This window comes from Ursus arctos, unplaced genomic scaffold (genome assembly GCF_023065955.2).
Source record: "Ursus arctos isolate Adak ecotype North America unplaced genomic scaffold, UrsArc2.0 scaffold_7, whole genome shotgun sequence".
In the NCBI taxonomy this organism is placed as follows: Eukaryota; Metazoa; Chordata; class Mammalia; order Carnivora; family Ursidae; genus Ursus; species Ursus arctos.
This window is the reverse complement of record NW_026623089.1, coordinates 65,394,597-65,451,168: the sequence shown is the minus strand read 5'-3', so window position 1 is coordinate 65,451,168 and position 56,572 is coordinate 65,394,597. Positions and strand designations below refer to the sequence as shown.

The following is a 56,572-nucleotide window of genomic DNA, read 5'->3' as shown; positions in this document are numbered from 1 at the left end:
AGTCAAGTCTAGTACTGGGAGAAAATATTTGCAAAACATACCTGACAAAGTCTTGGTATCCAGGCTACATAAAGAATCCCTACAATTCAATAACAGATAAAAATGCAGTAAAATGGACGAAATACTTTTGAACAGACTCTTCACAAAAGAAGATACGCAAATGGCCAATAAGATGAGCACATGATCATACTTGTTAGGATGGCTATTGTCAGAAACAAAGAGAACAGAATAACAAGTGTTGGAGAGAATGTGGAGAAATTGGAACTCTTGTGCATTGCTGGTAGTAAGGTAAAATGGTGGAGCCTTTGTGGAAAATAGCATGGAAATTCCTAAAAAAATTAAAGAGAGAAGATATGATCCAGCAATTCTACTTGTGGACACATACCCAAAGAAATACAAGCAGGGACTCAAAGAGGTATTTGCACAACCATGTTCACAAGAGCAGATTCACAATAATCAAAAGATGGAAGCAGCCCAAGTGTCCACTGATGGATGATTGGATAAACAAAATATGGTATATGTGTACAATGGAATATTATTCAACCTTAAAAGGGAAGGAAATTCTGACACACACTACAACGTGGATGAACTTTGAGGACATTATACTAAGTGAAATAAAACAGTCCTGCAAAAGCAAATACCGTATGATTCCACTTATACGATATACCTCGTGTAGTCAAATTCATAGAGGAAGAAAGTAAAAGGGTGGTTGCCAGAGGCTGGGAGGAGGAGGGAAAGGAGAATTAGTGTCTAATGGGCACGGAGTTTCAGTTGGGGAAGATGAAAGAGTTCTGGACACAGATGGTGGTGATGGTTGCATGATAAAGTGAATGAACTTAATGCCACAGGACAGATGGTTAAAATAACAAATTTTATTTTATGTATATTTTACCCCAATTTTAAGAAAAGATAAGTACATGAAAAAGTGCTCAATATTTTTTTAAAAAGATTTTATTTATTTATTTGACAGAGAGAGACAGCCAGCGAGAGAGGGAACACAAGCAGGGGGAGTGGGAGAGGAAGAAGCAGGCTCCCAGTGGAGGAGCCTGATGCGGGGCTCGATCCCAGAACGCCAGGATCACGCCCAGAGCCAAAGGCAGATGCTTAATGACTGAGCCACCCAGGCGCCCCAAGTGCTCAATATTTTTAGTCATTAGAAAGAGACAAAATAAAAGAACCATCAGATGCTACTATCTACCTACTATTACAGCAAAAATGAAAAAGACTGACAACACCAGATGCTGACAAGCATGTGGAACAACTGGAATTTTCATACTCTGAGCAGGAATGCAAAATGGTACCATCCCTTTGGAAAACATTTGGAAGTTTCTTATCAAACTAAACATATACCTGCTCTAATAACTGGTCATTCTATTGCTAGGAATTCATCCACAAAGATTAAAAACATATATTCACAAAAGGACTTGTACAAGTATGCCAATAGCTGCTTTATTCATAATAGTAAAAACTGGAAACAGCAGGGTCCCTGGGTGGCTCAGTTGGTTAGGCCTCTGACCCTTGACCTTAGCTCTAATCTTGATCTCAAGGTCATGAGTTCAAGTCCCACATTGGGCTCCATGTTGGGCATGGAACCTACTTGAAACAAAACAAAACAAAACAAAAGCAACTGGAAACAGCTCAGGTATCCATCAGGAGAAAAACAGACAAGCTGTGTGTAGTCATAAAATAGAATATTATTCAGTAATAGGAAGGAACAAACTATATATAGATACACACAACATGAATGGATCTCAAAAACATGCTGAGCAAAAGAAAAAGTACACAGAAGCCTACATATGTAATATTCCATTTATATGATATCCAAGAACAAGCAAAACTAGCCTGTGATATAGAAAAACCAGTACAGTGGTTGTCTCTGAGAACTGGGGTAGAGATAGAGAAGTGACATTTGGGAACTTTTCGGGGTGACGGAAATGTTCTATATTTTGATAAATACAAATTGTGTCAAACAGATCAAGTTCAGTGAGCATACAATTAAGATCTGTGAATTTCATTCAGTGTACGTTTTAATCAAAGAAAAAAATTGCAAGCAAAAATAAAACATCAGAACTTTTTTTTTTTTAGGTAATCTCTATGCCCAACATGGGGCGCAAACTCATGACCCTGAGATCAAGAGTCACGTGCTAGGGCACCTGGGTGCGCAGTTGGTTAAGCCACTGACTCTTGATTTTGGTTCCAAGTTCGTGATCTCAGGGCTGTGATGTCAGGATTGAGATCTCAGGGTCATGAGAGCGCGTCCTCTGTCAGGCTCCGTGCTCAGCGTGGGGTCTGCTTGAGACCCTCTCTGCCCCTCCCCTCTGTGCATTCTCATTCTCGCTCTCTCTCTCTGAAATAAAAAAATGAATCTTAAGAAAAAAAGTCACATGCTCTACTGACTGAGCCATTCAGGTGCCCCAGAATATCCGATACACTCTACATTAAAATTTTTTCATTACTTCTCTTTTCTTTCTTTCTTTCTTTTTTCTTTTTAAGATTTTATTTATATTTCTTTGACAGAGAGAGGGAACACAAGCAGGGGGAGTAGGAGAGGGAGCGGGGAGCCCTATTCAGGGCTGGATCCCAGGACCCTGGAATCATGACCTGAGCCAAAGGCAAATGCTTAACTGAGCCACCTAGGTGCCCCTCATTACTTTTCATTTTAGGGGGTTTATCTGAATTGCATTGTGGGTAATTCCTCTAACTGATCGTCTAATTTACTAATTCTTCCTTTTACTTAATCTATCATTAAGCTCTTTTGTGGACTTTTAAGTTTCTGTTATTAATTTTTTCCCTTATAGAAATTTTTACATATTCTGTTTTGTTCTTTTCCAAATCAACTAGGTCATATTTCTATACTTTCTGTTCCCAATGGATATTTGTTAGCTTTTCTCTTACTTCTTTAATAAAGGATCCAAAGGGTTTTTTTTTAAGATTTTATTTATTTGTTTGAGAGAGAGAGAGAGAGAGCACAAGCAGGGGGAGGGGCAGAGAGAGAGGGAGAAGCAGGCTCCCCGCTGAGCAGGGATCCTGATGTGGGACTTGATCCCAGGACCCTGAGATCATGACCTGAGCAGAAGGCAGACACTTAACAGACTGAGCCACCCAGGCGCCCCTGCATCCAAAGGGTTTGTTTTTGTTTTTGTTTTTGTTTTTGTTTTTTAACAATGTGGACCTAATAATCCCAGTGACCGGACCTTGGAGTTTGTTCCCATTACCCGTTGTTTGGGTTCTTATTCACACTACCTTATTTCCATGTGTTTCCTGGCTGACAGTGTCATGTTCACTGACCTTGAAGAATTACTTGCAGCACACCTGGAAACCTAGACTAGCAGTGCCCCTCTCCAGAAAGGATTTGTATTTGCTTGTGCCAGGGATCTCCTAGGATATAACTAAGCAGAAATGATGATAAAATTCACAGTTTGAGGTTTCTTGGTCCTCCCAGGCGATACAAAATGGGACAACAGACACATATGAGGACTCCGCTGTGTTCACGATTTCTTGGAAATCTGCCACCACGTGCTCAGGGGCAAGGCGGCTTACCTTTCAGATGCTTGGCGTGTCAGTGCAGGGCAGGGTTTACTTCTGGTGAACTCCACCACCCTTCCCCTGTGGTGTAGCCCTTCAGCTTCAGGGATGAAGGCCCCAAGCTTTACGAAGTTGTTAGCCCCAAGTGCAAGGTAACCTAGATAATGAATGTTCTCAGGGCAAGAGCTGCTCCTAGAACGGCCGCACTTCTGGCTTCCCTTAGATGTTGGCCCTAGTGATTCTTTAGTATCTTGTCAACTCTTCAGTGCCTGGAAGATTTGTCAAATACTCTATCTGGCTTTTTAAAAGTTGTTTTCAACCGGAGTGTTGATTCTGAGAATTTAGCCTGCCATCGTCTCTAAAAATAGAACCCCACATCTCTTACTTGTCAGGCTTGGCTTTAGCCACCTCTGAAAAACAGCACAAATCTCATTTGCAGGCTTCAGGAATTTTGCCCCCAATTCTGCTGCCTTATTTTAAAACTTGTTTTTTTTCTTTGGGTCTAAAACTGCTCTGGGTCTGAAATATTCCCCAGGCTGACAGGGTAGCAGCTGGGAGGCAGAGATGCCTGGAGCCCTTGCCCAGCCCAGCGCTAACGTGCCATGTGTCAACAGGGATCAGTTGAACCATGAAAAAAAAAAAAAAAAAAAACGAAGGGCAAAAGAGACAAAGGAACTGGGTCAAAGTGATAAGTCACCACAACGACTTCTGCAAGTGGGTTGGTAGGTGATTTTTTTTCTGCCCTTTTTATACTTCAATATTTCTTCCAACTTTATTTTTCTTCAAGAAATGTGCATTACATTAATATTAAAAATAGTCAAGTGAAAGATGAAAAAAAAAAAAACTAAACCCAGAAGAGAGGAGGCCTCAGTAGTCCAATAGTCTTGGATGGTATTTCCAGCAGCGGGGACGAGCTTGGGCAGATCCATTCCCAAGCCGGCTGGTGACCAGAGGCTGGGCTCCTGACACAGACGCAGCAGCTTAGTGGCCTGGGCCGGGCAGGGGATCAGAGGACCGCGGGGTCATGCATGATCCCAAGGTGGCACCAGCTGAAAGGAGCTAAACTGGCTCCTTTCATTTCTCTGCTCTGAGCTCCAGAGCAGTCCTGGGTGAACTTGGCAGACAGCAGCGAGGAAGAGTCTCCGGGTTTCCAGAGACTGCGTTCTGGTCCTGGATCCAGCTCCAGTAGGAGGGGGAAGAGCCGCCGTCCCTCACTCCTCAGACCTTGTATGATTCTGCCCTAGTCACACAGGGGAGAGGAAGGAGAGGCTGTTCTGAACGACCTCAGGAAGAAGGACGAGCGAGGGCAAGGGGAAACGCAGGGCCACTGAAGAGTGTCTCCACGCCCAGGTTCCCTGCAAACTCCGCAGAGGCTCTGTTTCACACTTGGCCCTTCCTAAGCCAGAGCACTCAAAATTCTCCCCTCCCTCCCGTCCCTCCCCTCCCGTCCACTCACCAACACGTTGTTACTGAATATCTCTTCTACTCTAGGCACCGAGAGGTGCCCTATGGAATCACTTGAATGTACTTGGACTTCTTCAGTAAATCCTTAAAAGGGATGCCTCGTATGCTTCACATCTATGTCTGGAAGGTTCTCTGGAGCCTGGGTTTTCCTCTACTTGTTTCAGACTTCCATAGTGCAGTGCAGAGCAGGCGGGTGGAGGGCAGGACCGCAGGGGTGGAGCCAGGCCCCAGGAAGAACGTGTGCTCAGAAGGCCAAGGACACTGAGGCTGAACCGCCTGCCCGGCTCTGCCTCCCAACAGGGGGGCCCCTGTATTTCTTCCTCCACCACTCTGGCACTGGAGGCCAGGAATCTGAAAGCCAGGGTCTCAGCACCTCTGAGATTAAAAGGACTTCACAGGGAAGGACACACACTGGCCTGGGCCAGGATTGGGGGGGGGGGCGCTGTCCTCACAGTGGGCTCTTCCTCTTTCTTCCCTGCCTCCTGGGCGCCTTGTTTGCCACACCCTCGCCCCGGCCCTGGGCTCAGTGGCTGTATTTTTTCCAAAGGGCAATCTGGACGCCGTGGGGCAAACAGATTTGTTCCAGGCCACAGGAGAATACAGGGTCATGCTTCACAGCCAGGGAAGTATCCTTTTCCTCCACCTAACTTCCTGATTGTCCAAGGACATAGGTGTGGGGGCTGTCATCATAAGTCTGAGAGGTCAAGACATCCCAAATCTAGTCCTGACTATTCTTCAGCTCATTATCCAAAAGGATCCAGAACTGTGTGGCTCCACTGCCGTCTGCTTATTGGCACACGCGCCAGGCAGCGATTAATCTGCTGATTCATTCAACAAACAGGTACTGAGCTTTTACTGTGCCCCCGGCACTGTGCTGGGAGATCAGACGGTGAGCCCAACGCTCAGGGTCTCAGCCCTCAGGGGGCTCACAGTATTGTGTTAATTAAATAGCACAAATCAATGTAACTCTAAATTTGACGCAAGCTGACAGCACAGGAGAGGCCAAGGGCCGCAGAGGGGTTAGGTGAGCACGACAGCTTGAGGTGCCTCTGAAGGCTCCCTAGAACTCCGCGGGGGGAGCGGGAAGGAACAGCTCCTCCCTGACGGGGTGGGGTTGAAGCGGGGGCTCCCAGCCAGGAGGAGAGGTGGGTGTGGCTGGGGGTGTAGGGTGGTGTGCAGTGGGGGTGCAGAAGGAGCCACACCAGGCTTGAGCAGACCCTCCGTTGCAGAGTATATTTTTTTTTCTTTAATATAAGAGCGACAGAAAGCCGCTGAACCATTTTAGGCAGACAGAGAGACAGAGAGGGAACCTGGCATTGCTGGGGGCAGGAGGAAAGACTCCGCGACAGCTCTCAGGGGTCTGACTCACATTAGGATGCTCGCTGAAACAGGGGAGCTAGTGAGCTGTGGCAGGTGTGGGATGCCAGGCAGATTGGCCGTCCTGGAGAAGGAGCCACAGGTGGGGAGGGAAGAACAGGCCTGGGCCCTGAGATGGGGGGGGGGCTCCTAGGATGGGGGTGCGGCCTGGGCCTTTAGGATGGGGGTGGGGCCTGGGCCCTGAGATGGGGGTGCGCCCTAGGTCCCTAGAATGGGGGTGCAGGCTGGGCTGCCCTGTTTCCGCTTCTTCCCGGTCTATTCCCACTTCGGAGCTGGCAGGGAGGATCATTAGAATATCCAGGAAGACCACAGAAGAATGGGAGTTTGCTGTTTTGGCGTTTCCTCCTCTCTCAGGCACGAATGCAGGGAAATCTTAAATGGTAAATGAGCCTGGGGGAACCTGCCCCAAATAGCACTGCTTTGTCCAGTGTCTGCTCTGAGGACCTGTGCTCTGTGCGCTGGGAAGGGGTGGAGAGGAGGGGGAGGGGAAAGGAGGGACGGGGAGGAGCAAGGCAGGGACGGGGGAGGGGGGAAGAAGAAGAGTTGGGAAAGAGGAGAGGGGATGGGGCAGAGGAGGAGGGGAGGGGAGGGGAGGAGGGGGGAGGCCCGCAGCTGTCTGCCCAGCGCCGCCGCCTGCCACACGGTGAGTCACGGTGCCAGCTCCCACCGCCTGCCTCTATTTTTATATCAGCGCCTGCTCATATCTGACTCGTTAAATAAGCCTCCCAACTGGTGGGGGGAATCTGATGGCTGAGGATGAGGACCGAGGGAATAACTGAGAAGTCTAAATAGGAATTATAAAGCGATCCCTCTCTCTTATTAGGAGATCTTCGCCTTTTTAATAAGCAGGCGCTCGAAGCCGCTGATGCCCGGGCAGGGAAGGCTGCCAGGCCTTGGGCCGCTGCTGCACTAATGATCCCGGGGTCGGGGTTGGAGCAGAGGCGACCAGAGCAGCCTGGGCTTTGGCCCCAGAGGGTGGCGGCAGCTGCGGGAGGGGCCTGGGAAGCTGTGTTAATGGCACTTGACTCTGAGCCCCGGCAGAACAGGGCTCCTCCACAGACAGCGGGAAGAACGCCGGCCTCCCAGCCCTGGAGCGGATCGCAGGCCACAGCCAGAAGCAGGAGCGGGGGGGGGGGGGGGGGGGTGCTGGCCGTCAGCTCGGGGCTGCCATTCTACCGGCCCGCTTAGCTTGGGCAGGTCATTCCATTTCTCCGAGCCTCCCTCTCCTCATCTGTGAAAGGGGAGTAGTGTGGCCAGCTGTGCAGGGCTGCAGGATTACAGCAAAGTGACGGAGATACCCAGTGTCATTATCTGCTGGGCGGGGGTGGTGGGGGGGCTGGTGGGCCCAGTCTGCAGAAGAGCTCCGCTCCCCAGGGCCTTCTAGAGAATGAGTGCTGCTTTTTGTTTGATTTGCCATGGGAACACCGGCCTTTCTGAGGTCACTGGCAGGGGTCAAGGGGAAGAGGTGCTCTGCCGTGTGTCTTTGAGCCTCCCTGGATTATCCTCCATTTGAATAATCTCCAGGATGAGAGCTGTTGAGCTGTTTGAGCCCTGCCCTCTGAGGTTAACTTGTTTGCATCAGATCATGGGGGGAATATTGATCATGTCAATCCTGGTGCTTTAGAGGTACTTGGAAGAGGAGAATTAGGGTTTACTCTTGCCGGCAGGAACTGGGTGAGCTGGGAGCCTTGCATCGTTCTTGCCCTGCTTTGCAAAGGTTAGGCAGCTAGGACGCGCACGTGCCCTTGTATCCCCAGGATCCCAGCTCCTGGGCCTGGTGAAGAGGCATGAGCATTTCTGGTCTCTCCATGGCAAGAATCCTCACATTCAGAGCAAGATCCTGGTGACCCAGGGCCCCAGGACCTGCCTGTGCACTGAGGCTGAGGACCAGACAGGATGAGCCCCTGACCCCGCCACAGCCCTGAGTGCCCTGAGGGTCAGGCCTACAGAAGCAGGTGCCTGGCCACTGGCACAGACCTCTCCTTTCTGGGGCCTCCCAGAACAGGCAGCTGTCCTCCCCTTCATACACTCTGCCTGACCCTAGAAGGAAGCAGAGGGACATTGACAAGTGGCCTGGTTTTTTCTCCCCCTTTCTCCTTACACAAGTAAACAGCTTCAAACTCAAACTTTAAAGCCAAAAAGTGGCTCTGGTAGGCCCTGGGGAGAGACAAGAGCGTCCAGACCCTGTTGCGAAAGCGCAAGGGGCCCGCCAGGCTCAGTGCCTGTGCTGTCTTCTCCCGCCGTGCCCTCCCCTGTCCTCTGTCTGAGCACTGTGGCAGGAGCCGAGGGCCCCATTCTCCTGGACATTGCCTCAGGTGGCTCTTGCACGTGCTCAAACCACCACCCCCCACCCCCCACCCCCAAGCACCTGCACCTTTCCTGCCAGGGCTCTGACCTTTTCCCTTTCCTGTGTGTTGTTAGCGGCCCCAGGGGAAAAGGCAGCCTGGCCTTGCATGGCTGGAACCCCCCCCCCATAACATGGCCCCAGAGCCCTCGTGGTTCCTTCCGCCGGGGGGGGGGGGGCTGAGTGAGGGTCTGCTGGTGGAGTCTCTGCCCTTCATGAACGACAGCGAGGACATCTTTTGTGGCCAAGGAGCAGCCCGCTCATGAGGAAAGCTAGAAGTGTTCCCATTTTGCAGGTTTGAAAGACAAGGCTGAGAGTCGATCACAAAGTCCCAGGCTGTTACCACATCAAGAAGCCTGTGTCTCTAGCCTGTGACGTCTCCGGAGCCACGAGCCACGGAATGCCTGGGGAGCGTGGTGGTGGGGATCCTGGAGAAGTCTAGGGTACCTCTGGAAACGCTGAGCCGGCGGGCCTCTTTAGGGGTGGGGGTTGGATAAAAGAGGGCATTTCTCTCTCAGATCCCTTCAGTCAGAGTCAGCGTGGAGGACAAAGCCCACCACCTTCCTTAAGCAGGTTTCGAACTTTTCCATCTTCCTAGTGGCCTCCGCTCACTCTATGCACCTGATTTTCCATTTCACAGGGTTCAGCATCCTCTGGGAGCTGGAGCTGGCTCCGGAGCCTGGGGGCAGGAGGGAGGGTGTGGGGAGAGAACAGGCTTTCTGGGCTGGGCTCACTGACAGCTCACCCCACATGCCTGCCATGGGCCACATGCCTGCCATTCCCGCTGGCGCTCTCATCCTCTCAATATAGGGTGCTTCAGGCACACCGGGTGGGGGCCTCCAGCTCCGGGGCCGGACACCCTGCTGCTGGAGGGTGAGGCCAGTGGGGACAGGCTAGGGCAGGTGTCAGCTTGCTTCCTCTCCTTGCATGGCCACAGCCTGCAGCCTGCCTTCTGATTTGTGCGTATTATTAGGTCCCAGGGACTCCTGTGGCCGCGGCCCCGCAGAGGGTAGGGCACCACCCAGCCTGCAGAGGGAATTTATCCCTGAACCTGAGCTTGGCTGGGGGGGTCCTTCAGCCAGGTTGAGAGAGCAGGCTCCCCGCCCCCCCCCCCCGCCTCCTCCAGCGGCTGAAGAAATGCCTTGTGTACTTTTATTAGGGTCGTTTCTTGCTGAACCCCCAACAGCCTCTGGCACACATGGACCTGCCTTGCTCAGCTGCCCCCCTCCCCCCGTGTCTCCCCCACCCTGAGGCTTGTTTCTGTTCCAGAAATTAACCTAGTTCGCGGATGATGGGGGCTTCATGGCCTTCTCTCCCCGGTAACATACGGGCATGTTTACTAGGGCGATTAATGTCACGGGTCAACAGGAGAGTTAATTTTGGAAATTGGGAACACGCTGCCCTGGAGGTGCAGAATGGGGGCCCCCAGACCCCACACAGGGCCCTGAGCTGCCGAGCTTGGGCAGGGGGGCCAGCACACGTGTTTGCTTTCAGCCCCAGACCCCAGACCGTTTGACAACACCTGGCCGCAGAGAGGTGAGCTGCTCGGCCACCAGACTAGGGGAAGTGACAGGCGTCCTTAGGCAGTGAGAAAAGAGGACATGCGCGCCTCTCACTGGCTGCATTTAGCTAGAGAGAAGCTGCCCTCCGCCTCTGCGGGGGCTCAGGGCCAAGGCCAGGCCGTAAGTGCAGCTCCGGTTTGATTCTACTGCCTTTCCTTCTTTGTCTTTCTGTCTTTCTGTTCCTTCCCTCCTTCCTTCCTCTCTTGACAAAGAGCTTCAATAACCTCTGTTTCAAACTTTATTCCCAGGCCTCCTCAGCTTAATGAGCTGCAGAGAATGAGTTGTCCATCTATAAAAACAGGAAACAGCGGCTGTGTCCAAGGGGCTTGGGCTTAAAAATATTAGAGAGTTAGATTTTATCAGATCCACAACAAAATTTTGAACAGCAGTCACAGCACAAACTAGCAGCTCCCAGGTACTCCTCTGTTTTATCTCCTTCAGAAGTTGACCTCATTCTCTGAAGCCTCGTTGAAATTTCCCGCAGGACCTGGAACTTTCGCCACCACTCCAAACCTTGGTTAGAATGCACATGGAGAACTGGTCACCAGGGGCGAATTCCTGAGAAGCTGCAGGAGAAGCCACGTCTGCTGAGCTGGGGGGAACGTTGAGGTGGGGACCCTTGGCCAGGACCCCTTTGCCACCATAGGATGAATGTGTGAGGGGTGCTCTCCCCAGACAGCCAGGTTCCCCCCAGCAGGGCCCCATCAGGCCACTCTCACTGTGGGCTCTGACAGCCTCTAGGTGCCCCCACCTCCTCCTGGGCTGGGCTACCTCTTCGCTGCAGACTTTGTCCCAGCTTTCCCAACTTCACTCTGGGACAGTCCCTCCGTGACTCAGGGCTCCCACCTCAGGCCTTATGTTTCACATCTGTAAAACAAGGGGCAGAATCATCACCTCCAGGGTCCCTCTCTGCCCAGAAGTTCTGAAATCCTGCCTACGGTTACTGTTCATAGCTCTGGGAGACATCGGGCTCCTGAATGCCATCTTGGCCTGTGACTGTCCTGGCGGAGCCTCAGCCCAGCCCCCCCCCCCCCCCCCCCCGCAGAAGCTCTGTGTCCTCCCTGGCCTGCGGTGCCCCCACCTCTGGAGTGAGTTCAGGCAGGGCTTTCCTTGTGTACAGGGCTGTTCCCCTGACAGCGGAGGGACTCCGGTGTCAGGCCAGTCTGTGCCCTGTGGGGAAAAAAGCCAATTGTGAACAACTCCCCTCACACAGACAGGGTAGGGGGCGGTAAATACAGGAGAGGTGAAAGTCCTCAGCCTGAGCTATACCCAGGAACTGGGGTGGGAGGGAAGGGGGGGCAGTGGCAGGAGCTCTGCACAGTGGGGATGGCCCAGGCACTGCTTTTCAAGATGAGCCCTCCGGCGCTCCGCTTAGAAATGGGAAGACTCTCCATGTCTCCAAATCTTTAGTAAAGTCAGCCATACACAAAGAGCTTTTGCGTGAATGGGCTCGTTTGCTTTTGTGTTGGGCAGTCTTTTAGGTGACCATCAAAGCAGGTCTGAGACCAGCCGCGGCGGGCCTGGTGCAGGCCAGGCAGCGGGCCTGAGCAGAGAGACAAGGCAGGGAGAGTTCGAGAACGCGTCGCCCGCCGGAGCTAGATGGCCTCATACAGATTCCGTGTGACAACAGTCATGTCAGAAGGAGGGATTAATACTCGTGCTGCACTTCGAAACGTCTCCTGAACAAGTAAGTGTGATGTACGTGTTTGTTGAATGCCTTAAGGATGTATTATTTCAAAGCTCAACTAGAGTTTGGTTTTTTTTTTTAATTTAAATAAATGCTTATTTTGGAAAAAATTTTGGTTTGCAGAAAAGTTGCAGTGGAAGTACATAGAGCTTCTGCATATCCTGCACCCAGTCCCCCGGTGTTCCTAGCTCATAGCCCCGGCGCAGCTGCCACTTGAAGGAGCCGGCTTGGTGCGTTGCTATTACCCAAACTCCAGAAGTTATCTGGGTTTTAGCCGTTTTCCCATGAACACCCTCTCTCTGTCCCAGGACCCCATCTGGGGTACTACTCTGCATCTAGTTATCACGTTTTCTTACTCTCATCAGGCCTGTGACAGTTTCTCAAGTCCTTTCTATTTGTTTGTTTGTTTGTTTGTTTGTTTTCATGAGCTTGACAGTTTTGAGGGGTACTGGTCAGGTATTTTGTACAAGGTCTCTCAGTCCGGGTTTCTCTCGTGTTGTTCGCATGATCGGACCGGGGTTATGGGTTTTTGGAAAGAATACTAAAGAGGCCAAGTGTCCTTCTCATCACATCCTATAGGAGGTCGCATGAGATGACATGCCACCAGAGGTGGCATTTGTCCTCTTCGAGTGGCTATGCATGCAAGGTTTCTCCACCCTAACTTACTATTTTTTTCTTTCCCTACAGTATTTCTTAGAACCCAGGCTTGGAGCTTAGAGGGGGAGTGAGCTCTTCACTGCTTCAGGAAAAAGCCAGTCCAGTCTGCCCCCAGCACAGTCCAGCCAGGCAATACTGGTTTTCTGATTCTCCAGCCTGAAGGTGGCCAAGGCTTTACCATTGTGCTGAGCTCTGCCTTCAACTTTGGGGCAGATGGCAGTGACTGGCTGCCAGCCACCACGACCCGTTTGAGGGGACTTTGTGGCAGGTGGTGGGGCATACCTGGCAGCAGGAGCCGACCTTCCCTTAGCGGCTCCCCCTTCTCTGTGTGGGCACAAAGGGCTGAACTGCTTGAGCTTCAGATCTCGCTCTCTAAGTCGAGATAGAGGATCCATCTGAGGGACATGTAGGGCTCATAGATTCTGGAAGCTTCTGGATTAAAGGGAAAGGAATCTTGGCTTGAAACAAGAGACGTGACTTGTAAAACAGAGAAAGGTATCATAACTCTGCCTTCTGCTTTGGACCCCTTACAGGCATGGGCTTAGTATGTGCTGATCCTGCGGGGAACCGTGTGCTTGCTGGAGAAAGAAGTGGGATTTCCACTGGAGACAGGTCAGGCAAGGTAACAGGCACTTACTGGACTGCATATCCAGCACTCTGCTGGCCCCTGGGGGAGAGAGCAAGGGAAAGGGAGCCATCTGTCTTGGCCTGACAAGCTTACCGTCTCCTGGGAAAAGTGGGAAGCACCACAAACCACACCAGGAGTATGAGTCTTGGCCTGTGAGACCTCTGTGGGCCGGCCACTCATGACCAGGGCTTCGCAGAGGCTGTGGGAGCAGGCCGTGAGTATGAAGCTCGTGAATCCTAGAGGTCACTTCCCAGATGTGTCATCTTGGTTCACTTCACTGTCTCAAGTCTCCACTTCCTTGCCCATGAACTGAGAAAGATATTCGCGAGAATATAGTGAGGATTGATGTGATGAGGTCTGCATGGCCTTAGCTGGGTGCGAAGTACCAGCCGGCTCCTGGCAGCAGCTGTCACTGTTATTTCAAAGAGAAGGCCGAATTCTCCCAGTTTTGGCTATTGGTTCCTGCGCCACTTTGATTTGCCCCATCCGAGTGGGATTTTTTTTTTTTTCTTTTTAATCACTCCCTTACTTTCTGGCCCTACGAGACTCTTCAGACCCCCCCTTGTCTATTTTCTTTCTTTCTTTTTTTTTTTTTTTAAAGATTTTATTTATTTGACAGAGATAGAGACAGCCAGCGAGAGAGGGAACACAAGCAGGGGGAGTGGGAGAGGAAGAAGCAGGCTCATAGCAGAAGAGCCTGATGTGGGGCTCAATCCCATAACGCCAGGATCACGCCCTGAGCCAAAGGCAGACGCTTAACCGCTGTGCCACCCAGGCGCCCCTAGAGGAACTTTCTATACTATCTTCACAGCTTCCCTGTAAATCAAAAACCACCTCAAATAAAAAGTTTACTTAAAAAAAATAAAGGAGAAGGTCAAGTCCAAGACCACCTGCTCTGGCTGCTCCCCTCCTACATGCTCTCAGGGCATCTTCCAGGATGCCTGTTCCCTTAGGAATAGAAATACAACCTTGTGCCCTTCTGGTCTTGCCTCAAATTGGAACAGGCCAGGCAAACTGGGCTCCTGGCCTGTTTTCTTGAAAGCGGAAAAGGCAGACAGAATAATAGCCCCCAAAGATGGCCATGTTGCGATCCCTAGAACGTGTAACCCGGTTAGCTGCTGCAGCAGAAGAGACTTCACAGATGTGACTAAGGTAAGGGCCTTGACATGCGGAGGTTATCCGGGGTTATCTTGGTGGACCCAGTGTCATCACAAGAGTCCTTACAAGGGGGTCAGAGTCAGAGAAGTGTCGTGACGGTGACGCGAGGGCAGAGATAGCAGTGATGCAGTTGCCTTGCAGAAGAGGACCAAGAGCCAAGGAATGTAGGCGGCCTCTAAGGAAATGGGACCCCCCCCCCCCCAGCTGCCAGAATGAATGCAGCCCTGCCGGCCCCAGGTTTGAGATGTCTGACCTCCAGAAATGCAAGATGATATGTTTGTATTATTCAAGCCACCAAGTTTGCAGTAACGTATTACGACCACGATAGGAAACTAATACACGTGCCTTAAGAAAAGTGATCCTTTCGGGGGCTGACTTCCCTCTTCCGGGCATGGATCAAACTTTCCACGGAAGCAAGAGTCCGTGTTGTAAAGGGGGCATGTTTTCCTTAGAATCTGTAACACAAACATCTGTATTACATACAGATTGCCTGGGTAATCTGCCTCACCCCAGGGTAATTAACACTGACGTTTATGCTGGGCTTCCCCCACTTCCACATCAACAGCACATTTATTATCTGCAGCCTTAGTTGATGGAAACGAACTTGCTTTCCTTTCTTTGAAGTTCTTGCCAACTGCCCTTTGGAAGGCAGTAATTATCTGCCTTTGCTATTTAGAGCATCTTTATTTCCTGAATATCAGGATGACAACAATATTCTGTAGATAAATTCTCTGCAGCCTGAAGATTTATTTTCACACGTTGCTTTTCCTTTCTAAATAATAAAGTGTCTAAGGGAAAGGCAGCTTCCTAGAGCTGGGCATGCAGGACTGTGATGATTCTGTGTGTGCACGTGTCTGTGAGGGTGTGGGTTCCGTGTATTCTAAACCTCTCCAGAAATAGATGAACCAAACTTTCCATGAGATTGAAGAGGCTTTGAAAACAACAAACCTACTTTATTCTCTGTGCATCATAGCTGGTTTAAGATGGAAGCAGAAATATGTACCTTCAGGAAAGCCTCCTCTGCCAGCAGAATCCTCCGCAAAGAGAAGTCCAGGGTCATGTCACAGATGTAGCTGATGAAAATGTGTCATCCTGCATTTCACCTACATCAGTAAAAGGGCACTTCAGAGCTTATAAAACAGCACTTAGGGGCACCTGGGTGGCACAGCGGTTAAGCGTCTGCCTTCGGCTCAGGGCATGATCCCAGCGTTATGGGATCGAGCCCCACATCAGGCTCTTCCGCTGGGAGCCTGCTTCTTCCTCTCCCACTCCCCCTGCTTGTGTTCCTCTCTCGCTGGCTGTCTCTATCTCTATCGAATAAATAAATAAAATCTTCTAAAAAAAAACAGCACTTACACACATCATCTAAAAACTGTAATGTAGATGTTACTATTTTCATTTTATAAATAATAGCTACTTTTTTGGTCTTTTCTGAGAGCTTGAGATATGGTAGGGACTGTGCTGGGCTTTTTACATAATGTAGTGTTGGGAGCTCAAACTGCTTGGATTTGATTCTTGGATTCCCCCTCTCACCTTCTCCCCTTACCAGCTGAATGGCTTTGCCCAAACTGCCTAACCTCTCTGTGCCTCAGTTTCCTCCTTCATAGGAGAGAATAATTGTATTCGCCCTCAGGGGATTGCCAAGAGGATGACATGAGGTTTGTTAAGGGTCTTAGAATGATGCCTACCATGATGGAAGCCCTCACAGCATCCTTCTGTCCTGAATCCATGTCAGATGTATCACTTGCCTCACTCTGGGGCCCAAAACTGTAGTTGGATTAGCTTGTGTCATTTGCCATCTTTGATTGATGGCCAGTTGACTTTCAACAAAGGGGCCAAGATAATTCAATGGAAGAAGGAACAGTCTTTTCAACAAATGGTTGCGGGACAACTGGGTATCCACATATGAAAGAATGAAGTTGGACCCCTACCTCACACCATACACAAAAATTAACTCTATTGCCAGTTTCTATGTGGGTTTTTCTCATTCACCTGATATGTAGAAGTCACTCAGCTAGGCCCCCTCTTCACCCAGAGGGCACTGTTCCATATATGGCTGTAGATTCAGTGAGTCCATGGGAGGAAAAGAGTTGCCATCTTGAACTGGAACTCCAAAATTAAAATTTTATGCTTCAAATGATACCATCAAGAAAGTAAAAAGACAACCCACACAATGGAAGAAAATATTTGCAAATTATATATCTGATAAGGGACGGCTTTGTGCTGGCCTCAACCTACCGATAACCAGTGTTAGCGACAACCATCAGGAAGCTTTGAAAAAATAGGAATTTATTACTTACAACACCTAGAAATTACACAGCATACTTGGGGCCATATAGTGAGCTTGTGGGGAGGGGGAGAAAGTGTACAGGCCTGGGGTTCTGCTTTTATTGGGGTTGAGGGTGGGGGCCTAGGGTTTCACAGGCTCAACCTTTATTGGTGAATTTAAAGCCTAAGAGTGGGAATTTAAAGCTAGGAAGAGAAGAGACAAATGACCCAAATGGTCAGTTATCAGAATTAATCAAGATCTCTAAAACAACAGAGCCTCAGTGGGCAGGGTTGGCCTGGCTCTTTATCTAATCATGGGGCTGGCAATATGTTTATTCAAGATAACCATCTTTGAAACAGATACCTCATTGAAATGAATACTTAAGCAATCAAAGCTTAAGTCAAGCACTCACATTGCAAAAAAGAAAAAAAAAACAATTAGGGCTTACACTTCAGGGACATGTATCCAGAATAGACAAATAACTTAAAATTCAACAATAAAAAATAAATAACTTAATTAAAAACAGGGAAAGGATTTGAATGGACTTTTCTCCAGAAAAAAAATATATGGTGGCCAATAAGCACTTGATGCTCAATATCACTCATCACTGTAGAAATGTAAATCAGAATCATGTTGAGATCCACTTCATACCCACTAGGATGTGAATAAAGACAGACAGTAACAAGTCTTGACACAGGGAGAAATTGGATCTCATCCCCATTGTTGGTGGGAATGGAAAATGGAGTAGCCACTCTGGAAAATGGTTTGTTGCAGTCCTTCAAACAGTGAAACATAGCATTGTCGTATGGTCCAGAAATTCCACTCTTCAATTTATATCCAAAAGATTTGAAAACAGGTACTCAAACATATACTTGTTCATGAATGTTCATAGCAGCACGATTCATAACAGCCAAAAAGTGAAAATAACCCAAATGTTTATTAAGAGATGAATGGAGGGGCACCTAGGTGGCTCAGTTGGCTAAGCATCTACCTTCGGCTCGGGTCATGATCTCCGGGTTCTGGGATCGAGCCCCGCATTGGGCTCCCTGCTCAGCAGGGAGTCTGCTTCTCTCTCTCTCTCTGCCCCTCTGCCCTTCTCCACTGCTCATTCTCTTCTCTCTTTCAAATAAATAAATAAAAATCTTAAAAAAAAAAAAAGCAGGGGATGAATGGATAGGGGCGCCTGGGTGGCTCAGTCAATTAGGTGTAGAACTCTTGATTTTGGCTCAGGTCATGATGTCAGGGTCATGAGATCCAGCCCCAAGTGGGGCTCTGCACTCAGTGGGTTGTCTGCTTGAGATTCTTGCCCTCTCCTGCCCTCCCCTGCTTGCACATGTATACTCTCTCTCTCTCAAATAAATAAATCAATAAATCAATAAATCTTAAAAAAAGATGAACGGATAAACAAAATGTAGTCTATCCATACAAGTGGACTATTATTCAGCCATAAAGAAAGAAGCACTGACACCTGCTATAATGTACGTGAACTTTGAAAGTCTTATTCTAAGTGAAAGAAGCCAGACCCAAAAGGTCACATACTGTACGATTCCTTTTATATAAAATATCCAGAATAGATAAATCCATAAAAACAGAAAGTTGCTGGTGGTTGCCAGGAGCTGGAGGGTGGGGAGGGGAGTAATGGGGAGTAACTGCTTAATAGGTAATGGGGTTTTGGAGTAATGATGATGTTCTGGAACTCGACAGAGAGGGTGGTGCACAACATTGTGAATGTACTGAACACCACTGAATTGTTCACTTGAAAATGGTTGACTTCGTGTTATGTTAATTTCATCTCAATAAGAAAAATTAGGACTGCAATTATCCTTGGGGGGATATAGTGATGGAAAGAAGACGTGGGGGGCTTCTGGGTTGCTGGTAATGTTTCTTAATTAAGGTGTGGAACATGCAAATACACGGGATGTGTGGACATTGGTGGAGCTGCACATTTATGATCTGACACTTTGCTGGATGTATATTATACATCTACAAAACGTTAAAATGGAAAAAAAAAAAAAAAGCCCAACGCAGTGCCTGGAGCATAAGAGAGGCTCAACACCCATTAATCTCCACTCCTCCCCACACCCTCCCTGGCCAACCTCCCCTCCTGCCTTGCCTGTCTCCCTTCCTTACTGCTATCAGCTGCAGAGTTTGGAGAGGGGAGGGGGCCTATCTCCATCTCCTCACAGGTAGCTGATTTGATCTTAAGAGAGTTCTGTTGCTCAAGCCAGAGACCTTAGAAATCATAGCTAAATTCTCCAACTTTACTCAACTGCTGAATCTTAATGCAGAATATAATAGGTAATATACTGAGGGAATATTTTAGGAGAAAACAGATGGCAAGGGAAATGGGCATGAGTGCTTAATATTTGGAAGGTTCTTTCTGCCCTTGGTTATTAAACACCATGCTAACTGGTATAAAATATCCTCTAAAATAATTTTCGTGGAAGTTCTAAGAAATCTTCTCCTGTTCCAGGTTGTTTGTGAACATGAATTCATGCACAGAAGGCCCTCCCATCACCATGGTGTGTGAAGAGCTCATGGTTGCCTCCAGAGCCCAAGAAGGACATTCTGTGTGGATTTGTACTGAGCTCCTGGATCAAGGACTCCAAGATGGAGCTCTGGGTAGCCCAGGCTTCCCATATCCCCGTACAGAGAGCACATGTGGAGGATGTGCCATGCCGCCATGTTCCTGCCACTGAGGTCTTTTCCAGACCCTCACAGAAGCCCATATCTTTCCTTCCTTGAGGCCTTTGCTCATACTGTTTCTACTTCCTATGGACCAAGGTCTGGGCATGTTGGGTCCTTCTCATCCTTCAGAGAGGGTCTGAAGCACCAGCTTACGGAGAGGCTGTTTTAAGGGGTCCAGGATTTGTGTTAATCAGGTGTGGTAACACGTGCAGACATGGAAATGACTGAAGAAAAAACAATTTTTTTATACTGGCAATTTCCTAGAAATAGTAGGCACGGCAGGCTACTCAGGGCTACTCAGGAATCCCCAGGTTTCGTTACGAGATGGAGGGAACAAGGAGAAAATGTGGGCAAGAAGCTTTATTATGGTTTCTGTGGGAAGGAAAGTGAGAGGCAGAATAAGCAGGCTCTGGCTTGGCTAGTTGGGATCATTTCAGTAGACTCTGGGTTGCCATGGAATGATGAGAGCAAGTAGTAGTGATCCTGAGTGGGACAGTGGATAGAGGACATGGTCAGAGGTGTGGGCTCTGGGTTGGTTGGTTTGCATTTGAAAAGCACACTCTTGGAGCAAGTTGCTTACTGTGTCTAGGGGTTGTCTAACCCTGGAAGACTCCCTCCAGGTGTAAAAGCATCAGAATACAGAAGACAAAGGACATGGTTACTACGGAAGACTTCCCAGAACAATAACGTTGATCGCATTTTCTACTTCTCCTCCTGTTGGATCGGTTTCCTTCACAGGAATGGAAGCTCTGGGGGAAGGAGCCAGGTCTGTCTTCTTTACCAGTGTGTCCTGGTGTCTCAAACTTAGTAGATGATCAATAAATAGTGAATTAGTGAATACATGAATCAAATTTTATTGGTTTAGGCGATCTCCGAAATGTTAAGGTCTATTTTCCTGATGTCCTAATTGTGTGTGTGTACGTGTGCGTATGTAATTTTTTTTTTTAATTGGACATAATGGAGTGCGTTCTTCCCCTGCTGTCCTGCCCCACATGCGGTCAGGTCTCCCAAATGTTTTGACAAATGTTCCCACTTACGACTTCAGCAGCAAAGCGCTGCCTGGAGGGGACGGTATGGGATGAAGTAGGCCAGAACGCCTGACGCTCGTGTCCTATTTTCCTACCAGCTCCTTTTTTTTTTTTTTTTTCCAATTGGCATTTTTTGCTTTGACAAAGGCAACACAGTGGGAAGGTTGTACTTTCACTGAAGGGATGTGTCATCTCCAGCTGAATAGTTTCTAGACCAGGCCTCTAATGGGAAATAATGCTTGTGCTAATTCCTGTAGAATTAACTCCCTGACCACGTAATTCTCCAAACTGGCCTCATATGCACCTGGCACGTCCCCAAACGTGGATGAATTCCCTTTGGCTATGGTGTCAAATTAGAGGTTTCAAATTAGACTGTGGAGCCTTCTGGGACTGGAAGAAGACAAGGGCTAAAGATAGGGAGGCTGCCAAGCCCTCGCTGCGGGAGAAGGGCAGAGAAGAGTAAAACAGTGAGGAGAAGGGGGGTGGAGTGTGGGGGCCCCTCCCCATACTGGTTATGATCACTTTTTGCTTTAGACATGTAATAGGTGAAAAAGGGCACTGTTCGTATTCCTTGTTTCCTGGTGACATTGTACTTTATTTTTTGTGGAGTGCGTGTACAACATGCTTCCTTGGCAAATTTCTCCTCCCGTGCCTGGCCTGTTCACACCCTTTGCCCATTTCTTGAACAGCACGCCCACCCTTCTCTCTAGTTGGTAAGAGCATTCCACATGCCAGATCCTGGGCTGGTTTATATGTTGTAATCATTGCTTGTGGCTCCTCACTGCAAGGCCGCTTCTTTCTGAAGGGCCACTTTGGGGTGGATTTGCAGTTATTCACACATCATCGGTTAGCATTGTGCGTGTGTCTATGGCTCCGGTCTCGTTTCAAGTTTCGTGCTGGCGAGAAAAACCCTTGTCACCAGGGATGATAAACTTGCTTCCCTCAAGTGCCTTTCACTGAATGGGGCTGAGAGCGCCAGATGGGCTTCCACGGCCCTTATGACACCCTTGCTGGTTGGATGAGGAGGGAGCAGTAGCTGCAGAGCCCGGAGCGACAGGACGGAAGCTTCCTCACTTGCAGTGAGATCGTGGCAAGAAGTGGAGTTTCTCGGGGCCTCTGGGACCTAAAAAGTGAGGGAATGATGGGAAGGGGGCACACTACAAATATATAGAGGTTACCTGGGTGGAGGGAGTGGGAGTGGGGAGTACATGTGAAGGGCAACTCTTACTTTTCCCTCTGTCTGCTTCTGCTCCACGGTGAGCTGTTAGAACCGCCATGCGTTCATGAATTTCTCCGTTTTATTATGACAAACATCAAGCATACAGAATGGTACAAGAATTGTACCTGAATGCCCATATGCCCCCCACCTAGGATCCACCACTAACATCCGACTACACTTGCTTTATCACCTATCTGTCCACCTACTCATCCCTCTACCCACCCTTCAATCTGTCTTTTTGATGCATTTCAAAGGAAGTTGCAGATATATACCAAATATTCTTGTAACTACTTGTTTTCTGTTCATTATCTGTTTTTTGTTTGTTTTTGTTTTTAGAGAGGGAGAGAGGAAGGAAGGGGCAGAGGGAGAGAGAGAGAGAGAATCTAAAGCCGGCTCCACACCCATTACGGAGCCCGATGCAGGGCTTGATCTCACGACACTGAGACCATGACCTGAACCAAAATCAAGAGTCAGATGCTTAACTGACTGAGCCACTCGGGCGCCCCACCTTTTTTTTTTTAATTAATTTTTTTTTAAAGAAAAGTGTTTAAATGAAATGGTCCTTAAGTTTATCTCTGACTTCAAAGATTACGGAATGGCACCTCTTCCAAAATGTTTATCTAACAGAAAGACTCAGGCCCCTCGCTGAGGAATGTACTTCACCTTAATTTCTTCGATACAAGTAACATGTGTTTTTTGTTGAAAAATGAGAAAATAGAGGCAAAAAGAAAAAAATGTTAAAATTACACAAAGATCCAATTTTACTGTGTTTAGATCTAGATTTTTTCCCAATGCAAATATATAAATAAACAAATGGTATCACACTTTTGTAGCCTTATGGAGGAGAAGTGATAAGATTGTGACTACATATCCATCTGCCACATTGTGTGGGAAATTTGTCTTTCACGGAAACCTGTTGCGGCATGTACTCTCATCACCTACATGTTTTAGATGAGGAGATGAAGGCCCAGAGAGATTGGGAAACTTGTCCAACATCACACAGCAAGTAAGTCACAGAGCTGGGGTTTGAAATCAAGTCTGACTTAATACAAAGCACATACACTTAACTATTATATTTATTTCCAATCAAAAAGAAATTACCCGTACTAAGAAATAGATGCATATTTTTGGATTATGAAGATTGCTCCCAGCTATAAAATCAGTGTTTAGAGGTATTTAGCTACATTAGGAGAAGGAGATGTGGTAGAGATTGGGTAGTGAGCACAAAGTAGCCCAGCTAGCTCCAGCAAAGATGGGGAGGTGAGTTGATGATCAGAATGTGGGAGATGCAGCTAGGTCTCAGGGAGGGAATGCACAGGAGGGCTGGAAGGGCCTTGGGCACCTCTCTCTGCTGTTTGTCACCCTCCTCCTCTTCGAATGTCTGCTTTGTTCTTCCCTTCCTGCTTATCTGGCCCACCATAGACAATGGACACCCTGCAGCTCCAAATTTACACTTACAGGTCCAGCCATAGGCCTTTCAAAGGTCAGATTCTGTCTGAGTTCTACCTGACACTTCCAAGAATAGGAAAAGTCAGATAGGACTAGCTGGAGTCAAGCTTCCATCCTTGGTTCAATAAGCAAAGGCTAGGAAAAGGGGTGCCCAGCATTAGCATGGCAGTGGGTGTTCTTTGTTGTCAATAGAGACAAGGGAAAGGCAAAACTTCCGAGAGATCTTCACCGGCTCATGGGTGGGCAGGCACCCCACCAGACACCTCTTAGCAGAACTGGTGGAATAGAAAGACCAGCAATCCAAAAGACACTTGACTCCACATCCTATTGCCCCAACCACTGCTGGAGACCAGCAGGAAAGGAGGGGTGGGACACATAGAATCTTTCGGGAATGCACAGACATTAAACGAGGATGGCCTTCAGTGTGCCCCAGGGACATCTGTGTGTGTCATGAGAGGAAAGGCTCGAAGGGTCTGGGTTGGTCCCTATATTCATTTGCTAGTGCCGTTGTAACACAGTTTGACAGACTGGTGATTTAAACGATAGAAATCTGGGGCGCCTGGGTGGCTCAGTCGTTAAGCGTCTGCCTCTAGCTCAGGTCATGATCCCGGAGTCCTGGGATTGAGCCCCATATCTGGCACTCTGTTCAGCAGGAACCTGCTTCTCCCTCTGCCTCTTGATGCTCCCCCTGACCTCATTTTAGTCTGATTACCTCTGTAAAGACCCTATCTTCAAATAAGGTCATATGGAGAGGTTAGGACTTTAGTATATGAATTTTGGTGGTGGGGGGGGGTGCACAAGTCAGCCCATGCAGTTCTTCTCTGAGTCTCTGTCCCATCCAAATGGAAGCGTGAGGGCCCGCTGGCATGATAGGAGGGTAGAAACCCATTAGCATCACTCTCACAGAGAGTTCAGAATCTGTTCTTTAATGTTCCATGGTGAAATCCAGACCCAATGCAGTCTGTTTTAGAAGGGACAAAATAAATGTTCAATAACTAGTCAAATGAATGGAAAAGGCGATGGACTTCTCAGAGGCTACAGGATAAGAAAGACAGGAACTACAATAGAAATTGGGTCTTGTTGAGACACAAAAAAATGGAAAGACAACCCATGCTGATGGATTGGAAGAACAAGTATTGTTAAATTGTTTATACCTTCCAAATCAATCTGCATATGTAATGCAATCCTTACCAAAATATCAACGGTATTTTCCACAGAACTAGAACAAACAATCCTAAATTTGAATGGAACCACAAAAGACCCCAAATAGCCAAAGCAATCTTGAAAAAGATTCTTGAAAAAGAAAAGCAAAGCTGGAGGCATCACACTTCCAGACTTCAAGTTATATTACAAAGCTGTAGTAATCAAAACAGGATGGTACTGGCACAAAAATAGACACATTGATCCATAGAACAGAATAGAACACCCAGAAATAAACCCACAACTATATGTTCAATTAATCTTCGACAAAGCAGTAAAGATATCCAGTGGGAAAAGGACAGTCTGTTCAACAAATAGTGTTGGAAAAACTGAATAGCTACATGAAAAAGAAAGAAACTGGACCACTTTCTTACATCATGCACAAAAATAAATTCAAAATGGATTAAAGACCTCAATGTGAGACCTGAAACCATAAAAATCCCAGAAGAGAACACAGGCAGTAATTTTTTTGACATTAGTCAAAGGAGCTTCTTTCTAGATGTGTCTCCTGCGGCAAGGGAAACAAATGCAAAAATAAACTATTGGGACTACGCCAAAATCAAAAGCTTCTGTATAGTAAAGGAAACAATCAACAAAACTGAAAGGCAACCTACTGAGTGGGAGAAAATATTTGCAAATGATATCTGATAAGGGGTTACTATCCAAAATATATAAAAAGCTGATACAACGCAATACCCAAAAAATAAATAGTCCAGTTTAAAAATGGGCAGAAGACGTGAACAGACATTTCTCCAAAGAAGACATGCAGATGGCCAACAGACCCATGAGAAGATGCCCAACATCACTGATCATCAGGGAAATGCAAATCAAAACCACAATGAGATACCACCTCACACCTGTCAGAATGGCTACAATGAAAACAACACACACACACACACACACACACACACACACACGTATTGACAAGGATGTGGACTCTTGCACTGGGAATGCAAGCTGGTACAGCACTGGGGAAGACAGTATGGAGGTTCCTCAAAAATTTAAAAATAGAGCTACCTTTTCATCCAGCAATCACCATACTGGGTATTTACCCAAAGAATACAAAAACACCAACTCAAAGGGATACATGCACCCCTATGTTTATCGCAGCATTATCTGCAAAAGCCAAATTACGGAAGAAGCCCAAGTGTGTCCATCTACTGATGAATGGATAAAGAAGAGGTGGCATTTATATACAATGGACTATTATCCAGCCATAAAAAAAATGAAATTTTGCCATTTGCAACAACATGGATGGATGTAGAGAGTATAATGCTAAGTGAAATAAGTCAGTCAGAGAAAGACAAATACCATGATTTCCTCCTACGTGAATTTAAGAAACAAAACAAATGAGCAAAGGGAACAAAGACAGAAATCAAGAAACGGACTCTTAACTACAGAGAACAATCCGATGGTTACCAGAAGGGATGGGGGGATGGGTGAAATATGCGAAGGGGATCAAGGAGGGCACCTGTCGTGGTGAGCACTGAGTGTTGTACAGAAGTGTTGAATCACTATATTGCACACCTGAAACTAATATTATACTGTATGTTACGAACTCAAATTAAAATAAAAACTTACCAAAAAAGATAGATGTTACATGAAAAAAAGAGAGAGATTGGGTCTTGTTGGCAAAACAGGCCCAAGTCCCCTACCTAGAAAGTTCTTTCCTCTTGGAGTGGTGGGAAAACAGACTCTCCTAAGTGTGTGCTCGTGGGTGCCCACCTGTACACGTGTGCATGTGTCTTGTGTGTGTGTGTGTAAGCTTTAGCTCTGAGTCCTTCCTGAGACTCCAATGCCTTTATTATTCTTACTCAGAAAGTCAGGTGCTTGCAAATAAAACCCTTGACCTTTGATACTGTGTCTCTGGGATGGATTTCACGGCCCCGTTCAGAAGCTAAAGCTCTCTCAGCTCAGCCTCCCCCGAAGCAACGAAACTCAGGCTCTTACTGATGAAAGAGTCACAGGGTAGGAAGGAAGTATCCAGAATAATGATATTTCAAGATATTCTTCTGCCTCATTAAGATCAACAGATGTAATGATTCATGTGTTTCAGAGGATTTCAGGGAATAAGAAAAAAGCTGAAAGAAACAGAAGTCAGCAGCTTTGGCACTATTTCATCTATTTAACGGCAGATATGACATGTGTCATTTCGTTGAAGCCACCTTTCCTTATGACCCTATGACCTTCCTGATGCCAATAGAAAAAAGGAGTGTCGTCTGAGGAGCGGTACTGACTCTGATCGTGTCTTCGAAGGGCCGGGAGCCATATTGGAACAAGGAGAGAAACAGACCCGAATGCGAACAAATGACTCAGCCCGGGCAAACCCGAGCTAGGCCCAGCCCCCGTTATCAATGTGCGTGCAGATCATTCCCCACAGGCAGCAGTCAGGGAGGAAAAAACACTCTGTACCTTCATACAAAATAAAAATAATACCGTTACTCTGTCTAGTTTTGGTCTCCAAAAACCAAAATCTTGAGCATTTCCTGTAAGCCTGGACTCTCGGCAGAAACAACCTCATCCCCGGCTTTCAGAGTTGGTGTCTGAGGACATAACCCAACGTGTGGATGATCATTGTGTCAGGGGTATTTGCTTTCCCACCATGAAAAGGCAGAGGTAAGCATGGTCATCTCGTGGAGTTTGAATGGGAGGAACTTATCGGGTGTTCTATTGGGTGAGACGGTGTTACTTACTGAAGTCTGGCTCTCTTGCCCCTTTTTGCAAGAGAGTGCTCCTTTTGGAGCACTTTCTGTCTCTGCACCTTCTCTCGACAGATACAGTACATAAATACGATTTCACAGTTTTAGAGAAGCCGTAGGGCGCCTGGGGGGCTCAGCTGGTTGAGTGTTTGACTCTTGATTTTGGTTCAGGTCATGATCTCAGGGTCAGGAGATGGAGCCTGTGTGGGGCTCCCCACTGGGTGTGGAGCCTGCTTAAGAGTCTGTCTCCCTCCCAGCCTCCAACACACGCTCTCATTCTCTCTCTTAAAAAAAAAGAAAGAGGAAGGAAGGAAGGAAGGAAGGAAGGAAGGAAGGAAGAAAGAAAGAAAGAAAGAAAGAAAGAAAGAAAGAAAGAAAGAAAGAAAGAAAGAAAGGGGGAGGGAGGGAGGAAGGAAGGAAGGAAGGAAGGAAGGAAGGAAGGAAGGAAGGAAGGAAGGAAGGAAGAAGGAAGGAAGGAAGAAAAGCAAAGCCAGATACACATGGCATTCTTGGATAAGTCACACAGAACATCTAAGGGGTCCCAGAGTCCTGGGGCCTGCTCTGCCTGGCTCCAGCCTGGGGCTGCACTCTCCTTCCCCATAAACTGGTGTCAGGGCCCTTGTCTGCCCAGGCCCAAGGGCATGGAAACATCATGGGTCTGTCTCATTTGGTCCGAGTGTATTGCACACAACCCACAGCGTGCACCTTAATCTCCTTAAAGGAGCGTCTACCCCTGGGACTGCAGGGAGGTAGAAGATGTGTGGGTCCTGGAGGACTCTGGTGACCTTCAAGCTATTCATCACCTGGGGCCATTTGTAGGGCAACCATGTATTTGAAAGAAAACACAGGATGCATCATCTCAAACCTGGACCAGCCATGACATACTTGAAACCACTTTGCGGTGAAAATCCAGAAAGCTGTCCCGGGGGGCTCTTAGCTCTCATGGGAAGCCATCACGTCAATGTGTCTCTGGTTCAGCGTCAAAGCCTTGGGTTCTCAGGGCCCTTCCTGTGCACCCATGGTCACCTGGCGGTTGTCTTACTGTGCCCACATTACACCTTAATTGAAGAAGCTTTTCAGCATGGTGGGGGTTTGCTAGCAGAGCTGTGTTGTTCAGCCTCAGCGTGAGAACCTGAGTGCTGACATCCCCCACATAGGGACCCTTCGGCTAGGGGGAAAGCAGAATCGCTGCTGATCCCTTGGGAGGATGTGGGCAGAGCTGCCTCTCCTAGGAACAGCAGCGCCATCACGCAGTGAGCTAGCGGTGTGGATGCTTTCTGGTAACCCTCTGTGTTTTTGTCTGCCAATACCCTTCTTTCACATCCCATTGTTATGCATGACCCATCCCCCCAAAAGACTGGGACAAGGCCCATGACCCAGCTTGAGCCAAGCTGGAAACAGCAGTTGGCCCTGGAGGAGCCAGTGATCCAAACCGTCCAGTAAGACTCCTTGCCTAGGCTGGTGTGTGGTGTTCAGAGAGGGAAGCTCGCCTCTGCTGGGCCTGGACGCACCAAATGGGCCGCAGTTGGGGGTTGGGGGGTGGGTGGGTGAGGGTTACAGGCGGTTGTGGCCCCTGAGCTAGGAGAGGGAGAGTCAGGTGGAGATGCTCAGACTGGATCTGGGGACCCAGCTACACCTCAATGCATTCTCATTACTTGAGTCCACAAATTCCTTCCCACTGTTGTTTGGTACAAACCAGTGTGATTGGAGTTTCTGTCACTCCCAACTGAAATAGTCCAGGCTAAGAGCCCCTCTTACTGAGGCAGTTCCCCTGGTGGTTAAAGGCACAAATTCAGGCATCAGATCGCCTCAGTTGTGATCTTGGTTCCACTTCTCCAAATGCACAGCTCGCAGGCATTAACACAGCCTCGCCCGTTTCCTGAGCTGGAAGATGGGCCAGGGCCTCCCGAGTCCGTGAAGCGGGCCTGAGTGTAACGAGCAAAAAAGTGTGCAACACCTGTCACTACTATGACCGAGTCCCTTCAAGGCCTCCAAACTGTTGGGCGCTCCAAACACAAGCTTTCATCGGGAAAGAATGTTTTTATCTTTGAGGCAGTTTGAAGTTAAATCTACTTGCTTCTAGGAGAATTTATCTGGAGAAAAAGGGCACTGCCATTCCCATTCCTCCAGAGAGCTCTCTAAGAAAGGAGATCCCCTCACCCCAAATTTTCTGCTAGATTCCAAGGCAGAGTTGTTTTAGATCAGTGTGTCATAAATACCTATTATGTCAGGACAGCAGGAGGTCACATTCACATTCTAGGCACAGAGCCACTTTTCCGAGCTACAGGACATTCGTGATTGCCTCTGACAAAATTACTATATGCTTTCATTTGCAATGTGCCAATCCTCGTGGGAAGCTGCAGTGTTTTCTTCACGTATTTATACATTATCTTGCTCTAAAAAGGATTTATGATAGCTTATACAAGATGATAAAAGATAAAATGAAAATGGGAGAAGAAATTGGAGCACAGAGGGTTGGAAAGCTAAGATAAAGCTAGCGGTGAGATTAATTAGACAGGCAGGTAGAAGTGAACCATAAGTTTAATTCTGAGCTCACCAACGGCTTATGCAAAGAGGGAGGTAAAATATGACTGCATTAATCATGTCTTTATTCTAATGTATGGGGCTTGATGACCTTGGGAAGGCCAGTGCCTGTCCCAGGGCTAGCTAATTCCTCGAGATAGTCAACAACCCATCTTTAAGCACCTTCCATCAGCAAACCTGCCAACCCTGCGCCCACACCCCGGTCACCTCCTCTGTGGGCTCTCATACTCTGGGCCACTATCACCAGGGCCCAGGTAGCAGGCAACTGGGGACAGATCTATGCCCCCAACTCACTGAGATTATTCAAACTAGCCAATCCTAAACCACTTCCCCTGCCTCACCTTGCCTTTCCAATGGGAGGCACAGTGGAGGCCCTTGGCAACATCTTCCCCCACTCCCCCTGCCTCCTCACTGACCTGGTGTTCCCTACGCGCCTCTCACTTGTCAGGAATCTATGGGTATAAAAAACTTCTTCCTAAGTGACGGATATTTCCATGTCTGTGTATCTTAGTATACCTGAATAAAATAAATCCCCGGCACATTCCATCACAGTGGTTCACAGTATCCAGTGAGAAAAACAAGCCAATTGCTCAGAAGCACAATTACTCAGAAAAGCGAGGCCAAAAGTCATTGTCGCCTGTAGCCTCCTTAAAAAGGACATTGCATCATGGACTGAGCAATGTCCTCAAAGACAAATTTACACGTGGATAGGATGCTTTCACCAGCAAGTAATAGAAAACGGGCCGAAATAGCTCAAACACCGAAGCCCAGAGGAGAAGTGGCTCCTGGGGCCTGGGTTCTCTGTGACTCCTTGGGCTTTTTGTTTCACCCCTGTGCACTTTCTGAGATGCAGAAGATCTGTTTATCCTAATGTGGTAGGAAAACATTTTGAAATATTAGCTGCTCATTTCAATTCTTGGTATTCCTTTCTATCCCACGGCCCTTCTTTCCAACATTAGAGGCCAAGTTCAGAGACCAAAAACAATCACATTCTTAGCCTTGGCACTAAAGGAAATAGGCTTGTACGGACTATAGCTGAGTAATGTCTTAGAAACCGAGAATTTCAATCGGCAAGAGCCTGGTTTTGGTGGCTGGGGGGTAGGGGGTAGTCAGAGAGCTAAGCGTTTGAAGTTTACCTATAAGTAACAGGAAGACACTCGGAAGTGACATTTGGAAGCCTGTTTTCTTCACCACAGAAGGAGGGGAGGAGAGCTCTTTCTGGGATGAAAGGGAGAGAAGTTTTTCCAAATTTGGGAGGGTGGGGTAGGGTCCTAGGGAGGCCACCGATGCTGCAAGTTTCTGAGAAGGAGTGTCAGGCACACGCAGGCTGAATGAGCCATGATAATGACGTCGTGATAAGGTGACAAGGACCCCCGAGCCCCGGGAGCCGGGCACAGATGTGGCCAGCATAAACCAGAGCTTGGAGCAGCATCGAACTGGGGTCTTGCGGAGCCAAGGCTGTGGTGCTCAAGCTGGACCAGGGAAAGGTCCTGAGACCCCAGGAGGTCCCAGAAGTGCCAAGAGGGCTGGGGGGCCTGGAGGAGCCCCCTAGTTCTGCTGAGGAGGGTGTAGCCCCTTGCAGAGCTGCCAAAGATGCAGAGTTGTGGGGACGAGGCCCCCACTGGAGGGCCACCTGGGCAAAGGCGCACTGAGCTCAGCACCTCCTCAGCACTTCCCTGGGTCCCCCAGGGCCTTGCTGCATCCCCAGGGAAGAGGAAGGCAGAAACATCTTAATTTAAATCCTAAAATGACTTCATAGTGATTGATGGAATTTAATTGGAAATAACAAGATTGTTTTTGCTCTTTGGAGAAAACAGGGACTCGAGAAAAAGTATAAAATGATGAGAGAAAATACTGTCTCATTTTTGCACAGTTGAGCCCACAAGTTCTGGGGAAACTCTGTAGGGTATTTTGGTGTTTAGTGTCTCAACAGTTGTTGCAACGCCAACGAATAGCCAGTTATTATTGATTATTAACCATAGGCAGGACTCAAGCATGTGTCTCAAATTTTCTCTTTTATCCTTATAGGAAAATGGTTTGTCTGTATTTCCTTAATTTTGTTATTTTTCAACAATGAACATTACCGCAATGGCGTTTACTCCCTCAATAAGCACTGGTGAGAAATCAATTTGGATTAGGTTCCGTTGTCAGTAAGAGACACAAAATAGTGACTTAAACAAGATAAAAATGTATTTCTCTTCCTTCTGAAAGGCTGGGGATAGATCATCCAGAACTGGAATTGAGGCTCTACTCCACAAAATCCTCAGACACCCAGGACTTGCTGTGCTTGGACTCGATTCACGTCACCACTTCCCAGTCCAACAGGACTGCATAGGTCTGGTCATCACACACACATTCCAGCTAGCAGGAAGGAGGAAGGCAAAGGACATGACTAGCTGTCTTTTATGGAAGTTGTCGTGTGATACTGCTATTTATACTTCATTGGTCAAAACTTGGCCAAAATACATTGATTGCTTTGGGGGTAACTCAGAAAAGTCATTTTTATTCTGAGCACTGATGTGCTCAACTAAGATGTGGGGATTCTATAAAAATGTAAGAAAGGGAATGGTTCGGGGGCGCCTGGGTGGCACAGTGGTTAAGCATCTGCCTTCGGCTCAGGGCGTGATCCCGGCGTTATGGGATCGAGCCCCACATCAGGCTCCTCCGCTATGAGCCTGCTTCTTCCTCTCCCACTCCCCCTGCTTGTGTTCCCTCCCTCGCTGACTGTCTCTAACTCTGTCGAATAAATAAATAAAATCTTTAAAAAAAAAAAAAGAAAGGGAAAGGTTCGGGGAAAAATGAACAGCCTCTGGCACAGTACGCTAGGAATTCTTTATTTATGTCAATCCAATTCAGCCAACAGTAATTGGGCAATTATGATATGCCATGTACTGTCAAGACAGGGGCCGGAGACGCCCTGCTTGGCAGGCCTTCGTCCTATCACGCTGCTCTCCCTCCAATGAAGCAATCACTTCCTCTTATCCTTCTGATATGATTTGGCTTCGCAGAGACAGAGTTTTTAAAAACATTTTTTCTGCTAGAAATACTGCCTGATGCCGAGCTCTGAGGGTAAGTAACTCTAGTTTACTGACCTGATGCTTTGATTCTCTCTGAGGACCGCCTAGCCCACAATTACCCCTCGGCCTTGAGTGTGAATCACCGATCAATATTAAATCTCCCAGACCCAGAATTACAGGATCTTAAAGCTGGACGCCAGTGCCCTATGGTGCCCGGGGTTCGAGGCCTTCCCCAGAGCCCCAACCCCGGCTCCCTCCACCCGTGGCAGTGCCAGCCTCCTGGCAGAGGGTACCATCCCAGGCCTCAGTCACATGTCCCCAGGCAGTGCCCAGGGAGGCTGTAACCAATGCTTCATCCTGTTCCTTAATCCCCAAGTGACCTGCCCCAGTTCTGCAGACGCACATTTCCGAGCCCTGCTTGAGGCAAAACTCAGGTTTGGATTTGTGTCCTCTTGCTCCCTGTGCCCCCCTTTGCCTCCCCTCCCAGCCCACCTCACTGTCACCCCTCCAGCGCTTGCCTACCTGTCTTTTCACCCATCCCTGGGTGCAGGGGAGGGGACCGAACTGCCATGCGCTCTGCCTGGCTCAGCCTGTCCCAAGGCAGCCGCTGCACGGAACTGGGAACTCGTTGCCCCAGAAGTAAACGCTCCCCAGCTGTAAAAAGTGGAGTGAGCACATAAAGGGGTAAGATGATCCCTCTACTAACGCCACTCTAACTCTACGCCAGTGACCTTTCTTGAATGGGAGGGAAGGGCTGAAGTTAGGCCCCAGGCTGGGGATAAGCCTAGCCCTGACATACCTAGGGAGGCGGTCTCAGGGGGCTCCAGCCTCTCCCCTGCACCCTGCCAGGGTACAGGGTGCTAACTGCTGGTCACCCTGCCTCGCACCTCCATCACCCCGCAGAGAAGGGACTGAGGAGGGGTGAGGGGGTGGCTATCTCCCCGGTGGCACCACCCAGAGAGAGCCACTGTCCCCCAGCCTCCTATGCTGGCAGGCCTGGCTCCTGTCCCTCCCTGGCCCCTTCCCTGCGGGACCCAGAGGACAAGCAGCGTCCCCGGTCCCCGTCCCAGGTCCCAGAAGTGGTGTCTAGTGGGGCGCAGGCCAGGAAGCAATGGCAGGAGGGCAGCCTCTCCACCCCTGCCCAGCGCCCTCAGAAGCCTTACGGCTTCCTGCCTGAATTCTCTGGACACTGGAGCGGGTGGCCAGAGTTGTCCCATGTGTATGCGAGTAAAGTAGAAGTCCAGGTGGGGTAGCAGGAGAGGTTGGGAAATAAAGAGTAAGGGAGCACTGCCCTCCAACAGATCCCAAATGAGCCCCCTGCCCACCCCTGCCTAGGGAAACAGATCACAGGTGCTCCCTGATCCGGACGCAGCTGACTCAGGGTCCTGATGAGGCAGATGCTTGGCCCACAGCTGGGGTGCGTCAGGGCTGGGAGCACTCTTGTTTGGACCGTCCTTTAATGCATGGCGTGGGGGGGGGTGTGCATAAATGTAGCTAAATGTTGGGGGAGGGTCGTGTCTATTCTGATCCACAATGAGGCAGCAAAAGTATTGTCTACTGTGATAAAGGCCCCTTTTCTCCCACATGTGTTTTCGCTCATGCATCCGGCTCTAGTGCATGTCAGAATTCCTCACAGAAAATCTAACAAGAAGGGAAAAGCATATTTTCAAGCCTGAAAAAGCAAGATGCTTCCCGGAAGTTATGATGTCATTGCATCTGCTGGGGCCACTGTGCTTTTGTGGTGAAGAGAAAGGGTGGTTATTACTCGTGTTAGGTACAGACTGGTGGGTGGCCAATTTCCTCTCACGTCATCCTAAGTGGAAGGCCTAACTGCTTCTCCGCCCAGCTATTCTCCTTGAATTCATTTGCAAAAAATTGCTCTCAGAGTTTTCCTACAGAAAAAGAACATACCATATTATTTTAAAAGAAGGGCAAACACAGGGGTACCCGTGTGGCTCAGTCGGTTAAGCGTCTTCCTTCGGCTGGGGGGTTGTGATCCTGGGGTCCTGGGATGGAGCCCCGAGTCGGGGTCTCCACTCAAGGGGGAGTCTTCTTCTCCCCCCCCCCCCCAGTGCTCTCACTCTCTCTCAAATAAATACATTTTTTAAAAAAATCTTAAAAAAAAAAGGGGCAAACACAGGCCACAAATTCCTGGTCCCCTAAGCCTTGTCTACCACACCTCTCCCCATCCTTGGCCACACGCCTGCCAGGGAGAAGCACCGTGGTCCGTGCTCAGCCCCGCAGGAACGCTTCCTTCCTTTCCTGGCTCCACGCTCACTGACAGGTATTTTTTTAGGGCTCAGATGACAGAGGGGTGAAGCGTGTGCCCAGATCCTCCTCCCCAACACACAGGTCCTAATCTGGTGCATTTGGGATGTGGTGTGAGTGCATGGCCCCAGGTGGTCAACAGACAGAGCCCAGGAAAATCCTAGTGCCCGAGGTCCAATTGGCCACCTGTCAGATCTACCTTTGAGGCCACAGACACAGCCTCAGAGGGGGTCCCCCTGGACCCTGTACTCATATCTTGTCTTCTGTTTCCCTATCAGAAAACTGCAGTGTTTTGGGTCAGGGGAGGGATGTGGAGAGATGGAGTTAGAGTTGGCTATGAGTCTCCATCTTAGTCTGAGAAATAAGTGAAGGATCTATTTCAGCTCACGGACGGAGGAGATGTTATTTATCAGACGTACTCCGTTCTTTTAGGGTAAGCACAGGTGTTTACTCGGAAGCACGTGTCCACAAGCTGCCCCGCCCACGGAGTGAAATCCCAGAAGGTGATTGCAAAACTGATACCAAGCCAGAGGTGCTTGTTTTGTTTGGGGAAGGAAGGGGCTGGGATACAGGGCGATACAGGGAAAAGGGGGGAGGGGTGTGTGAAAGGACGAGCCCCCTTTATGACCCCAAATCTCCAGCAAAGTGCACTAAACTCACCAAATGCTCAGGGTGAGTGGACTCATGGTGGGAAGGGCTGCAGAGGCTCACTCCGCCAGGGGCAGACATGCGCAGCACGCGCTAACATAGCAATCAGACGCGGGGGGGGGGGGGGGGGAGGTCACACAGCATGAGGGGGGAGGTCACACAGCATGAGGAGGGCTTTTACTCTGATGGGCTCCGGGATGGTGGGGTTGGAGATGGGTCTCAGCCAAACCAATTTAGCATAAACAAATTTATGCCGCAGGGAGGCTCCAGCGGACAGCTGTGTTCTACCACTAATAAACAAGTGAGTTGAAATGAAAAGCAAAATCAGCCTGCATTTTCCTTTTGTTGCTACTTGAGAATATCGTGCATTTCAGAGTCATAGGATCGGGCTTTGGTCTTTGAATGTGCTCATGCCTGAGGAGAAGTGTTTGATATTCTAGAGACAGCCCCAGTTCCTTCCTCACCGGCATGACTCGGGTAACACACCCATCGCTGTTGATGGCAGATGGAGTATATAGCCTCTCTCCTCAACCGAAAATTCTACTTTCGAAATAAACACATTTGTAACTCCAAATACCTCCAGATTTTCCCAGCGTGGCTTGTGCTTCCTTAAGAGTTTTGTAGGACTCCTCTTTGCCTTTTCTCCTTTCTCCCCCCACCACAGTTGGATCAGTGCCTCTCAAACTTTCTGGTGCATAACATCAGCTGGGGATTCTGTTAAGAGGCAGCTTCTAACACAGTAGATCTGGGATGGTCAGAGAGTCTAGTTAGTAGCAAGGTCCCTGACGATGTAATGCTGCTGGTGGTCCGTGGACCACAGTTTGAGTAGTGAATCTCTGAATCCCAGTTCAATCCAGGGATGGCCGCGTCTCCCAGTGTGTGGTTCTCGGGCCGTCTGCATCAGAGTCCCTTAAAATGTCCGTGAAAATGCAGATCTCTGGGCTCCCCTTACCCCGGTCAGAATCTAGGGCAGGACACCTTGGCATTTAATCAAAAGCTCCAGATGAGGGGCTCCTGGCTGGCTCAGTAGGAAGAGCATGCGACTCGACCCTCAGGGTCGTGAGTTTGAGCCCCACATTGAGTGTAGTAGTTACTTATATAAATAAAATTAAAACAAACAAACAAAAAAAGCCCCAGATGACCCTAGTGCAGACAGATGTGGGTGAGCAACTGGTGCAAGGAGGGGAACTAGAGTCACTCATGGCGGGGTCTAGGATGCAGTGGTCCATGGGTTTGTCCTGCTGCTCTCTGCCCCGTGTCCTCCCTCTGTGTGCCCAGGTTTTGGTCTCCTGACTCCTCGAAATAGATCTGTTTCATGGGATGCCTATAATCATTAGCCAATAACTTCAGCTATTGGCATAAAGAAGCCCTAGAGGGAACTACTATCTAAAGGAAAAAGCTCGGGAGACCATTGGAGCGGGGCAGGTGGGGAAGGACCCTCGCCCTCTTTGTTGAATGCAGCATCCCTTGTACCTCCAGCGCTCAGCACGCAGCAATCACCAGAGCAGGCGAGCAGCCCAGGGGACAGGTGAACGCGCAGGGCTGGCAGGAGGGACCCTGGAAACCAACACGAGATATGGCCCTGGGGGCGGCGCCAGCTCTCTCCGTGGTGGGTCGGCAGGGCCTGCCGGTGGGTCCACCATCAAGCACAGCAGAGAAATGAGATTAGCACAGCGCTGCTCCTGTCCTAGCCCCTGGCAGGGAGTGTGCCGGATCCCATCCCTGAAAAACGTAGGTGACAGATCATATAAGGATCCAATCACACGAGCAGATGGTGTGGTTCCCCTTGACATTCAGAGCTGGTGGCTGCTGAAACCCTAGAGAGTGTAATTAGAAAATAAACCACCTTGCTTCATATATTCAATTCTCTTGCCAAGTGAGAAATTTCACCCTGAAGCAATGATTTTCTCTTCCATGAAGGTTGTGTGCCTGCCTGTGAGACTGTAGATGGTTTCCACTTTCATCTTAATGTGGAAGATAATAGTGACCCTAATATTGCCACCACGAGCGACTGTAATGTCTTTTGCGTGGAAAGAGACTTATACTTTGCAAAGCACCTTTCCACGGTGTCAGATCTACAGAGACCCAGAACTAGCCCTCTCTCTCTTCCCTCCTCCCGTGCACACACAGTGCGTGCCTGTGATGTGTTGAGTGGGCATTTCAGAGAGAAGAGACAGCTCCTGATACCACGGAGGTCACAGAGTATGGGCAGGGACAGACAGACAAACAAGCTGTTAGAACAGCGGTGATGAGTGCCGCAAGAGTGGTGAGGATGTGCGCCGTGATGCAGAGGGAGGGAGGCTGCTGGAAGGCGGTGGCCGGACCGAGCCCTAGAAGCTGAGCAGGAGTTTTATGTACTAAGACTAGAAGGTCTTTCCCACGCAGCACACTGTAAGCAGCACAGAGATAAGCAGGGACTGGGGGGAGATGATAGAAAGGCAGGCAGGGGCCGGATCAGGAAAGGCTCTCTATGTCCTGCCAAGGGGTTTGGCTTTCCCTCTTGCAGGACCCTGTAAGGTGTTCAGCAGGAGAGCCTCAAGTGAGGTCCCTAAGGCAGCCCTGAGGACGAGGTCCTGGAGGAGGAATGCACCGCTGACTGCCTCGGCAAAAAAGGCCTTGTTGGTGAATCACTTCTGCACTTGAACTAGTAGCAATTTTTGCAAACTTAAGTGCCCATCATGGGTCAGTTTGCTCACTGTCCTTCAAGCCCCATTTGTTTTTTGTTTCGTTTTGTCTTTTTTGTTTTTTTGGGTTTTTTTGTTTTGTTTTGTTTTAATTTTTTATGTTATGTCAGTCACCATACAGTACATCATTAGTTTTTGATGTAGTGTTCCATGATTCATTCTTTGCGTATAACACCCAGTGCTCCATGCAATACGTGCCCTCCTTAATACTCATCACCGGCCTATCCCAATACCCCCGCCCCCGGAAGCCCTCAGTTTGTTCCCCAGAGTCCATAGTCTCTCGTGGTTCATTCCCCCTCTGTTTACCACCCCTTCATTCTTCCCTTCCTTCTCCTACCAATCTCCCTGTCGAGCCCCATTTGATAAAAGGTATTGGTGCCCTGGTTAGATCAGTTCAGGGAAGACGAAGAGGCCGTCCATCCAGCACTAAGATGGAAACGTTAAGACTGATGGAGCCCAGCCACCAATTCATTTCCAAACAATTGACAGGGAAAATACTCGCCACAATTAGAGAAATAGTTAATATAGTCCTAACTAAAGAAAACAGAAAACTGACCCTTAAAAATCCTAATAGAAAAGCAGGCAAAGGACATGTACGAACAAATCATAATTTAAGATAAACAATACATAGAAGCACAAAGGACATAAAATAAATACACAAACCAATGCACATGAAAAATATTTAACACTATTACTGATCAAAGTCATGACCATTTAAGCGCTGAGAGTTGCTGCTTTTCGTATATCAAATTGGCGATATTAAAGCAGCTAACACACAAGTCAATAGTGAGAAGGCTGGTGGCGTGGGCGCCCTCCCCAACATTGCGGGGGGCGTGGAAATTGGAAACTTTTCCGAAAGCAATTTAGACAATTAAACCCGAAGGCATAACGATGCCTTGTTCTCTGATTTTACTTCCAGGAATCGATCTTAAGGAAATAATGAACAAGGCAGCAAAGATGTGTATGTACAAGAACGCTGCAGTGTTATTTCTGATAAACCTAACTTGGAAGAGGTAAATCATGGATCAAGGCTAGCCCAGCTGGATAAGCTTGGGTGCCAGGTGTAAGATAGCCCTGCTGAGCAACCACTAGAAGTGTGTACTCCAAGACCTTGAAATGGTTGAGGAAAATGAGCGTGATGCAGTCTCACATAAAACGAGTAGATTAAACCACAAATTGGCATGGTCTCAATTTCACTTCTTAAAATGAGTCAACAAAACTAAAAGGCAGCCTACGGAATGGGAGAAGATATTCGCAAATGACGTATCAGATAAAGGGCTGGTATCCAAAATCTATAAAGAACTTATCAAACTTAGTACCCAAAAAAAAAACAAAAAAAATCCAGTCAAGAAATGGGCAGAAGACATGAACAGACATTTCTCCAAAGAAGACATCCAAATGGCTAAAGGACACATGAAAAAGTGCTCCACATCCCTCGGCATCAGGGAAATACAAATCAAAACCACAATGAGATACCACCTCACACCAGTCAGAATGGCTAAAATCTACAAGGAAACAATAGATGTTGGAGAGGGTGCAGAGAAAGGGGAACCCTCTTACACTGTTGGTGGAAAGGCAAGCTGGTGCAGCCACTCTGGAAAACAGTATGGAGTTTCCTCAAAAAGTTAAAAATAGAGCTACCCTATGACCCAGCAATTGCACTACTAGGTGTTTATCCAAAGGATACAAACATAGTGATTCTAAGGGGCACCAGCACCCCAATGTTTATAGCAGCAATGTCCACCATAGCCAAAATATGGAAAAAGCCCATATGTCCATGGATAGATGAATGGATAAAGAAGATGTGGTGTATATATATAATGGAATATTACTCAGCCATCAAAAAGAATGAAATGTTGCCATTTGCAATGAACTAGAGGGTGTTATGCTAAGTGAAATCAGTCAGAGAAAGACAAATATCATATGATTTCACTCATATGGAATTTAGGAAACAACACAGATGAACATAGGAGAAGGGAAGAAAAAATAAAATAAGATAAAAACAGAGAGGGAGGCAAATCATGATAGGCTAACTCTAGGAAACAAACTGAGGGTTGCTGGAGGGGCGGGGGTGGGTGATGGGGTAACTGGGTGATGGGCATTAAAGAGGGCACTTGATGTAATGAGCTCCGGGTGTTATATGCAACTGATGAATCACTGAATTCTAGTCCTGAAACTAATAACACAATATATGTTAACTAAATTGAACTTAAATTAAAAAAATAAAACAAAATGAGTATACACTTAAATAAATATCAGAGGGACATGCATCCAAGTGAGGAGGTTATGAACATTTCTTATAATGCAATTTCTCTATTTCCCTGTATTTTACAGTTTTCTACAACAAATATTACTTATTTACTAATTTTTTTAAAATAGTCTACAAAGCCTACTTGCCCTGTCAAGGGACATTGTCCCTAAAGGTACAGCAGGTTGGTGCTGGCCTCAGCTGTGGTTGGGGCAGATGGAGTGGCAGGTGGCCCTTTGTTGGCCAGGTGCTCGGAGAGAGAGCTCAGTGTCACTGTGTCATCGGCCCCTGCGGAGGGCCTGTGCGTGAAAGTGCCTGTGACCACATAAATAAACCTCACCACACCCAAACCTACCGCTCCCCATCTCGACCTCCTACCAGCCAGCTCCCAAATTACCTGTAGCTACCCTCCTCCGTGTGAAGGGGAGAGCATTGGAAGGAAAGTTGCAATTAAATCACTTCTTCTGTAAATTGTACCCAAACCAAGGTTCTAAAAGCATTGTTAGAGTCTCTCTCAGAGTCTTGATGGGAACAAGGCAAGTGAGGGTCCCCGACGCTTGAGCTTAATTAGGTTTACTGTGAATCCATCTTTGTCGTGGTTAGTATTTGCTGAATTGAGTAAAGGGCGTTGTGATATTGTGATTTCTAATAACAAATACGTAGGTGATCTTTGTCCGATTTCTGGCACAGAGCTCCAAGAATCCATGGAATTTCCTGAGCAGTAAGAGCAAAAGGAGCTTTTGTTATAATTCTTGGTCTCTTGTCCTCAGTTCCTGAAATTCAGATCCATGCAGGTGAGATAGGTGTCTTGTTATTCACAGACAGTTAGATTTATGGTAATGAGATGACTTTTGAAATGCACCTGAGGATGGAGGCTGGTTGCCAGGGGAACCACCTCCTGAATACAGGGTTGGAAACTTTCAGTCCCACCCCTTGACTTCTCGGGAAGGGAGTAGGGACTGGAGATTGAGTTCCATCACCAGTGGCCAATGATTTAATCAAGCATGCCTATGTAATGAAGCCTCTATAAAAACCCAAAAGAACAGTGTTTGGAGAGCTTTCTGGTTGGTGAACATGCAGAGATTCCGGCACAGTGGCCAGTTCAGAGAGGGCATGGGACCACCTCACCCTTGCCCCATATCTCACCCTATGCATTTCTTCCAGCTGGCTGTTCCCAAGTTATACCCTTTTATAATAAATTGGTGACCTGGTAAGTAAGATGTTTCTCTGAGTTCTGTGAGCCGCCCTAGTAAATTAACCAAACCCAAGAAGGGGGTCGTTGGAACTTCTGATCCATAGCTAGTTGGTCAGAGGCACAGGGAACCACCTGGGCTTGTGACTGGCATCTGAAGTGGGGGTAGTCTTGGGGGACTGAGCCCTGACCCTGTGAGATCTGACACCATGTCCAGGAAGATTGATTCAGAATTGAGTTGAATTGTAGGACACCCAGCTTGTGTCTGAGAATTTCTTACTGGAATGGATATTAGAATCATCAGACATGAACCCAGCCCTGAGGAGCTCAGGTTCTAGTTCAGAGCCCCAGCCCACGGGACCCAGGGCATCTTGTCCCAAGCTAGATTCCTGAGTCTTCCAGGGCATCGTATGAGCAGCAGGGATCCTGGAGCTGACCTCAGAGTCAGAAAAAATCTGGGTCACTTAGAAAGTTGAACACTATCCCCAAGAGGTCCTTGGAGTCACTGTTCTGAGTCTTTCTCCGGGGAGAGTCCTGACATTTGTATCTGAAAACTTGAAGCTGGGAGCTGCTGTTGAGAGCAGGACCTTAGTTCCTACTTTCCCAACCAGTGTGGTAGTTCGAAGGGGAGATGGGGAATGTGGTACGTTTGTTCAAAGGACCTGCTAAAGTCTGAAGACTCAGATTCCTGAGCTCTGTGGGGCTCTTGGTTAGGAAGGACAGACGCAGGGAAGGTATTTTCATGGACTCCTGGGGTGGGTGTAGAAACCAAGGTCATCAAGCGGATGGCCATCATGATTTAGATTGTAGTTGGGGAGAGGGGCGGATTGGAGGGGGAAGATTGGGGTCACCTAAGAGACAAAAGCCACGCAGTTTGCTTCAGAGACAGCCTGCCACCACTTGAGCAGGAGGCTTTGTCCGCTCTGCTGGCAGGAAAGCAACTTCAGGCACTCATTCAGAAATGAACACCCTGGCGCACCTGGGTGGCACAGTCATTAAGCGTCTGCCTTTGGCTCAGGGCGTGATCCCGGCGTTCTGGGATTGAGCCCCACATCGGGCTCCTCCCCTGGGAGCCTGCTTCTTCCTCTCCCACTCCCCCTGCTTGTGTTCCCTCTCTCGCTGGCTGTCTCTCTCTGTCAAATAAATAAATAAAATCTTAAAAAAAAAAAAAAAAGCAATGAACACCCTTCCTCCAGCAAACGTGTACTGCCCCCCAAGAGGGATCTGGTTCAGCATAGTTCTCTGGGGACCAAAAAACCTTCTCCCTGTCTTGCGCTCAACCAGCATGGCTCCTTCATCACCCAGGCAGGGAGAGGGACAGGGCACACGTTTCAGAGCATAGGTGGCCTTGTGGTCAGTGGAGGCCTGCTCCCTTCCCATGTTGTTCTTGCCCTCGCTTCTTGCGGGACCGAAGGATAGGGCTAGAACCTGTCTCTGCAATCCAGGTTCGCTAATGTAGTCAGTGATAAAAAGTGCTAAGGCCACCAGAGTGGTGGTGTTATGTGGCTAAATCAATACTTACAGCAGCCTCCTGCTTAGTGCACCGGCCCAGGCATGCAGAGCGCTCAGTGGAAGGTTGGTCAGCTGCCATGTTTGAAACCTTCGATCTCTGAGTACATGATGTGTCTGTTTCAGACCACAGCCCTGGGTGCTTTACCTGCTACCAGCGGGTAAGGATTTTTGTAGTTAGAATCAATTCTGCTGGCCACTCTTCAAATAATTCCCCAACCAAGTCTGCTTCTGTTTCTCTGAAGGAGACAAATCTGGACCTTCAGCCCCATCCGTGAGAAGGTGAGAGCCTGACCTCCCAGCCGAGACCCCTGGAGAGAATCAGGCTGAAGAGAGCATCACGTCAAAAAGCCACAAAAGGAGTTCTAGCTTCTTCTTCTTCTTTTTTTTTTAAAGATTTTATTTATTTGACAGAGAGAGAGAGAGACACAGCGAGAGAGGGAACACAAGCAGGGGGAGTGGGAGAGAGAGAAGCAGGCTTCCCGCTGAGCAGGGAGCCCGATGCGAGGCTCGATCCCAGGATCCTGGGATCATAACCTGAGCCGAAGGCAGATGTTTTAGGACTGAGCCATCCAGGCGCCCCGGAGTTCTAGCTTCTTTAGTAAATCGGGCCATCAGCCTCTTTAGGAACTAAGGCCTATATTCTTTTCAGTACCCCAGTCCTTTACAGATCTTCCCAAAATTAGTTCCCTCAATTCCCAGAAATTTTCTAGTTAAGTGCTGACCATTGCTGTCCTAAAAGCCCAAATCTAATTCCAAAAGGGAGTTCATCGAAAAATCCTTGCTTCTGTAATGGGCTTGGTTCAATGCTTTCACTTCATGCAAAGCAAATGCTGAGGAACTTAAAAAATTCTTCTTCTCATCTCAGCTGATCCCTTTACATCCAGAGGCCCCCTGAACCCTTGCAGAGATATTTGAAGCTATTTATAAATGTGACACATGATGATGCCTGCCTTGGCAAACGGATTACATAGAACTTGAAGTTTTGGGAGATGGAAACAGATACCCTAGTCCGAATCTGGCCATGATATCATTTACCTTCTAATTCGTGGTGGCCCGCTGCCCGGAAACATCATCTGAGCCCTGGAGAGATCCAGGGCTCCATGAGGAAGTTCAGTCCCTGAGGACCCCAGCTGGTAGGTTTGGAAATGTCTGGGCCTATAACATGCACTAGGGTTGGAGAAGACTCAGGAACTCGCTCTTCTTTCTCAAGTGATGCCCCCAGGGAAGTTTTCACGGGTTACAATGAAAACCAGAGTTTCCCTTTGCCTCACCATCCTCTGCAGTGTCCTTTTAGGCAAAAGCATAATCCAGGGCAGAGCGAGAACCTTTATGAGTTTCAGACTTTGGACCCAGATAATCCGCAACTGGGCATCCTGAAGATGAATCACATGTGATAGGAATATTAAGAAAGATTGGAATCAGGCCGGCATTTCATTTCTTTTCTTTTCTTTCCTTTCTTTCTTTTTTTAAAGGAAAATATAGTAGATTCTGAGGAACTGTAGGTCTGCTTGACATGGCTTTCCAGAAAACTCCCTGGACTGATTGTTGAATGTGTGATTTTGACTCTGAGGGAGGGATGAGGAGATTTCTGGGAGTTTGCACTAGTTCAGAAGGAGCACGTAGGCGGTGCCAAACTCGTGCCACGGCGTGGGCAGATCGCGGTGCTCACTTCATACCACCAAGGAATCGCACGGGGAGCATTTTGTTTGTTTCATATGGCATCCGACATAAAATCCTGTGCATGAGATGGAGAAATGTGGGCTGGGCAGTGGCAACCTGGGCAGATGAGAGATGAGTGGGTTGAATAATTATGTTTGAAAACTGGCATGATGTCATAGTGAAGCAGGGAGTATTCTGTCCCGGCTTCTCAGAGCTGGGACCTGGAACACTTGCTCACTAATCTTGTAGGCACTGTAGAAGTGACAGGGAAAGCTAGTCCGGAGGTAACCAGACTGGACATCCAAGCTTGACAGCCCGAAATGGTGGGCTCGGATTAATGGGTAAAATGACAACCAGGACAAATTTCAAGTTTGGATTTAGATTTTTATTTTTTAAAATATTTTAAAATATTTTATTTATTTATTTGAGAGAGAGAGAGCACAAGCAGTGGGAGTGGCAGAGGGAGAGGAAGAAGCAGATTCCCCACTGAGCAGGGGCTGCATCCCAGGACCCTGGGATCATGACCTGAGCCAAAGGCAGATGCTTCACCGACCGAGCCACCGAGGCGCCCCTGGATTTAGATTTTTAAATAAGGGAGGAACAGTTTGGCAATTCATGTGACAAATCACCGAAGAGTTAAAGAGACCGTCCACAGTGTGTTGGGGTTAAAAGATACTTGCTATCTTGCCCCGCCTTCCGGGAGTATCCACGTCGAGATCACGTCCAGGCCATTATACATGAAACGTCGTCTGCGCCTAGTTCCCTGTCAGGCCACATCTCAGTTCAATCCTGGGATCTGCATTTCAAGATCCAGGAACAGTGACAAAGCAGAGAACATTGAGCCAGCGATCAGAGCAAGGAGGCGACTGGAGTGTCATACAAAAGAGAGTGAAGGAAACTTTTTAATGTTTAAAACATGTATTTTAGTTTTTTTACTGTAGAAAAACAAACACATGTTATAAAAATTGAGGAAACTAAGGGGCAGTGGAGAAAAGATGCTCATTCTCCCCAAGGAAGTGTTGTTTTTAGACAGGAGAAGGTGGCGGGGGGGGGGGGGGGGGGGGGGGGGCGGGGCGGGGATGTTGCTTAGGGAGCAGGGGAACTGACTTGGGCTCTGAGGTTCAGTTTCCTCTTCACCAAGATAGAGGGCTTAATTAGGGGACCCTCAGGCCACTTCTGAGCGGCTTCCTGATAGGGCAAGACTGTCTCCTAAACTAAGGGCTGTCAGATTGATCGACGCTATTCCAGATTGGGGGAGATAAAACTAGAATCAGAAGGACAGGTAAACTAAGAAAGCTTAGTATAGTTTATCACTAATTAAAATGTATTACTCTCCATAAAAATATATAAGTATTATATATTTATATATTACATACTTACAATATATAATTTATATTATTTTAATATATTAATGTATTTATATATGATTATATATTTATTATTTTTTATTTATATTTTATGTATTATATATTTATATATTCAATAATATAATTATAGAATATATAATACAAATACATTATATTATAATTATGTGAATTTTATATATTTATATAACTATATAATTATTTGTTTATTATTACAGTTACAATAATAAATAAAGTTGATAACTTATTAATGATTAGAACTATCCCCAAAATAGAGAGGACTGCTTGTTAAGCACCAAGGCTCTGCCGTGGAGCAAACCCATGCTTGTCACTGCCAGTCTGGCCAAGAGAGGATTTCTAAAGTTGCCTCGAAGTTCCATGAGCCCAGCCCCTACAAAAGCCTCATAGACCCAGATCCCCATTTACTGAAACGACATTTATTGGGGAAGGAGATTCTTACAGGCCAGAAATGTTGAAATAATGTCTTCCTCCACATTCTCAGAATCTTTAACATAAAAGGAAAAAAATTATCGGATTCCAAGACCTTTTCAAAGGGAGAGCCTACAGAATTGAAGATCTTTGCCACACGCTTTGAGGCCCGGGTCCAGCTGAGATGAGGCCTGCGGGAGGCTTGCTGTTCTCAGAGGGTAGCCGTGTGTAAAGCGGCCGGACCCTGACAGCGGGCTAGTGTCCACTAACTAATCCCATGCTTAGCGGCAACAGATGCGTATTCATTTGCCTTATATGTTGCAGTAACATCCAGAACATGGAGCTTGTTAAAAACTCTATAATTCAGGGGTGTGTGGCTGGTTCAGTCAGAGGAACATGTGACTCTTGATCTCAGGGTTGTGAGTTCAAGCCCCACGTTGGGTGTAGAGGTTACCAGAAAAAATAAACAAACTAAAACAAAACAAAACAAAACCCTCTATAATTCAAAATTTTTCACAGAATTTCCCCCCTCCTACTGCCCCTCCTTCCTGCTCTCTCCTTTCTGCTTTTGCTTTCGAGTGAAAAGGGATTTGGTATACAGTTGACCCTTGAACAACATGGATTTGAACCACATGGGTCCACTTACATGCAGATTTTTTCAGTGAATACAGTGCACTACTGTGAATGTGTTTTCTTAATAACATTTTCTTTTCCCCAGCTTACTCTATTGTCAGAATACAGTGTATGGTACGTATAGCATTCAAAATACGTGTTAATCAATTGTTTATGTTATCAGTAAGGTTACCAGTCAACAGAGGCTATCAGGAGGGAAGTTTGGGGGTAGTCAAAGTTTTACTTAGGGTTTCAACTGTGTGGGGGTCAAGGGTCCACTGTATTTTGAAATCCAGTATGGTTTAAGAGAGCGATTTGCACAGAAATCGCGGGGGTAGCACACATCAGAGGCTCCGGCCGTATCTGCGGAGCGAATGTGTCTGGTCCTGGTCCGGCAGGGAGACGACACAACCCTGACTCACAGGTAATCCTTTAGTGCAGGTGCATGCCAGTGTGTCCAGGGCCCAGGCAGTCCCAGCAGCGTGGAGGGACTGCGTTTGCAGGTCCAGATGGCAGACCCCGGCAGATGCGGAGCTCAGCGAATACCAATGTGGCCCCCCCACATTTTCCTTCGCAGTTTAGTTGAGTTCATGTGACTGGATCTAGAAAGGATGCGTGTCACTTCTCAGCCAGGACATTAAGAGCTGCTATGTCTCTCCCATCCCTGTGAAACAACAGAATGTGTATATATTGGCCTCTCTCCCTGGGTCCTGTCACAGAACTCCTCAAATCCATGTATTTTCCTAAGTGATAAGAACACTGGGACTATCTTTTGTTCTAATATTGGTCTTTCACCTTGGTCTTTGAATCCTTGGAATTTCCTGGGTGACAGGAGGGTCTGTTGTTCTAATGAGGGGATTCTGAGTGGGCTGCTGGATAGCTTCAGGATGGAGGCTGGTTACCAGAAGGACCAAGCTGTGATTAGAAGCTTGGAACTTTCAGCCCTACCCACCATCCTCCAGGAAGGGGAGAAAGGCTGGAGACTGAGTTCATGATCAGTCTTGCCTACATGAAAAAGCCTCTACAAAAATCCCAGAAATATGGACACATCGTATGGAAGGAGAGAGGCATACTCCAGCTCCATGGGGACAGAAGCTCCCACACTCAGGACCCTTTGGATATCACCTTATGTATCTCTTCATCTGGCTATTCATTGATATCTTTCATTATATTCTTTCTAATAAGAAGTAAAGTAAGTAAACCTAAGAAATAATAAGTAAACCTAAGAAAGTGATGCCCTGAGTTCTGTGAGCTGTTCTACCCATCAAATGATCAAATCCAAGGAGAGGGGTCATGGGAACCTCTGATTTGCAGCCAGGTGGGACAGAAATTGTAGGTAATCTAGGGACAAGCGATGACCTGTGATTAGCCTCTGAAGTGGGGGCAGTCTTGTTGGGACTGAGCTCTTAACTATGGGATCTGATGCTAACTGCAGGTAGATGGTGTCGGAACTGGACTGTAGGACGCCAGCTGGTGTCGCAGAATTTCTTGATGTGGAAAATCTACGTGTGTGGTGTCAGAAGAGTTGTGACTGTGGAGGCCGTGTGAGAGCAAAAGAGAAACACACAGAGGGTGTTTTTTTCCAACTTCACTCCCCTCTCCCCTTCTCCTTATGACCTGGAAGCTCTGTGTTGGGATGGCAGTGTCACAAGATGGGGAGATGGAGGATTTCTGACTCACTGCTGGGAGGACAGCCCCCTGTTTGTGTGAGTGAGAAATAGACTTCTATTGTTTTTGGAGACTGAGACTTTGGAATCTGTTTACTGCAGAAGCCGATCTGACCTGGTAGGAAATATTCTCAGGGACTACTACCCTTATCCAGATGAAAGGAACAGGAAGTAAAAACCTTATCGGTTAGTCCTATTTTTCTGGAGGGTGAGGATTGTTGCCTTAGCTTCATCTAAAAGAACTCTACTTTGGGGGCGCCTGGGTGGCTCAGTCAGTCAAGCTTCTGCTTTTGGCTCAGGTCATGATCCCAGGGTCCTGGGATCGAGTCCAGCATCGGGCTCCCTGCTGAGTCTTGCGTGGGCTACCTGCTGGGCAGGCAGCCTGCTTCTCCCTCACCCCTCCACCCCACCCCCCACCTGTGCGCTCTCCCTCTCTCAAATGAAGAAATAAAAATCTTAAAAAAAAATAAAAGAACTCTATTTCTATCTGTGTTACTTGTTTAAGCTTCCTCGGTCAGGCTTTCTTTAATAAAAGATTTCCTTCTTTTTTTTTTTTTTTAAGGCATTAAATAGCAAGAAGTTTCTAGCATTTCTGGAGTCCTTGTGAAACCCTCCGTGTGCATCTCACCTAATCCTTGAGACGAGACTATGCCATAGCTGCTCACCATTCCCATCTTTCAGGGTTTGGAAGCTGAGGCTCACAGAGGCAGATGGCTTACCTGGGGGCATGCTAGGAGTAAGTGGGGAAGCCGGGTCTTCAGCCCAGCTTTGTCCAAGCACAGAGCCCTAGCTCCTAACTGATCTAAGTCAGTCCTCCACAGAACACCTGAGTCCCCAACAAGTGTCTTTCATGGTCTACCTAATAGGGCAGCCAATCACGTTGCTGGTACATTTTAATTTGTAAGAAAGTTCATCTCTATCTCGAGGTGAAATCTGCCTCCCAGACCTCCGATAAGTGCTTAATGAATCGAGTCACCATTGTCCTCCCGCACTAGAACCACTATATTATGTATGCATCTTTCCATTCTAAGAAGACAAAGGATCTGTACAGGAAAAGGAAAGAGCTAAAGGAAAGTTTCCAATGAGTCTTCCATTGCAGAGAGAGGTATTATTATTAAATAGTGTATTTCAACATCATGGCAACGAACGAAGTATGGTGTTGGCTATTGATTTCAGGATCTGCAGTCCCCTTGTGCTGTACTTCTGTGCTATTTTAACACCCTGTATATCTAAATTATATATTTGAAACATCTTTATGGCGAATCATGAACAACAGTATTCTCCTGAATCATCTTTGGGGTTTATGTCAGGTGGGTTCTCCCAGAATATGTATTTATTTCCATGTGAATTGTAAAATGAAAGAGTAAATTCTGGTCCCAGTTCTGACAATAAGGGTATGATCTTGAGGAACTTACTTATCTTCACCAGATGACCTTATAAACATGTTCTCAGTTTTTAAGACTAGAGGGCTGTGGAGTAACCAATATGTAAGCAGCATCTGAATTTCAGGAGATCCATGGAAGATTTGCTATATCAACTCCCACCCTGTCTTGCCAACAGGGATTCTAAGTTAACTCTGTAGCAATGATCAGAAGGTTCAAACACTTTTTCTTTACTTTCTATACTTTTAAATCAAGATTCCTTTGATAACTGTGTACCTGTGTTTAATCTCTAGTACTGAGAATTTAGGGTGCATAGTTCACAAGACCACCCTCACTTCGGACACCAGCTACAAGTCTAGGACTCCCCAGGTCCTACCCTTAGGACTGATCATTCTTTAGAAGCACTCACAGAACTCACTGAAAGCTGATGGTTACATTTATACAGCAGAAGGATAGAAACTAAAATCAGCCAAGTGGAGAGGAGCATGGGGAAGTCCTGGAGGGTTCCAAACACAGAGCTCCTGGTTATCCCCTCCCCGTGGAGTCACGGGCAGTGTTAACTCCTCCCAACAATGATGTTGACATTATTTGTGGACTATTGCCAACCAAGAAAGTTCACCCACGCCTTAGAGTCTATATGGAGGCTCCATAGTCAACTGCCCATGTAGCTGGCCTCAGTCTCCAGATCTTTTGCAGGTTGAGCTGATACTGTGTGACTGAAAGGCCCCACCATTAACCACATTGTTAGACATTCTGTTATGGTCTGAGACCCCCAAGTAAACAAAGACACTCGTCAGTGAGGACATTCCAAGAGCTTGGAGATTACCTACCAGGAGCTGAGGGCAAAGGCCAGATCTCCTTTTGGGCAAGGTTAAAACCCTTACTGTGCATGTTGAAAAGTTTTCTTGCAGATAAGTTCATGAAGACCAATTTTTTTAAAAAATCTTGTTTTCTATTTGCGACAAAAGCGAGTCAACTGCATCATCAAAAGCAAATGCATTTTGAACATCTACTGTGGTGCTGGGAAAACCCTGTGTTAATTGCTGACAAATTTGACCTGACAACGTCTGAGCCCTGTCTTATCTACTGGCAGACATGCTTCCACATGCCAGCAGCGCAGGCTGACTGAAGTTATGGAGGTGTTATCACCCCTTGGCCACACGGTGCTAAGGTTCAGCCTGGCTTCTGACCGGCCATTTTTGTCATGGTTGCCAATTCCCAGGGTTCTGAAAAGAAGACATAATGAGATGTGGGACAATGTCAGCAGCCTCTGAACCTGTAGTTAATTTGTCACTGTCACTCAATTCCCTTTCATGGACCCACTTTCTCCTCTCCAGGTTCAGAAGATGAGCAACTCTCTGACACTCCTGAGTCACTTTTCTGGGCAATAAAGTTTAACTGACTCTGAAAGTTGAGTGCACTTTGACATCACAATGGATCTCCAGAACCATCAAATTATATGCTATGAACTGAACTGTGTTCCCTCCCAATTCATATGTTGAAGCCCTAACCCCAATGTGAATGTAGTTGAAGTTGGGCCTCTGAGGAGGTGATAAAGGCTAAATGCGGTCCTAAGGGGGAGGCCCTGATATGACAGGACTGGTGCCCTTATAGTTAGATGCAGAGCTCTCTCCACCATGCGAGGGCACAGTGAGAAGGCAGCCATCTCCAAGCCAGGAAGAGGGCTCTCACCAGCAAATGATCATGCTGGGCTTACAGCCTCCTGACTGTGAGAAGTAAGTGTGTGTTATTTAAGCCCCTCGTCTGCGGTGTTTTGTTATGGTGGCCTGAGCTGCTGGGGACAGTATAATCCCCCCAAAGTGGTCAACACGGCTCTCTTACAAATGCGGAAAGAACATGTGTCAACGATTGATTTGAGCTCTCAGTGAAGGGACCTGCATGATGGTGAAGCTGGCTCTCAGTTAGACTTCTATTGTATTTTAAGATTTATTTATTTATTTGAGAGAGAGAGTGAGCACGAGCGGGAGGTGCAGAGGGAGAGGGAGAGAGAAACTCAAGCAGACTCAGAGCTGAGTGGGGAGCCCAATGCCAGCCTCAATCTCCTGACCCTGAGATCACCACCTGAGCCGAAACCAGGAGTTGGATGCTTACCCGACGGCAGCACCAGGCGCCCCTCGGTCAGACTTCTACACTGAGCACCTTCTTCTGCCCTGGACTCCTCCAAGGCACGGGGTCACCCTGAGCGGCTGCTTTCCAATAAAAAGAGCTACCACCTACTGATTGCTTGGATCCCAGGACCCTGGGATCATGACCTGAGCTGAAGGCAGATGCTCAACCGACTGAGCCACCCAGGTGTTCCACAAATTCCTTTTGTCCTAATCCTCCTTTCTAGCAACATGAGTGATAAGTCTGGGGTCAGCCATCCTTGGGTTCTAGTTCTATCTCTGCTATTTACTAGCTGTGTAATTTTGGTCCAGATACTCATTAGGGCTAGTCTTCAGTTTCATCATTTATTTTTTAAAAAATGTCTATTTCACAGAGTTGTTTTGAGAATTAATTGAGATAATGTGAGTAAAGTGCCTGATATTAGTAGTGATGCCAGCTCTGTTAGATATCTAATCATATAGTTTGTCTCATGAACAGGAGATATGGGTTCTTTTCCTGGGATCCATAAGCCAGCACGGGGAGAGGATGACAGGAAGGCAAATGTCTTGTGTGTACATCTATTTTTTTCTGGTGAAAGAGTCTATAGCTTTTGTCATATTCCCAGAAGAGTAGGTGACCCCCGCCTCGCCCTCTGCTGCCAGTTGGGAACCAATGAATGTTAGTGAGCCTGGAGGTTGAGACCCGAGTCTTTCAGAATTCAGAGTTGAATTGAAGCCTTCACTTGCCTGCCCTCAGCCCAGCTGCGCACACAGCTGGACCTGGGTGTTTTAGCTTTCCTCCCCTGAGCACAGTGCTGGACACACAGCACGCTCTCCATGATTGCAGGAAACTGAATTTCACTGGAATTCAGTGGTGGATGTCAAGGCCTAGGATGGTGGGGTCCCTGACGTTGCCAGCCTGTCTTCCTTCCAAACAAAGATGCCCACTGTGAAAAGATTTCCAAAATCACTTCTTTTGTCTGATAACAATTATCCAAAGCTGAGTATTCCAAATGTTGCCTTGAGAAAGGATGCTGATTACACCAATCAAACCACACTATGACGTCTACTGCTGGAGGACTGGTATGTGGGTGGCGGGGTGGCAGTGTACACGGAAAGTCTGTATTAGCCTCATTGCTCTTCCCCCAAATACCTTGAAACAATAGCGATTAGCATGCGAAGAATGGAAACATAAGCTATTCATTTTTATTTTTATCCATCTACTCGTGGGTTGCTATACCCACCCTCAATTTAAGAAGGACGTAAGTATATTTAGATATTGATTTCCAATTAAGGTCTTTCACATGTCTTGCCTTCCTATGTGAGATCTGTGTAGTTTATATTACATACTCCTGTAAATCTCATTGAATTCAAAGTTTACCTTTTACATCAATTCTGAAGAATGAATAATTTTCAAACAATAAAGAATTAATGGATTAAGAAAGGATTTTAGTAAGCATTCAAAATACACATCTTACAATAGAATAAGATCAGTAATACTGGCAATCAGAGCAAGAAAAAGAATATAACATAGAACAAAGTTGTGGTAGGTTAGCACGCACGAGTGGGCCACAAATTTGGCTCTAATATAGCAGTCGAAGCAAAGAAAAACCACGGAATTTTCAGTGTCCAAAAGGTGAAAACACAAGTCAATTTGTCAGTCGAGGACTAAGACAAATTACTCCTATGGGATTTCACAAAGGGATGATGGGTGAAGGGGAGGACAGATCATTGCAACTACCTTGCATGGATTTAATAGAGAGTATCTGGCTGTTTCCTGTAGAGTCCCCCCCTTGAAGGCAATACTCTAACACCAAATGCAATTCAGAAAAAACAATTCTGTAGGCACCAGCAATACTCCTGAAGAACATTTTTCTAATGGACTGGCTAGAACGCAAGGAAAAGATTTAGGTACAAAAAAAAAAAAAAGACTCACCTAGAGCAATGGAGTGAGTGCATATCCATTAGGCAATCCTCCATGAAAAATACGTTCTTGTTCCCAAGCCTAATAGAGTTGGGGGCTCTATTCTCTGGGAGACAGACCTGGGGCATAGATAGTCTATGCTGTTTCCTAAGTGGAGAGTAGAATGTCCATCCTTCCATGAAAATTACAAAGCCTCAGAAAAAAGATGTGGAACCCTATCTGCATGGGGGTGGGCTGACAGGATGTGTGCAGAGAGGGCCCAGAATTTCTTCAGAAACACACACAAATAGGCAACCTGGGGCTCAGCCCTCAACACCAGGGAGCGGACAGCAAGAATCGCAGTCTGGGCACTCTTTCAAAGCAGGCGTTACTGACGCAGCCAGAGGAGACCGCACGCAGAACTGAAGGTCTGACAGATTGCCATGGTGATCACACTGTGTTTCTGGATGTGATGGCTTATTATCTAGTAGTCAAGGTAATTGGAGATATTTTTGTTTCTTTGTTAAATAGGACCAAGAGTAGGAAGATCAGGGAAAGGGGATGTTCTGGAGCGAGTCAGAAGCACTATGTTAGAAGGCAAGGAAAGAGAGAGAAGGAGGTGGGGAGAGGAGGGAGAAGGAAAGGGAGGAAGAGCTTGTATGACCGGTTAGGGAATGAAGGGGAACAGGAGGTGAAAGGTAGCAGCTGCGGAGGAAAGAAGGGCGGAGGACACAGGGGTTTTACAGTCTGAATGTTCGTGTCCCTCCACCCCCCAAATTTATATGTTGAAACCAACCCCTCCCACACCCCATCAGTTGGTGTTAGGAGAAGGGCCCTCTGGGGGGTGATTCAGTCATGAGGGTAGAGCCCTCCTGAATGGGATGAGTGCTCTTATAAAAGAGGGCCCAGAGAGCTCCCTTGCCCCCTTTCCTGCCACGGGAAGACACAGAAGACACCATCCATGAACGAGGAAGAGGACTCTCACCAGAACCCAACCATGCTGGCACCTTGATCAGACATCCAGCCTCCAAAACTGTGAGAAATACATTTCTGTTGTTCGTAAGCTAGCAGGCCTATGGTAATTCATTACAGCAGCCTGAACGGACAAAGACAGGGGTCCGCATCTGAGAGCCAGCCCAGGGCTGAGCAGCCTCTCAGAGGAGCTCAGATTAGTGGTCAAGCTCAGGGTGGTCAGCACAGAACCGCTCTTTGCCTACACTCAGTAAGTGAAGGACTTAGGGTGCTTAGGGTGGTTTTCTCTGCGGGACTGCCCAAGCCCCTGACAGGGAGGGGTCTCAGTAAGCTGACTTCTGCACAGAGACAGTGTATGTGGCTGGAGTTCTCTGCACAGCCACCTTCTCCCTGTTCACAGGGCTCCAGGCGAACTAGTTGGGGGTATTTCCTCAGGCTTTTTGGTAGGAAGGAATTCAAGCTAAATTGTTGCATATTTTCATTTTTCCTGTGGCTGGTATGGCCTCAAGAAATAGGTTATTACTACTACCAGGAATAATGCAGTCAAACAAATGCTTGGTCTAGATCTTGTTCATATGAAAGGAACCACCTGTGTGTATTTTTGTATGATAACTCCTGGCTATGTTCATTGTGGACAAGGAGGGAAAGAAGGCAGCTCAGCAGTACTGAGCTCTACCTGGTGATTTTTTTTTATGCTATTTTTCTGTACTCTTACTCAGAGTCTAGATTAGCCTGCAGCTCTGACAGCTCCTTTCCAGGGCACAGGCCTGGCTTCCCCTTCAGCTGAGGACTGGGGGACGTCCTGCGGGTATAGTAACTCAGCTAGGCCTGCCCCCGGGTGTAGACCCTTATTTGCTCAGGTCTTGGCTCTCTGCAGGGCCCTGAAGGGGGCTTGGTGCTTGTGAGTGTGCCCCCAACTGGGATGATAAGGTGGTGAGAGGATGGACACAGGAGCCACTGTGTGATCGACGGGATCACACCAGCCAGTGATGGCACGTGGGGTACCCAGTCGCAAAGATGACTCTGACATTTTGACTCTGCGAGGGGGAGAATGGAAATGCCGTTGGCAGGAATTGGGAATACAGAAGAAGGGCTTTGTGGAGGGAGCAAGATGGTAGATATGAACACGGAGCACGCAGTGTTAGTGAGCTATGCACGGGAGAGAGTGGACAATAAGCTGCAGGGTGGTCTGGCCTTGCAGAGAGGGGCAGGACGTGGGGGCGTCGGTGCCATGGGAGAGACGTCTTCACTGCTATGGGATCCCTTGGGCAGAGACAGCAGGAAGAGAGAGGCGAGGGAAGAATGGGGAATCCTTAGTTTAAACAGGGAGAAGGAGGAACGGGAAGCTGCCAAGGAAACTGGGAATCCTCGCGGTGAGGAGGAAGGAGTCAGGACCAGCCAGTGTATTAAAC

General features: G+C 47.6%; 1 long non-coding RNA gene across 4 annotated transcripts; it reads left to right on the top strand.

Annotated features, from left to right (window-relative positions):
* Positions 1–5,395: 5,395 nt before the first annotated feature.
* Positions 5,396–20,197, top strand: LOC123001319 (uncharacterized). 4 transcript variants are annotated; one of them, XR_006410085.3, is made up of 5 exons: positions 5,396–5,830; positions 10,757–10,881; positions 11,746–11,959; positions 13,150–13,238; positions 19,145–20,197. It is a non-coding gene; the product is annotated as an uncharacterized LOC123001319 (long non-coding RNA). The 4 variants fall into 4 exon arrangements; XR_006410082.3 differs by having other exon boundaries at positions 10,714–10,881; XR_008958071.1 differs by lacking the exon at positions 5,396–5,830 and adding an exon at positions 6,599–6,746 and having other exon boundaries at positions 10,714–10,881.
* The last annotated feature ends 36,375 nt before the right edge of the window (positions 20,198–56,572 follow it).